The sequence below is a fragment of the Panthera onca genome, chromosome B2 (genome assembly GCF_046562875.1).
Source record: "Panthera onca isolate mPanOnc1 chromosome B2, mPanOnc1 haplotype 2, whole genome shotgun sequence".
In the NCBI taxonomy this organism is placed as follows: Eukaryota; Metazoa; Chordata; class Mammalia; order Carnivora; family Felidae; genus Panthera; species Panthera onca.
The window spans coordinates 22,422,248-22,494,336 of NC_138343.1; the positions used below are offsets into that span (position 1 = coordinate 22,422,248).

Here is a 72,089-nt window from a genome sequence, read left to right on the forward strand (position 1 = left end):
TGATGGTGTTGATGATGAGGATGAAGATGATGATGGTGGTGGTAGTGGCAGTTGTGGTGGTGATGATGGTGGTGGCAGTGAGGATATGATGGTGGTGATGATGATGGTGATGATGGGGATGGTGATGATGATGATGGTGGCAGTGATAAAGATGATGATGGGGATGGGGTTGATGATGGTGGTAGTGACAGTTGTGGTGATGATGGTGGTGGCAGTGATGAAGATGACAGTGATGGTGGTGGGGGTGATGATGTTAGCCATAATTTGCTGAGCTCCCTCCATGTACTATATGCTCTTCACCCATCACAATGCAATCCAATATACCAAGCATATTAACTACCCAAAATGAAGTTGGCAAATTAATCTAAATTATAACTTCAGGACACTTGGGTGGCTCAGTCAGTTAGGCAACTCTTGATTTCGGCTCAGGTCATGATCTCATAGTTTGTGGGATCAAGCCCCACTTTGGACTCTGTGCTAACAGCACAGAGCCTGCTTGGGATTCTCTCTGTCTCTCTCTTTCTGCCCTTCCCCTGTTTGCATGTGCACACGTTCTCCCTCTCTCTCTCTCTCACTCCCTCTCTCTCTCTCTCTCTCACACACACACATAAATAAATAAACTTAAAAATAAATACAATAAATAAAATAAAATAAAATAAAATAAAATAAAATAAAATAAATATGACTTCTACCAGGTCATTCCCTACTTCACGAACTCACCTTGGCTTTCTACTACACAGTCCTCTCCCAGACTTCCAGGGCTCCTCTTGAGCTGTCTCTCCTTTTGGAAGGCAATAAAATTCTTCTCCTTTCCCCTCTGAGAGGCTCCAATGCCATCTCTCTAGTCTTCTTCACAGCCCACCACACACATATAAACCCACAACTACCCACACTCTGATTCTTATTTCCATGGGATGTTCTCCTACTGCCTCTACACCTACTCAGATATTGCTCTTCCTTCTAGGCCAGGTAAAAATCCTCTTCAATTCACTTCCATTCACTCACATTTTTGAATACCCCTTGGTGCCAAGCATTGTGCCACCCACTCTGATGCAGAACTCAAAGCCTCACTCTCAGGCACCTTGCGACAGACATCAGATTTAGCCATCAGTGAGACTTCCCAGGCTTCCCTCCCCCCCACATCCAGCCTACTCAAAACAATTTTGTCTGTCCAGTTCAGATTCTTTCCCTCCATCACCCTCTGGAAAGAGTTCTATCTTTGCCTGACTGGCTTCAGCAGTGTTGTGAAGCAGGATTAAGGGAATGGATAGAGAAAAGAGAAGCCACATAGACAACCCCCCCCCCAAAAAAAAAAACTTTAAAAAGCTAAGAGAAGCAAGACGGACAAAACCAAAAGGTGTGGTTTGGGTGTTAGGAAAGTTAGGAGTGTTTTGTTTGAAAAGCTTTAGAGCAGCCACTGCTATCAAGAGCACTTAGGGACGAGGGGAAATAAACTTCTGAAGAATGTCACTGAAGGTTATGACATAGATCACCTTTAATGTTCTTCCTGAGACACAAGAAATATTTTTAATTATTTTTAGTTACTAGATTGTGCTTATTTGAATGCAAAAGTATAAAAAAATAAAGCCTGGGCCACGTGGTCCTCAGTTCATATTTGAGTTATATTTATAATCTAAACTGTGACCTTGGGGAGTTAAAAGGGGAACTATTAATAATTATTCTGGAATAAGAGATATACATCAGGAATGTGCTGGTGAAACCAGGATGTCCAGTCGCCCTAGTTATCATCATTATAAAATGTGGCAAGGGAGGGCATGAGATGTGCCCAGGAAATCCCTGGGGCCCAAAAGATTAGTATTTCATCTAGTATGTGGCAAGAGAGAGAAGAAAAAAATCTTTCCAACAACATGGGTCTGTAGTGAACTTCCTCTTTTCTGAATTAAACCCAGCCTGAATCACCTGAGTTACATCCTGTCTCTTACCATTTGCTAATTTTTTCTAATGTTCACAAAGAATAAAAAAAAAAAGGTGGGGGGAGACATCAGTCTTTTATACCATCAAAAGGAGACAAGAAAAGAACAACATTCTTCTATATCTCTCACAAGGCTGGGAAGTGTAGGAGATAAAAAAAAGGGGGGGTCACGATAAATACATGCTGTTTGAGCAATCTTATTCCCCTAGACTGGGGGATGTGTACCCATTTTCCAAGTGTTTTGTAATGGCCTTAGAGCAACATCAGCAGTGGGGCAGAAAGGGTAATGTCAATATTTACAGGCAAGCAGGCCAACATTTCTATCTTGGATTAATAGAGAAGAGAGTGAACTAGAGTCTCATTTACCAAGCTTCCCCGACATTCCAAAACGTCACTTAAGAGTCCATCACATTTATACACCTACATTGCCAAGCAGAGGTAAACTTTCTTTGTCTCCAGCTCTGAAAAAGAAAAATGTCTATTACACTCACCACAACCTTCCTCCCTCCATCCACATCTGCTGCTCCAACAGATTCTTGAGTAAAGAATTTCAAACACTCTTCTGCAACCAATAGGCAAGTTTTGAGAAAAAAAATGGCTGATATCTCTTGTTCACTTCAATTCAGTGTGATGAACACAAGACAGACTTGGGATACAAGCAACTTTCTGGCAGGTGGGGGAGCACTTTGCTGCAAAGTCACCTCTTTGGGCCCTCCCCAGTGCAGGTGGTGTTGGAGGGTGTTGAAAAAACCTGATGAAGTATGTTGTCATGAAGGTCTGGACTCAGACAGGAAAGCCACAGGCAGGGAAGGGAACCTAGGCTGACCAACGTGGGTCTTTGGATTTGAATGTCAGGCTAACATTGACTTTTTGTCGATGAGTACAAAAATTTTCTCTCACCTGCCTGACCTGAGGTGGAGCTTTCACTATCTGGTCATCTCCATTATAAAATTGCTTCTTGGGCACTCAATTTCATGACATATTACCTAAGACATATTTCTAGGACACAGCCAGTTTCTTGAGGCTAATAGTTATTTACTCATATATGCATATAATAAAACTCAAGCATCATATTAAAAAAAGAAGGGAGGGAAAGAAGAAAGATGTTTCTTCACCACCAACGTCAGGCTGAAGGAGCATTATCAACAATTCATTGGATGCCACAGAATGACAGAAAGTTGGATAAACTACTGGTCAGTCATGTCATGCCCACCTTGTCTCTATTCCTTAAGAAACATAAGGCGCTCCAATAAGACAGACCCTATTTTCCAATACCAATATTATTAAGGAGTTCTACTTTAAACCAATAAAATATATATATTAATAAAACCACCTTCCAACTTTTCCATTAAAATGCCATCACCACCATCATTTAATGGGGAATATAAATGTCACTTCAACTTCAGGCTCAATTCAAGGCAGATTATGACTAGGAACAATCTGTCACAAATTTTTGGTACATTTTATCCTGTTTTGTGACAAAACACCAAACAATTAGGCCACAGGGTACAGGGAGTAGAGCTCAATAAAGCTCTAGAGGTCTAAAGAGTAGTCTGTCCTTTTAGTTTGCGGCTAATAAATATTTTATTGTTGTTTGGAGAACATGTAAGTGGAGATAGCAATTTCCTTTCTGTGACTATCCTAGAAATGGTAGTTACTTCTTGATGAGTGGAAACAAGAATTTCCTTTTAGGTACTTGCCTATGACTAAAACTTCACTTAACTATGCAGCCAGTATGCTCCTAAAAGACTGGGCGAGAGATGATCTCACGCTAGCTTTGGTCATGTATCTAAAGAAATAAATATTAGACTGGGAAGCCTTTGTGAAGAAAATACTTGTTTCCATAGCTAAAGTTTTCTGCAATTTATGGTTCTTCATGGTTTCATAATTTAGAGATCAGTTCATGGGAAAATATTCAAATCAATTTTCTAAGGCACTTTTAATTAACAAAATGCCTTGTCTTTCCAACAATATGAGGAAATACAGTATTCTACAATTATTAACTTCTCTGAAAATGGGAGTTGAACACAAGCTTTATTTTTTTAGGATTTTTTCATGTTTGTGAAAATTCCTTTAAAAACATATTAAACAGGGGCATCTGGTTGGCTGTTGGTTGAGCGCCCAACTTAGACTTAGGTCACGATCTCATAGTTCAGTTCATGAATCCAAGACCCGCATTGGGCTCTCTGTTGTCAGCATGAGCCCACTTCGGATCCTCTGTCCACACCACCACCCCCGACACCGCTCTCTCTCTCTGCCCCTCCCCAACTTGTGCATGTGTGTGGGCGCACTCTCTCTCAAAATAAATAAATAAACTTTTAAAAAACATATTATACATTTGCCTGCTTTCTTAAACAAAATACAATGAGCATAAACAACCGTCCTTAGGTCAAGACCTATATTAAAAGTCAATCAATCCAAGAGTGCCTGGGTGGCTCAGTCAGTTGAGCTTCCAACTTCGGCTCAGGTCATGATCTCACAGTTCATGATTTCGAGCCCCGCATCAGGCTCTGTGCTGACAACTCAGAGCCCGAAGCCTGCTTTGGATTCTGTGTCTACCTCTCTCTTTGCCCCTCCCCTGCTTTCTCTCTCTCTCTCTCTCTCAAAAATAAATAAGCATTAAAAAAATCAATCAATCAATCAATCCAAATCAATCCTAATGATTCAGTGTCTTAATGTCTCAGGAATCCATCTACTTCTTTCCATTTTCATAGCCACCACTGTCTTTCCCCACCTGCCACTTCAATAGTTCTTGCATGGCCTCCTTGCCTCCTCCCTGGCCCCACTCAGTCTATGCCCTATAGAGATTCAGTGCTATATCCAGACAAGATCAGATCATGTCTCTACCTCTACCATTAACACACAACACTGCCTTCCATTGGAACCTTTAAGTGGCATCCCATAGCCCTTGGAATAAAATCCAAATTCCTTATGATGAACTGCAAGGCCCTGACTAATCTGATCCCAGCTACTTTCCAAACTCATCTGGTACCACTGTCCCTTTCACTATACTCCACCTTCACAGGCCATGCTGTTTTAGACTCTCACACATGCAAGATCTTTCCCTCAAGTAATAAACAGACCTCAAGTTTACAGCTTTAATTTTTTTCCTGGAATGGTCTTCCCCTGGTTCTTTGCCCACCTTTCTCATTTTTTTCTTTAAGGTCCCAACTTAAGTGCCATCTCCTAGGAGAAAACATCCACAATCACTAGGGTGGGTTGAATTGTGTCCCCATAAAGGTCTTAACCCCAGATACCTGTGAATGTGGCCTTATTTGGAAATAGGGCCTTTGCAGATGTAACCAAGTTAAGGTGAGGTCATGCTGGAGTAGGATGTCCCCTAAACCCAATGACCAGTGCCATAAGAGAAAGATTCAATGACACAGACACACATGCCACATGAGGCAGGTTGATGTTGAAGGCAACTACAAACCAGAGAAGGCCAAGGATAGCCAGGCAACCACCAGAGGCTGGAAGAGAGCAAAGGAGTCATCTCAAAAGCCATCAGAGGGAGCACGGCTGTAGGACACCTTGATTTTAGGCTTCTAGCATCCAGAATTGTGGGACAATGAGTTTCTGTTGTTTTAAGCCACCCAGTTTATGGTAATCTGTTACAGCAGCCCTAGGAAAGCTGATACAATCCCCCAATGTCACATAGGTTCCAGGTTCTTCCTTCTTATGCTTTGAGAAACTGAGAGCACCTTTCATAGATCAGAATCATTCATCAGTGTGTTTACCCGTGTCTCTCCCACTATACCAAAGGAGGCATGAGGTTGAATCTGGGTGCATTTTGTTCACCTCCATATACTATACACCTCCAGATGGCACCTGTCTTCTAGAAGATGCTCATTGAAGGCTTCTTTAGTTCTACTCATGGCACTTTAATACTTCACACTCTCTTGGGCTCTTGAGATGTGTGGGGTGGACTGTCTTAAAACTAAATAGTCCCACATTGCCAGACTGATGCCTACTGGTCCAGAATCATGGATTTGTAGTGCTGGAAAGAATCTTAGGAATCCACCAGCTCCCCCCGCCCCCACCAGAGGCCCTCACTGGTTTTTCATATGTGAAAACTGTGTCTTCTGCAGATGATACCAGCTGTCACTTCTTACAGATGTCAGTCTACCCCTGCTTCTGAAGAGCAGCACTAGATTGCCTGCAACTGCCTCCCCTAAGGGTCCCAAGGCGGCTTTCCCTCACCTGCAGAAGAAAGGCTGTGGCACATGACAGCTCTTCACTGCTTGGTAACATTTTTATTTAATTGCAATAATAGAAATTTAAGCCTGGAAGCAACCTCTTTACACATCATATGAGCAACACCGTCCCCTCATCTAATTGACTATGTCTTGGTTATATACATTGTTAAATTTAGCAATATTTATTGGTGTGAATTACCAAATAACAACTCCCAAAGAGTTCCCTTGGCTATTTCTGAGCATTTCCCTAAGGGCTACCTCAAACAGGCCATTACCATGGCCCTCAGATTCCCCCGCTGCTCACACAAAACTCAGGGGCCTCTTCTCTTGCTTTCTGTTGAGCCCCTGCATCCCAAATGTGGGGCACCATTTCTCACATTACACAGATTCTGTGCTATAAAGTTTTAGTGAGACTTTCTGGAAAGAAATAATGAAGTAATAGAAGGGAAATGCCATATTCAGCCCAGAAAACAATATACAGCTACAGCCCCAGCCCACAACTTCAGCCCGCCTTCTGTGGTCAGAGGAGAATATGAGTTTCTACCACAAGTGGAAGCAGGTCCGGATTCCCCAGGCCTCAGAGCCTCATCCCAGTGGCCCTGTGGCCACAGGCAAGGTGAGAAGCCCTTCCTTCAGCTCAGTTCCCTGGCCAGCTCACTTCCTGCACCAAGACTGATTCCCTTCCATGAAGCACCACCCTCAGTGGTGTCATTTGCCCCTTGGACTACTTGCGAGGGCTGCCTTAACAGAGTGACACAAACTGGGTGTCTTCAAAGACAGAAATTTATTGGGTATCTGGGTGGTTCAGTGGGTTAAGCATCCAACTCTTGATTTTGGCTCAGTTCGTGATCTCATGGTTCGTGAGTTCGAGCCCCACATCCAGCTTTGCGCTGACAACGCGGAGCCTGCTTGGGATTCTCTCTCTACCCGCCTCTCTATGCCCCTCACCCCCCCTCTCTTTCTCTCTCTCTCTCAAGATAAATAAAAACTTTTTTAAAAAGTCAGAAATGTATTGTCTCTAACTTCTGAAGGCTGTAAGTACGAGATCAAGGTGTCAGTGGGTCGATTCCCTCGGAGTGCTGTGAGGGAGAATCTGTCTCATGCCTCTGTCCTAGCTTCTGGTGGTTTACCAGAAACCTTTTGTAATAGGGGGAAACTAAGCATGTCTGACTCCAGGTTTGCTTCTACGGATGCAGTGGGAAAAGTAGCTTAGGAACTTCTGCTTAGCCCAGCACTCAGGCATGTTAATCATCAAAAGAATTTTGCTTATAGTTAAGATTTGCCAAAAACTGCTTTCTCACCCAAAACCTACCTCACTCAAGGAAATAAGGAAGGACATAAGGTTCTGAGCAGAGTACGCACAGAAACACAAAGCTGATGGAAAACAGAGAAGAGAAGAGCTCCATTAATCTGGGCAAACACTAGACAACTCATAGCAAAGCTCTAATAAAAACTGAAGTAGTGAAGATGGCTTAATTTGAGGCCTAATGGGCTTCCTACTAACACCCCCAAATTTAGGCCTTCAGGGCAGTGTACCATACCCACCTGTCTCTAGAAGGCGGTGTATGCAGGCTGTAGAGTGGATTCCAAGTTCACATATATAGCAGGTTGTCCAGAGGTGAACTACAGGCAAACCCTGTCAGAGGCTCCTGGAAACAGAAAAAAGACCATCACCCAGAATCAGAACTGACCCGTAGCACAATGACCTGACCCACACTGGAGAGGTGACTCGAAAAAACCAGGCTCTAAGGAACCAGGAATCAGGCAGAGCAGCCAAAAGTGTTGTACCAATTCTCCCCTGAGTGAGGAGGGTAAGAAGGTTCCACGGTCTGAAAATAGAAGGCAGAGAAGGTTACTGCCTTACCGATTCTATACCCTATAGGGAGATTTTTACCAAGAGCTTCTTTATACCCATAAACAGAAAAGAAGTCTATGCAAAAAGTTATCTTAAAGATTGTCGCTCCTCATCAGGGAAATACAAATCAAAACCACACTCAGATACCACCTCACTCCAGTCAGAGTGGCTAAAATGAACAAATCAGGAGACTATAGATGCTGGCAAGGATGTGGACCAACGGGAACCCTCTTGCACTGTTGGTGGGAATGCAAACTGGTGCAGCCACTCTGGAAAACAGTGTGGAGGTTCCTCAAAAAATTAAAAATAGATCTACCGTATGACCCAGCAATAGCACTGCTAGGAATCTACCAAAGGGATACAGGAGTGCTGATGCATAGTGGCACATGTACCCCAATGTTTATAGCAACACTTTCAACAATCGCCAAATTATGGAAAGAGCCTAAATGTCCATCAACAGATGAATGGATAAAGAAGATGTGGTTTATATATACAATGAAATACTACTTGGCAATGAGAAAGAATGAAATCCTGCAATTTGCAGCAACGCGGATGGAACTGGAGGGTATTACACTAAGTGAAATAAGTCAGTCAGAGAAAGACAGATACCATATGTTTTCACTCATATGTGGATCTTGAGAAACTTAACAGAAGACCATCGGGGGAGGGGAAGGGAAAGAAAAGTTAGAGAGGGAGGGAGGCAAACCATAAGAGACTCTTAAAAACTGAGAATAAACTGAGGGTTGATGGGGGGTGGGAGGGAGGGGAGGATGGGTGATGGGTATTGAGGAGGGCACCTGTTGGGATGAGCACGGGGTGTTGTATGGAAACCAATTTGACAATAAATTTCATATTTTAAAAAAAATTGTCCTGGAGCTACCTGGGTAGCTTCGTCAGTTGAGCATCTGACTTTGGCTCAGTTCATGATCTCACAGTTCATGAGTTCAAGTCCCACAAACTACTGTCAGTGCAGAGCCCGCTTTGGATCATTTGTCCCCATCTCTCTGCTCCTCTCCTGCTCACACTATGTCTATAAAAAATAAATAAACATTTTAAAAAAGATTATTCTGGAGCCAAGCCTCACACCAGGATAGAGAGGAAGAGAGAGAATTCTCTTGTGGTGGCTGCTGTGCTGCCAACCAAGCTCACCCCCCACCCTTCTCACAAAATAATTGGTGGCATTTGTGACCAGCCTGGCTTCCATATCAGGACTGTCTCAGTACCAGAGCACCATAAACTCTTGAAGATATAATCACATTTTTTTCAAAATTACAGTTGGAAAAAATATTTATCTGATAAAATGACACTTCAAACAGATGTATCAGTTGAACTATTTAAAAAATTACACAATCTTTAGGAGCAGGAAGAAAACACGCAGTGTTGAAAGAAGTAGATTCTCTTTCCTGTGTGGCCACAGGACGCTGATGGTCAGGGGAAGCTTTCACCCCTGCTGAAACCAGAGGACAAGAGGGTACCATTAAAATGAAGCAAAAATGAAAAACTTTAGTAGCAGCATAATGTTTCATAATTCAACATTAGCCTAATGTCTAAGAAATCGTTGTGAACAATTCATTGAAAGCAAAAAAGCCTCCAATTCTAAAAGTATATAAAAGTAATCTACAATACTTTCAACCTTTCAGAGGTCGTCCTGGGGAAGAAGTCTGAGAAATTATTTAGAACTGAGTTTAAGAAAAATCCACTCATTTGTCTTGTTATTTTTCTTTAAATCTTATCCCAAATGCTTTGTATTTAAATCTTATTCCAGGGTCACGTGGGTGGCTCAGTTGGTTAAGCGTCCAACTCTTGATTTCAGCTCAGGTCATGATCTCACAGTGGTGAGATTGAGCTCCACATCTGGCTTTGTGCTGAAAGTGAAGCTTGCTTGGGATTCTCTCTCTGCCCCTCCCCTGCTCACATGCTTGCTGTCTCTCTCACTCACCCTCTTAAAATAAATGAAGAAAGAAAGAAAGAAAGAAAGAAAGAAAGAAAGAAAGAAAGAAAACAATTTTATCCAAATATGTAAAAGTAGATAATTCTCATTTAATGAATATTTATTTTATTATGGCAATGCTTTATTTTTTAGTTTTTAAAAAAAGTCCTACTTGGGGCAACTAGGTGGCTCAGTCGGTTAAGCATCCGACCTCGGCTCAGGTCATGATCTCACGGCTCCTGAATTCGAGCCCCGCATTGGGCTCTGTGCTGACAGCTCAGAGCCTGGAGCCTGCTTCAGATTCTGTGTCTGCCTCTCTCTCTGACCCACCACTGCTCATTCTCTCTCTCTCTCTCTCTCTCTCTCTCTCTCTCTCTCCCTCCCTCTCTCTCTCTCTCAAAAAAAAAAAAGCCCTACTTAAAAGATGCACTATGAGCTCAACCATATTTTAACTCTGCATGATAGAAAGTTCGATTGCAGAGGCAGGGTCCCACTAGAAGATCCTTGATGCACTGAGAAACTGTACAACCCACAGTGAATGTGCCCTGCGATCTCACGGTTATATCAGTGACATAAATGTCACATTCCCTTTGATCACTGAAACATGCTGTTTATAATTTTCTTACAACATAGGCATATACTTGTTTCTTCAAATGCAAGGAAGGTTGGATGGAAGAGAAAATGACATCCTCAGAGAATCTATGGTCAGAGATCTTGAGATCTCCAAGCCAGACCTCACACAAACTTGTGGCCAGAAATCACATTCCCTTAAAGTTGGGGCGCCGGGCTGACTCAGTCAGTAAAGCATGTGATTCTCAAGTACCTTCTGGGTAAAGTCACCTTCCATACAGCATCAAAGATTCCAAGCATACAAAAACTTAAATATTAGAATACTAAACTATGCTCAAACAGTCCCATTTTTTGGGGGGGTAAAATGTGTTTCTGTAGTGATTCATAGAACAAAAGCCTGCCTCTATGAAGACTATACATGGACCAAACATGTTCTGTCATCTTCATTATCCAGACATGATCAGAATCACCAGGGGAGACCATTAGAAGCTCAAGCAAAGATGGAGAAAAGTATAATATAGCCCACACTATATGTGTCTCTATTAGGACATATTAACTGTATGCATCAACAAAATGCAAAGCAGCAAAAAGGGAGAGATACCTGTGTCTTCCATGGAATCAGGTCAGCTTTAGAAAAGAGAACCAAGATGACAATTCTTGACTTTTGAATAAGTGGATGGCAGGATAAAAAGCTCCTGAGTAAGCATAGCTGTTATTAGTAATCATATCAGATACAAATCCATTTTCAATGCTAAAAAATTAATAGTTTCATAAGCAATAGGTGGTGAGGTTATTTATAAGATACAAAATCCAGAAGCCAAACATGAAGATATGGACAAACCTGAGTACTTGAAAATTATAGACTTTTCATAGCAGAAGACATCACAGACAAAGTCAAAAAAGAAAATAATAGTTATGGGGAAATATTTGAAATGTGTACAGAAAAGACAAAATTTATATCCAAAGTGCATTTGCCTTAGTGAAGACCAGGTCAGCTGGGCTCTCCTGGAGAATACATCCAAGTGGTAAGGCATTTGGTCTCATGCAACAAATGCCTTCTAATACACACACCTCCTTGAGCCTTCTGATTTCTTCTGTGCTGCTCTGTCAAGGAAGTTCAGGTATCTCCAGCTGGATTGATTATACCAGCATTGTGTGCAAGCTTCACAGAGCCACCCCAGTGCATGTCAGCACAGGCTCTGGGACTCCTTCCTAGGATCTTAAATCCCTAGCCACAGGAGTCCCATGGCAGTAAAGTCACCCTCATCGACTTTATTCCACCCTCCCTCATCTACCACTTTCAACACCCACTTCCACTTGTGTATTGCCAGTTCACACTGTTATATATTTTCCACGTCTTGTAATTCCTTGGGTGAGTGCATTTTTTGCCCTGGAGTAGGGACTATATTTCTTACTGAGGTTGTATGCATCTTGACCCTAATTTATTGTTCCGAAGGCAGTGAGGTGAGGCAGGTCTAAAGGTTGAGAATAATACACCTGCCTTGGATGGGGTTTTTGCAGTCTCTAACATCTTCAAAGGGAGGTTGCATGGGGAGGGAAATGTTTCTGCTGGCCTGGAAGGTTCCAGATAATTCCAGGTTAAATATTATCAGATTCATCTACCCAAATGTCTCATCTCAGGTGAAATGCACCACTCTTTTCCTATCAAGGTCCTAACTTTCACATTTGAGATTATTCAAGCCTATGCATTCACTCTGGTAGCTCCGATATCCTTAAAATTAAATTCTGGGTCCCATTTTCAGCACATTCTGAAATAAGGTTATTGAATAAAAGGTTCTCTTTAAATATTCAACTGTCTAGTACAGTAGTCATTAGCCACAAGTATCTAATGAGGACTTGAAATGTTGTTATTACAAACTGAGATATTCTAGAAGTGTAAAATACATACTTGATTTTGAAAACTTAGTCCAAAAATGTAAAGTAGCTTATTTTATATGTACATGTTGAAATTACAATATTTTGGATACACTGGGTTAAATAAAATATATTACGGAAATTAATTTCACCTGTTTCTATTTTTTAATTTGAGGCTACTAGAAGATATAAAATAATATATGTAGTTCATGTTATATTTCCATTGTACAGAATGATTCCATGGGGGCCCTCAGGCTTTCACGGTGATCCCTGAGTTAAGAATTAGCTAACTGAACTTATTCTTTTCACAAGAATTGTAAAGCAGCACAGAAGTCAGTCCATTTCAATTTTCATTTGTCAAGATGCATAGAACTTTATGGTACAAAAAGTGAGCCTTAATGTGTAAAAAATTTTTTAAAAATCCTTTATGGGGTGCCTGATTGCTCAGTTGGTGGAGCATGCAACTCTTGATCTCAGGGTTGTGAGTTAGAACCCATGTTGGGTATAGAGATTACTTAAAAATAAAATCTTTTAAAAAATCATTTAGGAGGTTTAGGAATCCAAGATGGAATACAGAATATGACAAAAGAGTCTAACTGTATTACAAATCTATGAAATAATCTCACTGAAGGAAATGGTGCAAAAAGACGTTGATCTCAGTAACTTTGAACTGAGTGGAGTCTGTGAGACTAAAAGCAATAAGAACTCTACATAAGCACAGTACTCAGGGTGTTTCCCATGGGAGTACACGTTAACATTTCTTTCTTTTTTTGAGAGAGAGAGCGAGAGAAAGCAAGAGAGAGTATGAGTAGGAAAGAGGGCAGAAAGAGAGAGAGAGAGAGAGAGAGAGAGAGAATCTCAAGCTGGTTCCATGCTCAGCACAGAGCCCAATACAAGGCTCAATCCCATGACCCTGGCACCATGACCTGAGCTAAAATCAAAAGTCAGACACTCAATCAACTGAGCCACCCAGGTGTCTCAAAAGAAAGGTCTAACTTTTTAAAGTAGATTCACTCCCAGCATAGAGCCCACTGTGGGGCTTGAACTCATGACCCTGAGATCAAGATCTGAGCTGAGATCAAGAGTCAGATGCTTGACCAACTGAGCCACCCAGGCACCCCTGCAGGCTGACCATTCTGAGGCCACTATACATGTATACTAGAACTGAACAATTAACTGGGTTAGAGATGGTAGGAGTAATGTTTCTCATTGTTGGAGTGAGAGGTTACAGAGAAGCATGGGGAGGAGGTCAAAAAGATCTATATGGTAATGGATTAGAGTTGTAGACATTAGTATGAACTCACATTTGACTTAATGACTTAACACAAATGGTTACATAGCCAAATATTTATACATCTGTGCATATACACATATATTTTATATGTATTTTATTGCTAAATCAGATGAAAGAGCCTGGAAGAATTAACACCTCAGTTGCAGCAAGCACACCAAGTGTTTAGATTTTGGTTTCTAACACCATTCTACAATAAAAGGAACCAGAATTCCTTAAAGAAATAGTTGATTCTAGGACAGGGGTGGAAAATAGATAAGATGATCCTGGAGCGTTTGTATGCCAGAAAGCAAAGAAGTGCTCCAATAAAAAAATAAAAAAAAAAGGTCAACAACTATGGGGTATTTAAAGGCACACAAGACCCAACTGAAACAGTTCACAGCAGTGAAAGTTTAACAATTTGAGCAATAAAATAAGTAAAGTAGTATTTAACACTGTGAAATCATAAGTTAAATATCAGTGAGTCCTCACTAATGGGGGGGAAAAAGGCTTTCATAAGTGAATAAGTGAACAACAAAATACAAATATTCTATGCAGAAAAATTCCAAATAATTTATGTAGATACTGTCAAAGAGGTCGAGCATAATCCACACTCCTCAAGTGTGGGCTGTGTATAATGGCTTCTTGACAAAGAGGATGAAGGGAAAAGGATACAAAATGAGTCATTTTATAGTGGAGAAACCTCAAAAACACTACCTCTGCCAGATGATCAAGGTTAACATGGACAGTGATTAAGTCATCATCTTAGTTCAGGCTGCCATAATGAAATACCATAGACCAATGGCTTAAACAACCGAAATTTGTTTCTCAAAGTTCTGGATGTTGGGAAGTCCAAGGTCAAGATTCCAGAAAGGTATATTTCATTCTGAGGTCTTTTCTCTTACCTTGTAGGTAGCTACTTTCTTACTCAGTGCTCATTTTACTCATTCTTCCTCCCCAAGTGTTTGTGCACAGTTGGGGAGAAAGAAAGAGTAAAATCTCTGGTGCCTCTTTATTAAGACATTAATACTATAATGAGGGTCTTTCCCTCTTGATCTCATCTAACCCTAATTACTTCCCAAAAATCCCATCTCCAAATACTATCACATTGGGAGTTAGGGCTTTGACATATGAGTTTGAGGGGGACACAACATTCAGTCCATTGCATACATGTTGATAGTAAGTGATAAGAATGGCACTTTACCTCCATGGTCTTATTCTCAAAACCTCTTAACTACAGACTAGTCATAAGGAAAACATAAGACAAATCTCAATTTAAGGAGAGTATATAAAACACCTGACCAGTAATCAATCCTCAAACCTGTCATGGTCATCAAAAACAAAGAAAGTTTGAGAAACAGCTATAGCCATGATGATCTAAAGAGCTATAACAACTAAACGTAATGTGGTATCCTAAATGGGGTTCTAGAACAGCAAAAGAACATGAGGTAAAGACAAAGGAAATCTGAATAAAATATGACCTTTAATAATTATAAGAAATATACCATATCTATGTAAGATGTTAACAATAGGAGAAAGTGGGTGTGTGGTCTATGGTAATTCTCTGTACTGCCTGAACAATTTTTTCTGTAAATCTGTTCAAAACTAAACATTTCTAAAAGTAAAACTTTGATGAGAATGGAGCTAAGCAAAATAAGTCAATCAGAGAAAGACAAATACTATATGATTTCACTCACATGTGGAATTTAAAAAACAAAACAGGTGAACATATGGGAAGCGGGACAAAAAGAGAAGAGAAGGAAACAAACCACAAAAGACCTTTAATGATAGAGAACAAACTGAGGGTTGATGGAGGGAAGAGAGTGGGGGATGGGCTAGTTGGGTAATGGGTACTAAGGAGGGCACTTGTGATGAGCACTGGATGTTGTATGTAAGTGATGAATCACTGAATTCTACCCCTGAAACCAATACTGCACTATATGTTAACTAAAATTTAAATTTATAAAAGGAAAAAAATAAAATAAAAGTAAAAGTTTATTAAAAAGAAGACCCTGCTAGAAATTCTTCTACAATTGTTTTTAAGAATAATGATCAATGGGGTACCAGGGTGAGTCAGTTGGTTAAGCATCTGACTCTTGATTTCGGTTCAGGTCATGATCTTGTGGTTCACGGGATCAAGCCCCGAGTTGGGTTCTGTGCTGACAGCACAGAGCCTGCTTGGGATTCTGTCTCTCCCTCTCTCTCTTCCCTTTCCCCCACTTGTGCTCTTTCTCTAAATAAATAAACTTTAAAAAGAATAATGGTTAAAATTAAAAATTTACTGGATTAGTTTAACAACAATATAGATACAGATAAAGATAGAATTTATGAAATGGAAAATAGAAGAAAATATATAAAATGAGACATGGTAAAACAAAAGGATGGAAATATGAAAGAGTAACCCATAGAACATTTGGGGAAGGGTGGGAGGGCAATATATGTATACTTAGGAAAGAAGCAATAATTGAAGAGATAGTGGCATTAAAACACAGACGTCTTAAGGAGCCCAAGCAGAACAGTTTAAAAATGCATAAGATGGCAGACTTGCAGTGAGTGGCTATCAGGGATGAAAACAGGTGGCCTGGAAAAGCAGTTTCTCTTCAAATCATCTTCTTTCATGCCACTTGATAAGCATCTTGATTCACCATGGCATTAGCATCAGTAAAATGGGTGATATCAACTATAACTATCTAGAAACAGTTATTTCCAATTCAAAACAGAGATTTATATTGTGTTTGTCATAAATCTACATATTCTCCTCTTCCAGATGACTATAATTGCAAAGTAGAGCTTGCTTTGACATCTGATGGCAGGACAATAGTATGATACCACCCTTCCGTGGACATTCCATATGAACCTATAAAACCTATCCCTCAGCCAGATCCTGTGCATAATAATGAAGAAACACATGATCAAGTGCTGAAAACCATATTAGAAGAAAAAAATGAACACTTTGAGCAAGGACCAATGATAGAACAACTTAGCGAAATGTTCTTCACTACTTAGCACCATCGGTATCCTCATAGTCTGTATCATAGATTCAGTCATAGGAAACTGGATCCGCCAAAAGACAGATGATATTGAGATTTTCAGGAATTGAAAGGATGTTATCTTGTATCTCATTTGCCATATGACAAAATGCTGTTATGTTCACTGTTATGTAGCAAGACAATAATAAAATGTTTTTTCAGAAATAAATAAATAAATAAATAAATAAATAAATAAATAAATAAATTCAAACCAAAGCGCATGATGAAAATCCAAAAAACAAAGACAAAGAAAAAAGTAGCTAACACAGCTAGAAAATAAATACTAATGGTGATCAAAAGAATAACAGTTAAGAATAATGACTCTCAACAGAAACAAGTCAGCAGGTAATGAGGTATTTATAAAACTCGGAAATAAACTGACAAGCTAGAATTGTATATTGGAGGAAAATATCCTTCAAGAATAAAAGTGAAATAAGGGTGCCTGAATGGCTCAGTCTGTTAAGCATCTGACTTCAGCTCAAGTCATGACAGTTTGTGGGTTCGAGCCCCACATCTGGCTCTGTGCTGACAGCTCAGAGCCTCAAGCCTGCTTCAGATTCTGTGTCTCCCTCTCTCTCTATCCTTCGCCTGCTTGTTCTCTGTCTCTCTTTCTCTGTCTCTCAAAAATAAACATTAAAAAAAGAATAAAAGTGAAATAAAGCCACTTTCAGACAAACAAAATCTGAAATAATTTGTCATTTGAAGACTTGCACTAAACAAAAATGATCCCAGATGGAAGGTCAGAGGATCTGATCCCAAAAATGATCCCAGGAAGGAATGAAGAACAATGAAAATGGTAAATATGTGGATAAATATGTAGACAAATATGAATAAATTCTGGATGTATAGAACAATAATAATGTCCTAGTAAGTTTTAAACATAAAGAGAATTAAGATGTACAAAAATGATGCTACGTAAATTGAGATAAGCAGCAATTCAGTTAAAGTTTCAAAAATATTTGTGTTCTCAAAGAACAGCATAATTTATATGGGACTTGGATAAATTTAACACACATTTGGTAATTTCTAGGGGATCTAGAACCATAATAAATAGTATATAACTTCCAGGATAATAAAGGGAGGAGATGAAGTAATGAAGCATAATCAATCCAAAAGAAGGCAACAGAGGAGATTAAAAAGGGACATGGCAGAGATGAGATAAATAGAAAATATATAAGGAGATGGTAAATTTAAACCCAAATATATTGGTACTTATACTAACTGTAAATTAACTTAAGGCTCCAATTCAAAGGCAAAGATTGTCAGACTGGACTTTTTCAAAGGATGTGTTGTTTACAAGAGAAGTCTAAAATAAAAGGATACAGGTAATTTGAAAGTAAAAGAATAGAAAAAAATACACATGCAAATATTCTCCTAAAAAATGTTAGATGCTATATTGATACTAGGAAAAGTAGGCTTTAAGGCAAAAAAAATTTTTAATAAAGATAGAAACTTAACAATAATAAAGGTTCAAATTACTAGGAAGATATTAAAAAATCAGATACCTATTGTAGGTGTCTAATAGCATAGTCTTCTACAAAGCAAAAGCCGACTGAATTAAAAGGAAAAATAAGGGGTGCCTGGGTGGCTCAGTCGGTTTAGCATTAGACTCTTGGTTTTGACTCAGGTCATGATCTCATGGTTTATGGGTTGGAGCCCCAAATCCAGCTCCACACTGACTGCTTGGGATTCTCTCTCTCCCTCTCTTTCTGCCCTTCCCCTGCTGGTGCTCTCTCTCTCTCTCTCTCTCTCTCTCTCTCTCTCTCTCTTTCTTCTCTCTCAAAATCAATAAATAAACTTTAAAAAAAAAGGAAAAATAGACAAATTGAAAATCATCACTATTTCCAACAAATCTCTCTTGGAAATGAAAAAAATGAACACATAAAAAGTCACTATGGATATAAAATATTTGAGGAACACAATCAGAAAACTTGGCCTAATGGACATTTACAAAACACTGAAACCAATCATTATTTTGTATACACACACACACACACACACACACACACACAATTTCTCAAAAAATGATTGAAATCATGCAGCATTGTCTCTAACTATGTTGTAGTTCAGCTGTAAATCAATACTCAAAAGGCAACCAGATTATCCCAGTCCTGAGAAGATGGTGAACAAGCAAGACTGTTGGCCCCCAGCTTCAAGGTCAACACTGAGGAAATTAGAGAGAAAACTTGGAGAAACCTTGAGATGACAGGGTTTGTTCTGAACGCCTGATGATTAAGTGGTGGCTGTGGCCAGTGGACCAGAAATCCTGACAAGACTGAGGAAGAATAAAATCAAAAAGAAACTATTGGCATTCTAGTCTTGTTTTTCTCTTGCCCTCCCTGAAGGAACAAACATATCTTCCTTCTGTCCCATTGTGACTCAGACTTCTGGTCCAGGTGTCCACTGAAGCAAAGTAAAGGCAGTATAGAGCCCTATACTAGTGAGGAGCTAGAAAAATAAACAGGGACCAACTAACCAAGGATATTCATTTTTCCATCCTTCTACCTCCAAATCCCCAAGGCTAGTAAGTTAAAATCTAAAAGTAATCTCTAATATCCAGATAATTGGAGATCTAAAAAGAGAGAAATAGTTTAAATGGAGAGAAGGAAATGAAGTTAAATTTCCTGGAACTAAAAAACTAGGAAAGAAAGACTTTGGACTGAAAAGGGTTCCAGAGAAGAGCAATGAGGAAAATGTCCAACTAGACATATTTTAGTGAAATTTGAGAATATCAAGGTCAAAGAAAAAATTCTTTTTTTTAATATTAATGTTTATTTATTTTAGAGAGAGACAGAGACAGAGTGCAAACGGGGGAGGGACAGAGAAGGGGGGGGGACAAAACTCAAAGCAGGCTCCAGACTCCATGCTGTAGGCACAGAGCCCAACATGGGGCTCTAACTCACGAATTGTGAGAGCATAACCTGAGCTAAAACCAAGAGTCAGACGCTTAACCAACTAGCGCCACCCAGGCGCCCCAGAAAAAATTCTTAAAGTATAAACATAATACAGCCTCATGTATGGGAGGTAGATAGACACTAGATTTTCCAACAGCAATACTGGATACAAGCAGACAATGGAGTTACATTTTTAAAGTATTGAAGGAAAAGCCACATTGTCATTCAAATAAATAAAAAACATTGAAATATACAAAGTATCAAAAGGTATCACTGAGATGCATAGTTAAAAGTGTCTTGGATGAATAATTTAAATAGAGGAAAGATCATGCAAATAATGCTCAAAACATAGGTAAATTAAAGGTTACTTAATTGTGCTATTTTAAAACTAACAAAACAAAAGCTAAGACTAAAGTAAAAGAAAATAATGCACCCATTTTAATCAAAAATCAAAATTCTATTTTTAAAGCCTATATAGTATCTAAATGTATAACTGTAAAATTCTTAGAAAGAGCATAACAGAAATTCTTTGTGACCTAGGGTTCAGTGAATAGTTCTTGTACATAATCCCAAAACCATTATCCATAAAAGCAAAAACAGAAAAAAAGATAAATTATATTTCATGGAAATTTAAAACTTTTGTTTACAAATGACGGTGTCCAGAGGATAAAAATAAAAGGCACCAAGTGGAAAAAAAATATTTGCAAATCACAAATTTAACAAAGGACTCATATCCAAAGAAATTCATATGCAAAGAAATCTCTAAACTTAACAGCAGGAAAACAAGCAATCCAAGGAGAAAATGAGAAAGTGACTTGAACAGACACTTCATCAAATAAGAAATAGGCATGGCAAAGAAACAAATGAAAACATGTTCACCATCACTAGACATGAGGAGAATGCAAATGGAAAGCTGATGATACATCACTACACATCTATCAGAACTGCTAAACGTAAAAGGACTGATGACACCAAATGTTGGTAAGGATGCAAAGAAACAGGATCTTTCACACATGCTACTGAGGATGTAAAATAGTACAGCAGTACAGTACTTGAAATCAGTGTGGCCATTTTTTTAAAAGTCAGACACAGACTTGCCATACAATCTAGTAATCACATGCCTAGGCAGTTATTCTAGAGAAATCAAAATTTATGCTTACATGAAAATCTGTACAAAAATGTTCATATCAACTTTATTTGTAATGAAGTTCCCCAAACTGGAAACTACCCAAATGTCCTTCCATATGTGAATAGTTAAGCAAATTTTGGTACATCCATAGCATGGAATACTATTCGGCAATTTTTTTTTCTTTTTAATGAGCTATTGGTACAACAGCTTAGGTGGCTCTTAAGAGGATTGTACTGAGACGCCTGGGTGGCTCAGTCAGTTTAGCATCCAACCCTTGATTTCAGCTCAGGTCATGATCCCACAGTCATGGGATCAAGCCCTACATCAGGCTCTGTGCTGAACGTGGAGCCTGCTTAAGATTCTCTCTCTTAGGGCACCTGGGTGTTTCAGTCAAACATCCAACTTTGGCTCAGGTCATGATCTCACAGTTTGTGAGTTCAAGCCCTGAGTCGGGCTCTGTTCTGACAACTCAGAACCTGGAGCCCGCTTCAGATTCTGTGTCTCCCTCTCTCTCTCTGCTTCTGCTCCCCTGTTTGTGTTCTCTCTCTCTCTCTCAAAAATAAATAAAAACTTCTAAAAATTAAAAAAAAGATTCTCTCTTTCTACCCCTCTCCCCCTCCACCCCGCGCCTTGCTCTTGCTCTCTCTGTCTCTCTCAAAAAAAAAAAGGAAGGGGAGATTGAACTGAATGAAAAAAACCAATCCATTTTATATGACATTCTGGAAAAAAGAAAATTATAGAAATGAAAAACAGATAAGTAATTGCCCAAGATTAGGGAAGAGGACAGGGGGGTTGACTTTTTTTTGTTTTAAAGCGGGGGAGCCCAAGTTACTTCCTTTGCAATAACAACTGTACCTAAATTGTGGTGGTAGTATACAAATCTGTACATGTGATAAAATGTCATAGATTATATACATATAAAAACTGAGTACCTATAAAAACACTGGTGAAATCTGAATAAGATCTTTAGCTACTTTTATCATGTCAATTAATATTTTGATTTTCATAATGTGCTACAGTTATATAAGATGTCACCCTTAGGGGAAACTGGGTGAGGATATATGAGAACTCTCTGTACAGGGGCGCCTGGGTGGCTCAGTCAGTTGAGCACCTGACTTTGGCTCAGGTCATGATCTCGCAGTTCAAGAGTGCTAGCCCCACATCAGGCTCACTGCTGTCAGCCTCTCAGTGCAGAACCCGCTTCAGATCCTCTGTACCCCCCCGTTCTCTGCCCCTCCACTTGCACTATCCCAAAAATAAAAATAAAAATAAAATAAAATAAAGTAAAATAAAATAAAAATAAAAATAAAGAACTTGCTGTGCTACTTTTGGAACTTTTCAGGAATCTAAAAAATAAAATGTTTTTTTAAAGCCTAGGGGCCTGGGTGGCTCAGTCGGTTGAGTGTCCGACTTCGGCTCAGGTCATGATCTCACGGTTCTTGAGTTTGAGTGATGAGTCAGGCTCTGTGCTGATGGCTCGGAGCCTAGAGCCTGTTTCGGATTCTGTGTCTCCCTCTCTCTCTGCCCTTCCCCCACTCGCACTCTGTCTCTCTTTGTCTCAAAAATAAAATAATTTTTTTTTAATTTGTAAAAGCCTATATAGTATCAATATAATAGTGTTAGGAGTATGAGAAAACCAAAGGATCAAAGAATAGACTAATGTCTTACTTTATTTGGGAGAACATATCTATGTCAATTCAAAATATTAAAGAAATAATTAAAAAGAAATATAACTTGAAAATGAGATAAACTGAAATATAAAAATAGTAGAAACAAGTCTGAAGATGTCACTAATTACAATTAATATAAATGGATCAAACACACCAGTTAAAAGATAAATATTGTCAAATCGGGCTTTAAAAAAATCTGTTTAAGATACCATATGTTCTCACTCTTATGTGGATCTCGAGAAACTGAACAGAAGACCATGGAGGGGAAGGAAGAAAAAAAAAAGGTTAGAGAGGGAGGGAGCCAAAACATAAGAGACTCTTAAAAACTGAGAACAAACTGAGGGTTGATAGGGGGTGGGAGGGAGGGGAGAGTGGGTGATGGGCATTGAGGAGGGCACTTGCTGGGATGAGCACTGGTGTTGTATGGAAACCAATTTGACAATAAATTTCATATTTAAAAAATAAAGATAGAAAAATCTCTTTAGGGATGCCTGGCTGGCTCAGTCTGTTGAGCGAGCGACTTCAGCACAAGTCATGATCTCACAGTTCATGAGCTCCAACTCTGCATGGGGCTCTCTGCTGTCAGTGTCCAGCCACCTTGGATCCCTCTCTCTCTGCCCCTCCCTCTCTCTCTCTCTTTCTCTCAAAAATAAATAAACATTTTTTTAAAAAATAAAAAAAAATCTGTATTACCAGAGGGGAGGTGGCCAGAGATGAAATAGGTGATGGTGATTAAAGAGGACACTTGTAATGAGCACCGGATATTGTATGGAAGTGTTGAATCACTATACAGTACACCTGAAACTAAATAGCACTATATGTTAACTAACTGGAATTCAAGTTAAAACATAATTAGAAAAGAGAGAGAAATGGGGGGAGAGAGAGAGAGATACACCTAAAACATAAGAACAAGCCAAGGTTAAAAGTAAAACATGAAGAAAACAAGACATATCTTTAAAAAAAAAAAAAATCCAGCCTAATTATATCGATATCCTATAAAACAGACTTTAAGCAAAAGGACTGTTAGATACAGAGGGGATTGCTATATAATGATGAAAATATTCAATTCATCAAAGAGAAATAATAACTCTAAACGAGTATCCATCTAATAAAATAAAATGACCATGAATAACCAAGATACTTCTGAAAAAGAAGGGCAGAAAGGAATGCTTGCCTATCCAATATCAGGACTTATCCTGAAGGAATAGTTATTAAACAGTGTGGTGCTGACCTTGAAATAAACATATGGACCAATGAAACAGTGCAGAACAAGATCCTTCCCTGTGCAGAACTCAGGTACGTGCACAGACCATTTGTAATAGCACTGGGAGGGAAAGGGCTCGTCAATAAGGGAAGCTGGTGGCAAATATGACTCACAATACAGAAAAACATGAAATTAGATCCCTTCCTCAAGCCACATATAAAATCAAGGCAGCCTATCTTCTTTTCGTTTTCCTTCCCAGCATGGAGAAATTACACGTTGGTGGAGAACACGGGACAATAGACAGACCTGAGGAGCCACAAGTTGGTGCAGGCAGGTAGCCCAGAGGATGAACGCATGGACTCATGCGCCTGAGGAAGCAAGGGGGGCTGGCGCATGCGCTGACAGGGCTTGCTGCTGAGAATGTGGGGCAGTGAAGAACAGTGGGGAACCACGGAGGGCATGGGGAAATGGGAGCAGGCGGAGGGAGGAGATAGCCAGTGTGGTTAAAGATTGGTTAGACCGAACAATTGAGTAAATTGAGCAACAAAATAACATGCTGAGGATAATGGGAGTCCAGATTCTCAGTTTATTTACACATAATGTGAAACAGCACCCCACTGGATGAATGAGATTAAAATTCACCAGCAACACCCACCCACCCCCCACCCTCCCTTCTTCATAGGAATGCTAACCTTATCTTTTAGAGGAAGACAACAGGATGAGTTCCAGGTGGCCTAAACCACTTTGAGCTTGGCCACCGTCTCAGGCCTGCACAGATGGACCACAGAGTGTTAGACAGTTATACCTCTTTATAATGTTAAGATCTCCACCTAAGGATGTCAAACCTCATTAACATAACATACAATGCATGTATAAGCATGTTTCCTAAGTACACATGCATGACCTTATGCCCACCTCTACATGTGATGACAGAACTCCCTTTGCTGAATATGTATCCTAGACCTAAATACAAGAAACCTACTCAGGCCACCCCATCTGGGGAGTCATGACTTTGGAAGTTATTCCCTGTGATCTCCTACTTATTATAAATACAGTTTCCTTTGTGTGACAATCCCACCTGGGGTAGTCTATCTGTAGCTCACCAGGGAATGAATTCACATTAGTTCAGTTGCATATTGAAAGGGTATTGGACTGATATTGGAAGTATCAATATAAATTCATAGTTCTATATCATAGTCATAGAATATGTTTGTACAGACTATACAGATATAGAAATAGAAATGTGTGTGTGTGGTATGTATGTGTACCTAGAAGTACACACACATATTCCTTACTTCTATCTTCTCAGAGGAACTTAGAAGCAACCACACTCTAGCAACAACAAGCACTACCAAGTCCTAGATCTTGTTTTAAATTTTTTTTTAAAAAAGCAGAGCTTGTGGAAAAATGACTGAGTCCAGGGCTAGGTCAGGACATGACGAGCCCAGAATACCTTTTTGTGGCAGAACGTAAGAATTCTCAATATATCATTAGGATACACTGAAAACACACAAAACTCAGCTTGAAATGCCTCCCACCGGCTAAATAGGGAACAATTTGGGCATTAAAATAAGAAGGGATTACAGCACATTGAAAAAAATAGGGATCCATCAGTGCACACTGATTTAAAGGAAGGAAGGAAGGAGGGAAGGAAGGAAAGAACAAGGAAAGAAAGAAAGAAAGAAAGAAAGAAAGAGGAAAAAAGAAAGCTCTTTTTTACAGTAGAATGCCAAATAAATTTAGAAGAAATGAGAAAGAGAATCACTATTTGCCAACCACCCTAGAGGTGCATGATTTAGGCAGGAGGGCTAATGGATACTAAGACTGTCGTGTGGAAGTATGATGAGGACTAGGAATCATCCTAGTCTCAGAATACTTCCCTACAAAATACTAATCACTTACAAAGGAAGACATGGAAATGGTGAATTTCAGGAAGAGAAACCTGGCAGACACCAACACAACCAGGTAACCCAGATTAACATCAACTGTGATAGAATGGGTCAATGTGTGTTACTCCTAATGAGATGCATTGAGGAGAATACAACTTGTTTCTGAAGTAGTACTATGGTGATTGTATGGTGTGGGTGTGGTCATCAGAAACATGAGACTGACCACAGTGAGATCAACCTGTAATCTTTAAAACCCTCAGGACTGGAAAGACATGGAGACACTGAGACTTTTAAATGTTAAACCAGTTTGCTTGCATTCCTGGAATAAATCACATATGCTTTCTCATCTATGAAACACCTCTTCACGTATTTTGCCCATTTTTTTTATTTTAGGGATTGTATATGTGTGTGTGTGTGTACGTGTACATAACACACTTTTAAAAATTTGGTTTGAGTTCTTTAGTTCTTGATACTCATGTTTTGTGACAGTTTATAATTTATTCTTTTATTTTATTTAAGATGTTACTTTATGAAAAGAAGTTTTTCATTTATTATGCTCAAATTTATCAATCTTTTCCAGTTCATGCTTTTTATGCTTATTTAAGGTTTAAAAATGTCTATATATTTCACTTACTATATTAAGGCTTTATTTTCAACATTTAAGTCCTCAATTCACCTGGAATAGATTTTTTTGTAAATAATTATTTTGAAATAATTGCAGACTTAAAGAAAAATTGAGAGAACAGTCCAAGAACTCCAGTAACCCTTCAGCCAAAGATTCCCCAGTTATTAACATTTTACTGTGTTTGCTCCATTGCTATTTATTTATCTCCATGGTTGCCATTACTTTTCTGAGGCTTTTGAAAACAAGCTGTAGCTATAATGTCTCATTACCCCTCAATACTCCAGTGTATGCTCTCCTTACTCAAGAAAAAACCCCAAAACCAACAACCAACCAAACAAAAACCAAGGACATCCTTCTCTATAATCAGCATGCAACTCTACAATTAAGTAATCCACAATGGTACAAACTAATGTCTAATTCACAGACCACAATGAAATTTTGCTAACTGTCTAATAATTCTCTGGCCTTTTTGGTTTAGGATCTTATCTCAAAAAAAAGGTTGCATTTAGTTGGCATGTCTGTCCTGACTATTTCAATGTGAGTGGGAACCACTATGTGATAAATCAATGTCCTGGGCATCTTTGGTTTGTGTGCATTGTTCTGTGTATATATTCCATAACAATGTTAATTTTTATTGAAATATTAGTTTTAAATAGAAAGCTAATCACATTGATGTATTTCAAACACAGTATTTGGTCCCAGAATTCAAATTTCTGCATAAATAATTTTTCAGTCACCATATTTGTAAAGCCCAGAAATTTAAACTAATTTTGAAGCAGTGCTTACAGAGTGAAATATCAGGGTGCCTGGGTGGCTCAGTCAGTTAAGTGACCAACTCTTGATCTTGGCTCAGGTCATGATCTCAGTTAGTGGGATGGAACCCTATATTGGGCTCATAGGGCCTGCTTGTGATTCTCTCTCTGCCCATCCCCTACTGGTGTTCTCTCCTCTCTCTCTCTCTCTCTCAAAATAAATAAATAAACTTAAAGAAAAAGAGTGAAAAATCATCTTACCAAGTACCAGATACCAAGAGAGATCCGAAACGGATTTTTATTGGAACCCCTACCTACATAGCTCTACAAAAAAATCATTCCCCTCCTAATTTATACGATTACTTAAACATGGTATAGTTCTCATTTTCTCTCTTTTTTTCCCCCAGGGGAAAGCACACAGTCCCCCACTACCACAAATTATGCAGTCGAGTTTCCCACATTTGGGGAAGTCGCAGGGGTCAGCACATCCAGAGTGCAATGGATAGCCTTGCCATGGGAAAACCACCTTCATGATCATGCTATCTCTCTGGTCAGATAAGTATTAGTTGCTCTCATTTTAAAGAAAAGAGCTATCATACTTTACATTCATATTTTGATCAAAGGTTTCAGTTGAAGATGTTAAAAAACAAAATTCAACTGAGTACATTTGAAGATCTAATTGGCTTTATTAAGCAATTCATGAATCAAGTAGCATCCCATCTAGCTAGTTTAGAGAAGCTCTGAGGAGTTGTATAAAATTGAAGGATTTTAGAGGGAGAGTGGGACAAGAAGTTATTAGCAAAAGAAAAGAAAGGATTGTTTCTGGCAAATTCCCCTTCCCTTTGGGGGAGAAGGGCAGGGGCTTTATCACACAGATTATCTCCTCTGCCTTTGGTGGTGTAGTGCAGGGAAGGATGGAGAGGGTCCAAGTGATAGATTACCTAATTGTTGCTGACCAGAAAATTCCAGATTGATTTGCTTTAAAATTCCATTCCTAGAGAGGTTAAAATTGCAATTAAGTCTTGGTTTGCTGTCCTGGGGGTTAGTAATTCCACCTTGGGGCTGCGGTTTTCTTTTTAACAAAGTTATAAAAAATGACAGACTACATTTATGAGAGAGAGGTATTGCTAGACCAATCCATTTTAATATAGCAAAGCATTCTTTCTGACCAAAAAGAGGTAGAATTTTCTAGTGGCCCTGACAACTGCTCTTGCAGATAATTTCCAAGGGATGTTTTTTGAAATGGCAGCTTCTGGAAAGTCCACTTATGTTGGATTGGTGGAGAGTTGGGGGATGGACTGGCTCAGTGCTTTGCCCTGTTGCCAATGTGGAAAAACAGAACGCAGGTCTGGCCCACACCAGGCGCTCCTGTGTGTGTGTGTGTGTGTGTGTGTGTGTGTGTGTGTGTGTGTGGAACATATGCATGCCCACTTGCTGAGGCTGGGGCGGCAGCAAACTTGAACTGAGGGAGGAAGTCGATGCCAACCAGGCTTAAAATTAGACATGGTCTCTTTCTGGCAGTTTTAGGGATAAAAAGTTTTGCATATTTTTGTCTTAATTATGCAGACCTACTTTCAGGGGTACCTTTGGCTCAATGTGATATGCAGACCCAAACAGCACCAATGGCTTTTTTCCCCTATCCTTCACCGTATTTGTTTCTTTAGCTTTAAACAAAATTGCTTATCTAATGGAAACATGCCCTTTGCCAGAAGCTGGCCTACAGCAAGCACACTTGCATGGACTTTGTTCTTTGCGTGCACATCCCCACTCCCAACCCCATCAACGGTTGGGAGAAAATCTCCGGTTCACAAAAGTCAAAGGCGAAACCATCTTGGAGATCGCGTCCTAAGTCCGTTTTTCAGATCAGGAAAACTGACACCTAGAGAAGCGTAGGGACCAGTTGGGGTCATGCCAATACCCACAACACAAGGCCTGGGTTTCCCCGCTTTCCTTCGCTGCTCCTTCACCTCTAATACGATGTGGGGTGGACTGATCGGATTAAAGAAAGAAAGGAAGAAATGTTGTCCCATGTCGCCTTCAACTACTGATATTGCCCTCCAAGGTTCCCAAACAGTTAGCTTGCATTGGCAACCACGGAACCTGCACGGAGTCCTAACTGCAAAACGACCTGCAATTTTAAAAGCGCTTAAAAACCCAAACAAAAAACACCGTTAGCATCTGCTTTCAACCTTTTGTAGTACTAACTCTGCTCTCTCATTTCCTCACTTTCAAAGCAACCCACGCGGGCGAGGGAGGCCAGGACGCGAGGAGAGGAAAGCGGAGAGGGGAAGGCCAGCGGAGGCTCGGGGGTAGCGCCGCGCCGCACAGCGGGGTAGAGACCACCGAGAGCCGGCCCCAGAGCCCCAGCGCGGGCGGCTGTGCGCACGCGCGCGGGTCGGCGGGCTGCAGCTCTCCCGCACCCCGCTTCATTCTGCTTCATTCAGCCCTTTAGCGCTGCCTCCTCCCAACCCCCAAAGCCCCAGGCTGGGATGGGGGAAATCCCAGGGCATCCTCAGAAAACGACGTTTTGGAAGACCCGGAATGGGTGGGTAGCAGGAGGAAGGCAAGGACGTTAAGGGCAAAAATCTTAAATCGCCCCCAGCTGCGTCTCTGCAAAAGTCTAAGAGAGACACCGGCGCCACCGCTCATGGCTGGCGGGAGAGCAGACGACTGGGTAGGCAAAGCGCGGGACCCCGAGGGGCGGGGCGGAGCTGTGGGCGGGGCCTGCTGCCACTCCCCCGAGGCCCCGCCCCTCGGACCAACCTCCCGCCCTGCCATTGGAGGGCGTCGGGGGCGGGTCCGAGGGACACCCCCCCCTCTCGCCACCGGCCCCCGCCCCGCCTTCTGCCCGCCTACGCTTTCGGCCCTTCCAGGAGCCTCTGAGCACCAGGAAAGGAAACACCGGGGCTGCCAAAGAGCCCCTGGACGCTGGAAAGGCGGGCCCCCGGCCACCCCACCCACCGGTCTGGTGACGTCACCGGGTGGAGCTACGTGGCTCCGCCCCCGGGGCCGGGGCCCGTGCCCACACCTTTGAGTCTGCGGCTCCCGCGGGACGCGGGGACGCTGCCGCCCTGTGCAGAGGCACCACGTCACAAAGTGCTGCAGCCAGTACCCCCGCGCTCCCCTTCAGCCCCTCACTCTCCACAGCATGTCCCACCCCTCCTTTTTTGCCCCTTTTTCTGGCTCTGCTTCTCCAAATGGCTGAGTGTGGGGACCAGGAGATGGGAGCGCAGATGGCACGCTGCCTGAAGGAAGTAAATTCGATTTGATATCTCCTTAATCCGTTTGCATTTCTACTGCTTATTTAATATCTTGATATTTTCTCGTGTAATTTTGGAAGATTTCAGGGGGCGTTTTCTTTTTGTGTGTGTGGGGGGGGGGAGGGTTCTTTCTTAGGGGACTTAAAGTTGGCCGATGCCTTCTTTAGCTTTTGATTTAAAAAACTGGGATTTAGTCATCTTTTCGTGCAGAAGGGAAAGAAACCAAAGCTTAACGGCCTTTAGAAAGGAAACAGCCCTGTTTATTTTTCATTCTTAACTCAAGCTGTCGTCGTTAGCACCTTGCACTGAGCACAGACGCAGCTGCAGAAGCACTTCGTTGCAGAGTACGCTGCGTCTACACAGGATTTGTGCCCGAGCATCAAAAGACAGTGCAGGTGTATATGGATGCGGGAGTGCGTGTGCGTACGTGATGTACGTGTGTGCGTGTGTGTACGTGTGTGTGTGGCCCAACAAATAACCCCAAGAGGCGCATCAGGATCAGAAAGAACCCCACATACTATCGATGGCCTAGGAAATTTCCTAAAGCTCTTAGTTTGAAACTAAACTGAGTTAGCAAAATATCTAGTATCAGAAAATCATCTTTGCAGAGGCTAGTTTCTCCGTGCTCTCCTGTCCCCCAAAACAGGTGTCGCTGTGTCTCGTGAACCCATCTCTCTCCGGCTGGGGCGTCCGAAGTGATGAGATTCACCGAGGGCACTTGGTGGAGATTTCAGGGGCCCCACGTGTGCAGACTAAACCCCCAGGGCCTGGGTGTGTGCGCGCGCTCCCGTGCGGTGTGAGCAGGCGGGCAAGGGGGCGCTCGGCTCGTTGGCGTGCGCGTGTGTGTGCGTGAGTGTGTGCTCACGCGCCCTAGGCTGCGCGCAGAGCTCAGCTGCTGGGTTGGAGAGAAAGAGAGTAGGCAAGTGCAGGGGACAGGAGGCTGAGCGGGGGGGGGGGGGGGGGGGGAATGTCAAATTAATAGAGCTGCTTTAGCTGTTTTCCCTTTCCCGTTCTCGCTCGTTTAAAGCCCACTACAACGTAGGGATAGGGGGCTGGATTCTCAGTTGTGCTGATGGAGGAGGGGGAACAAGTTGAAACAATCGAGTGGGCGCGCCAGGACTCCCCGGCTCCAGGCAGGGAGGGGAGAGGGAGCCCCTGTTCCGCGCCGGGAGGGGGCGGGGTTGGGGGGGCCCCAGGAACCGCGAGGAGGCGGGGGTGGCTGCGGGGACGGACAAGTGGTCACCCCCAGGAGGCGAGAATTCGTTTGGATTGTACATTAATTGGAGATATCTGATTAATTCCAGTTTCTGATGACTATAAATGGCGATCTCTACCAAGGTGTCTTTATTTGAAAAAAAAAAAAAATCATTCCGTGTCATCCCCCACGTCAGGCCTGCTCGTGGGCGTGAGGCTGTACTTCCTCCGCCCCCTCCTAATGGAGTGAACCATTCCCAGCTCTTCCCCCTCTCTCTCTCAGCCTCTCTCTCTCTTTCTCTCTCTCTCTCTCTCTTCCTCGCTCCCTCTCTTTCTCTCCTCCCTCTGCCTTCCCCGTGCATAAAGTCTCCGTCGCTCTTGGAACTTGTTGGCAATGCCTATTTTTCAGCTTTCCCCCGCGTTCTCTAAACTAACTATTTAAAGGTCTGCGGTCGCAAATGGTTTGACTAAACGTAGGATGGGACTTAAGTTGAACGGCAGATATATTTCACTGATCCTCGCGGTGCAAATAGGTAAGTGGCCGCCCGGCCAGGCTTGCGGCTGTCGGCAGGCGGTAGCCGGCCGGCCCGAGGCGCCGAGGGGACCTACTGGCTGCCCGGGGGTGCGGAGAAGCCGGCAAACCCCAAGGGTGGGGGCAGCGGCTCCTAGGGACTCGGGCGTCCCGGGTTGGTTTTTCTTGAGAGAGAGAGAGAGACAGACACTCCAAACGTTCGCCAGGATATGTATGCAGCTGGCCGTTTTCAGAAGGGGGTTTCCCCCCTTTTTTTCCCCCAAAGCGCACGTCCATTTTTGCTTCCCTTTCTCGGGTTAAAGCAGGTTTCAGGCGCTCTGGGGCAATGCATTGGCCCCTGCGATGCTGCAAGGTATTATTTTGAAGGGTCGAAAGGTGAATGCAGGAACAAGATGGCTAGGCAGCTAGAATGGAAAGTTTATGTGCAGAAAGCAAAGATATTTCGGGGCTCAGACTGCTGCATTTAGAACTTTGTCATTCTCCCGCCCCCCTACCCCCCATATCCTAGCTGCAGCGTTTGCACCGGGCACCGCAGACCCGGCTGGAGAGCAAATTGAGAACGATAGGGAACCCCAGAGCATATATTTTAATAGGCTTATCATTAAGGAGGTTGAATTCAGCCAAATATACGTGGGTATAATATTCTATGAATATTTGCCTGTTCCTTTCCACATAGGCATCTGTATTTTATATCTAGGAAAGGGTTAAGAAGTGTTTGCAATATGCCATATGGGGGGATTCTTATTTTTGTTTGTTTGGGGGTAATTATTACGGATTTATTTAGTTCCCATTTTATGTTAAGGAATGTTGAGTCGTAGTTATACTGTTTGGGGCTTTTAAAAGTTCGCGTTTTCCATCCAGAATGAGGAAGACGTGATGGAAGCCAGCACTAGAAAACCCACTTCTTCGATGCAGGTCGGAGCATTAATTAACCTGACCTAAAAGTGAAAGTGAAGTAGATTATTAATAGAATGGACAAGAGAAAAAATAGAAACTCTTCAAACGGGTTTTCTGGAGACTGAGGGAATTGTTGCCTCCTACCATTTCAGGCTGTAGCATTCTTTACAGACAAACCCTTGCAGTATTTGGGTGGGAGGGTGCTTTAGGGAATGGGGCAACAGAAAATGTACATTTTTCTTCGTGAGAAATGTGGAAGAAACAGGGTTTGGAGTTATCTGTATATTAAAAATGGATTCTCTGCAGTGGGTTTTTATGCATTTGACATGATTTTGTGTATTTTGTTGCATGAACATTACAGGGATTTTAGACTATGTGCAGGATGTTGGCGTTTTCCTTTAAGAAATGACTTGATATTTTGAATCTGGTTCTTTTGAATCTTTGACATTAGTGCAAAGAGATTAAATAAATATTAAAAATGCTAATTGCAGCAAATGCCTTAAATGTTGGAAATAAGTGAATGTGACATTTAGCAATTAGCCTGCAAATTTTTAGAGAGCAGGAGACAGCGGTTATTTTTGATACAGGGATTTTCATGGGAGCAGATTTGGGGTTGTTTTCCTGGAGGGATATAACCTTACTTTGGAGGGGTTAAAGAAAAAAAGAGAGAGAGCGTTTGTGCTTGCGGGATACTCTTGGAACACATTAACCTCGGCCGGAAAATGACCATTTGTTGGCTGTGGATTTGAAATTGAGCATGTTTGTTCCCGAATGTCTGCCCTTTCCCGCACCAGAGCCTCGATCTTTAATTCATGGCTGGGAGCTATCCCAAGTCATTGACATTTGGCAACAAAAGTGGGGGTTGGGAAGGGACGGGGAGATGGAAAGGGTGGTGAGCACAAATGAAGACACGCGGGAGGAAGTTTGAAATGAATGAGAGGTCGAACGAATGAATGAACGGATAGGAAAGGCACAGGACATGGACATCGGAGAGGACAGGGAAGGAGCCCGGGTCGCCCTCCGGAGCCTCGCTGAAGCGGGGTTCAGGAAGGACAGCGAGGGTCGCGCGGGCTATGACCTGCTCAGATGCATAAGCCTCAAAACGCGTCCCGCGCGCAAGCCCCGGTCCTCCCACAGCGAACTAGAGACGAAGCAGTCATAGTTGAAAAAAAAAAAAAAATTTCACGACTTCTTATTTTACACACGCACACACTCACACATGCGCGGTGTGGAGGGAGGGTCTTCTCTTCCACAGCGCCCGCAAAGATAACGTGACAGGAGCGCTTCCCGCCCCAGGCGAGCCCCAATTCCCCTTTAAAATATTGTCTGTACATCTTAGGGGCTACTTTTTCGCCGCCGAGTTTTGGGGGTGGAGGTAAAGGGTAAGGAGAGACGGGAGCTGGGTGGGGGAGGGGAGGATGAACTGGATTTTATTCCGTTTCGACGCTGCAAAGCAGCATTTGTGGCATGCGTTATAGAAGAGGACGCGTAGGGTTCATTTCATTGTGACCGCATTCTAGCAGAACAAAGATTCGTTTATTCTCTCTCCGTGTTATATTAAATATTGCAGTCGCAAGGCCTTTTAATATTTCTCGGAGGTGGGGGGAAGGAGATTTATGAAGGTTTACGTCTCTGCCCGAGCGGAGGTCGAAGTTAACCTTAGTCCCTTCCCTTCCCCGGCGCTTCCCGTTCCGGATTAGAAAGCGCAAGGCCCGCCTCGCTCTTCCTGCTGCAATTTGCAAACGGGGCACTCTCGGAGGCTGCTGCAGGTTCGGTCACCTTCCTCTGGTCTGCGTCTGGCCCAGCTCTCGGGGACCAGCGGCTGAGGGTGGTGGGGGCAGTGAGGTATAAAATCCTCTCCGGACACATTCCTACGCAAGCGGTGGCGGTCAAAACAGTGCCCAGGAAGGGGGCGAGCGCTCAGGGTCGTGGGTACTGGAGGCCGATTTCGATTCTAAGATTCGCCCCTTCCCTCTGCTCCCCCAGCCCCAACAGCGCGGATCAACGCTACTGGCGCCCCTCCTGGCCCCCGGCGTGCTTTTGGCCAAGAGCCATCGAACGTTTAGCCATTTGTTGGCCTTGGGGTGGACAGAAATGGCCTTCGCAGCGGCAGTCCGGCGCCTTGGGGTTTGACCGCCCCGAAGCCAGGAGCGAGGACTTAGGTGCCTCTTGGGTTACCTCCCCGCTCCCCTCCTCCCACGGTCCCAGCCGCTATCCCGGCTCCCGCCCCTCCGGAGGGAACCGGGAGCTAGAGGCCCAGAGCCCCAGGCGACTGCCACCTGTGCCCCTCAGAGTTGGGGCCTGGAGAGAAAAGGTCCCACCCGCTGCGGGCGGGAGTGGTGGCCGGTTTTTCCGGGTGTGTGGGGAGCTCAGCCACAACCAGAGGCTCACGGATTTGGCCTTCGCGGAGATAACCCGGGGTCACCCGCGGAAACACAGCCGTGACTCTGCTGGGTCCTGACTGCCCCGACCACTCGTCACCCCCGCCCTGTCTCCGGACACCGAGGCTGCTCCCTCTCAGTGGGGTGGGGAGGGTGCCTGCGAGGATCTCCCTCGGAACACAAACTCCACGGTAGGCAATCTGTTTTATAATGAAACAATCCACCTCGGTGGCTGCTGCCGGGTTCCAGAGACTTTATTAATTTATTCATTCAGCAGTGTTTGCTGAGAACCCACCAAGCACCGCGCACCGGCCCGAGGCTTTCTCGCACGTCGTGGCCTGGGGTTCAGCGGCGTGGCCCCACGCGTTGCCGCCTCGCCCACCTCTTCCTCTCCCCCGCACTCTGCTGTCGTGACCCCCTCTGTCACCTCAGAAATGCAAGATTGCACTTCGAGAGCCAGGACGGACTTGCTGGGGAAGTGTTGGGAAACGAAGGAGGGAGTGAGGAGAAAGGGAGAAATAAAAGAGACGGGGGAGGTGAGAAGAGGGGGCGAGGGAAACAGAAAAAGATAGATGCAGAGTGAGATGCTGGAGGGAGCTGCAGGAAAGGAATGGACTCAACTCCCCCTCCCGCACACGCTCACCCACCCGACCGTAGGCACGGGACACTAGTTGGGGGCGGGTCAGTCATTCTTGGGCCACATCTTTCATTCACCTTTAACACAGGCGTCCCGCGAGGCTGGGAGCTAGTGGACGCGGCGGCTCGACGGGGCTGGTGGGCCGCGGGGCCGTAGGGCAGGGTCGCGGCGCTGCTGACCGGTGTCCCCTCCTCCCCGCAGCGTACCTGGTGCAGGCCGTGAGAGCAGCGGGCAAGTGCGATGCGGTCTTTAAGGGCTTTTCGGACTGTTTGCTCAAGCTGGGCGACAGCATGGCCAACTACCCGCAGGGCCTGGACGACAAGACGAACATCAAGACCGTGTGCACGTAAGTGTTCTCTTTGGCATGCTAGGTTTCCATTCTGAGGGGCGCTGCTGAGGTCGGAGAGGGCCTACCCGCCTGAGCTCTGAATTCCCCGCCAGCGCTAATCCGTGCGGGCTAGCCCTCGGACCTTGGCCAGGATCTGCACTACCCAAGGGGACCCTGTGGCCTGAGATGGGCAGAGGATGATCCTCCCACGCGGGGGCCAATCCCAGCCCTGCGCAGCTCCACCGGCACCCACAGAGGCGCGCGCACTCAGCGCACTGGAACCCGGAGGGGCCTGGAGAGCTGCTAGCTGTTCCTCACTCTACTTTGAGGCAGTCTTCATCGTTCTTTTTTCTGCCTGCATGAGTGGACTGCTGGGTACTCTCCGAAAAACGTTTGGTTCTGGTTTGAGGAGCTTTTTAGGAAATACTAGGTTTTCATAAAGGAAAAGTCACTCTCCTGTTTGGTCCATTTCCCTTGATGAAACCCCCTTCCAATACACAGCAAGAACATTGAGATGTAGGCAAGGGAGCGTGGGTCCCTCTTCCTCTTTCTAAGAGAGAGACTGAAGGGATATTTTGTTTTGGGCCAATGATTTTGCCCAAAGAAAGTAAGTCCTGGGCACCCAGTGACCATATCTGCCGAGTCTGTGGCAGATTAGAGGTGTAGGATAGCCACCCTCCTTGCTCCACCCCCTCCTCTCTGCATCTGCTCGGTATCCCCAGGCCAGGGCAGCTAAGGGCTAGGAACCAGTTCACAGTCAGGTAGGGTGGGTGACTTTTCCCAGAGCTTGACTGGAAAGTACAGCTCCCACTGGCAAAGGAAGTAACTAGTAGAGAGCCCAGCTGTGGTAGACCAGCAACATTTTAGCTGCTGCAGACCTTGAAGTACCTCCATCCTCTGCAACACACACACACACACACACACACACACACACTTATTTTACTTTATTTTTCAGAAAGAGCTGTAACTCCCACCCCTTGCCCATTAATGACCCTTCCAAAAAATGCCAAGACAAGAGGTGTTCCCTGTTCCCTGTAGGTTGGAGAAACCATTTTCTGCACCACCTTTTTTATACTGTGAAGTCCTTGTCCTCTCTCTAATTCCTGGGGAGGGGGGTGTTTATTTGTTTAAATTATGAGCACTTAAATGGGGGTCAATTTTGCCACACACTTTCCTAAATACCCTGGTGTCCTCCAACAGTCACAGCAGTTCGGTGGCTGGTACTTTCCTACCAGAAAAGGACAAAAGGCGGGATCTGGGTTGCATGCCCACCTACTTTAATCCCGAATGTCTGATGATAGGTAAGAGTATATCTATAAAGCTGGATGAAAGGTTAAATATAGATCAGCTCCCCAATATTCCATTATTTGCCAGAATTTGGTTATTCCAAGTTATTTTAATTTTTTAGCAGGGCTTGGTCCCGGAGAATGGAAGTGAGGGGGACCCCTGCTGCGGTCTGGGCTCACTTCTTTAGTGGCACTGGTTGCTCAACACTCTGCTGAAGCCCACCCCCTCTCAGTTGCATGTGGACATCAGCCACTTTCCACCATAGTCTTCTTCCAAGAGGGTCCTGTCCTCATCTGGGCATGCATAAAAAAGGAGAGATTTAGATATCCTTTGGGACGCGCAATTACAGCAGAGAGCTGTCCCTGCTCCTCTTAGTTTCTCTAAATCTTGCTATTTATTACGAATTGAGGCACCTGGAAGCCCTGAGGTTCAGGATCCGCAGTCCTCATAAATTAGAGACTCATAAAGGTCATTACAAAACAGCCAGAGCTCAAGGCAATCCAACAAGCATTTATATCTTTTCTATTAGCCAGGGGATGGGGTGGGAGTGGAAACACGGATAAATCAAACATGGTGCTTGCCTTCAATGTACTTACAGTCCAGGCTAGCGAGCAGAAGGGAGAGATAGGAGAAAATACAACCAAATTGCGTGGAGGGCAGTCGCTAGTGACCTGGCACTAAAGGCCCGGGCTAAGTGGGAGCCAGCCCGGAGTTACCGAGACGCACAGATCGACCGAGCACCGAAAGGAGACAGCGCCCCAGGAATCGATCACGGGTTGGAATTATATTTAGTCTAGGGATCTATTTTGGGTTTTCAGAAGAAAGGGGGACAATAAAAAAGGACAGGTTGGTTGAAGGTTGTGGGGGCGGGGCTAGGAGCTCAGCCGAGGAGGAGGAAGCGGCTGAGGAAGAAGGCGCGGGGCTCCGGGAAGAGGCGGGGAGCGAGGACAGGGAGCGGGGTCCCAAGAAGGCTGGCAGCGGTGGGCACCGCGGCGGCACCGGAGTCCCGGCCTGGGGGGCTGTGACTACACCGGCAGACCGTGGGAAGGGGGCTTCGTGGGGTTCCAAGCCTATGAAAGACTGCGGAGGGGGAGAAGAGGAGGGACAGAGCGCCCAGGCCGGGCGCTCCGGGATTTGCGAAAGCAGAAGGTGGCTACGGAGCTGGCCCTAGGGCACTGACACTCACCGACCCCGGGAGGGGAGAGGCAGGCAGGCGTCTCCGGACCGAATCAGAGCCGGGGGACTGTGGAGAGCAAGGCCAGGGGCCACGGAGGGCCGAAGAGGAAGGGGAAGAGGCGGAGAAAGAGGAAGTGAGGAACTGAACAGAGGAAAACCGAGGGGAGGGAAAAGGAGGAAGACAAAGAAGGGAAGAAGAAAGGATGGGAAAATCGGAGAACGGGAAACAAAAGGAAGGGAGGAGGGAGAGTGCGGGCGAAGGCGAGAGAGTACCGCAGCGAGTGGGGGGAGGAGGGACACAGAAGGGACGAGGGGGAGGAGAAAGTGAGAAGCCAAGAGGGGAGGGCCGTGTTCAGAGCAAGTAACCCATCTTGCAAGCTAAGAGGCATTAATGGGCGGCAGCTTGCAAGGCTTAGCACTGTTTTCCTAGCTTTCCCCGAGGAGGACGAGCAATCTGTTTGAGCAGGCCGAGGTGCCAGCGCGGCGCAGCCGGTGCGGCCCGGCTCCCGGCTGCCGGGTCCCTGCCAGGGAGCGGGAAAGGGAAACCAGACGCCGAAGGGGGCGGCCTCTGTCCTTGGACGGCGGCTTCCTGGGTGGGCCGAGGTCTGGCGAGGGCCCGCCTGGCCCGACTCAGGCGCCGGGATGGTGGAGAAGAGGTGGCGTGGGGGGTGGGGGGGGAGGGCGTCCCCGGGAGGTTTGCGAGGCCGCGACCCGGGGCGCCGGGGCACAGGGGCGCAGGCCCGGGTCCTCCCCCGAGCCCAAAGTCAACCTGCTTCTTCCGTTTTGTTCTGTTCCTCGCCAGATACTGGGAGGATTTCCACAGCTGCACGGTCACAGCCCTTACGGATTGCCAGGAAGGGGCGAAAGATATGTGGGATAAACTGAGAAAAGAATCCAAAAACCTCAACATCCAAGGCAGCTTATTCGAACTCTGCGGCAGCGGCAACGGGGCGGCGGGGTCGCTGCTCCCGGCGCTCCCAGTGCTTCTGGTGTCTCTCTCGGCAGCTTTAGCGACTTGGCTTTCCTTCTGAGCGCGGGGCCGGCTCCCCCCCGCGCGCCCACCCACACTCACTCCATGCTCCCGGAAATCGAGAGGAAGATCCATTCGTTCTTTGGGGACGTTGTGATTCTCTGTGATGCTGAAAACACTCATATAGGATTGTGGGAAATTCCGATTCTCCTTTTGATTTCGTTCGATTTCTTGTGTTTTATTTGCCAAATGTTACCAATCAGTGAGCAAGCAAGCACAGCCAAAACCGGACCTCAGCTTTAGTCCGTCTTCACACAAAAATAAGGAAAACGGCAAAACCACCCCATTTCTTTTTTAATTTTTATTTTTTTGGCACAAGAATCTCAGGAACGGCCCTGGGCCACCTACTATATTAATCATGTTAATACATGACAAATGATGGGCTCCTCCTAATAGCAAAGAGAGGAGAGGAGAAGGCCAGGGGAATGAATTCAAGAGAGATGTCCGCGAGGAAGGCATATGGTGAATAACTCACGCTCACGTCTTTCTTCCACAGTATCTTGTTTTGATCATTTCCACTGCACATTTCTCCTCGAGGAAAGTGAAAGGACAGATCGTTGACTTTGTGTTTTAAGGATAGGAGGGAGAGAGGGAAAGGATTGAGGAAATCTCGGGGGTATAGGTAAAGGCTGCCAGAAGAATCGTTGCTAAAGTCACTGAGAGGTTAAGCTTTACCTGGTGTTGTTGATGCATCTTTCCAAGTCCACTGCCTTTATTTTCCCTCTCGTTTTAGCTGTTACACATACGGTAATACCTGAATATCCAACGGTATAGATCACAGGGGGGGATGTTAAATGTTAATCTAAAATATAGTTAAAAAAGATTTTGACATAAAAGAGCCTTGATTTAAAAAAAAAAAAAGAGAGAGATGTAATTTAAAAAGTTTATTATAAATTAAATTCAGCAAAAAAAAAAAAAGATTTGCTACAAAGTATAGAGAAGTATAAAATAAAAGTTATTGTTTGAAACGGGGGTGTCGTTTGTTTCCTGCCCCAAGCCTGCTTTCTTGGTCCAGTTCTCGGGATTCCCTGTAGGGACACGGGATGCCAGATGATAAATGCACCTGTTCACAAGCCAGTTGGTAACCTACCACCTTCAGGCAGACCCTCCTCAACTAGGTCACTTTGTCACTTTTCCGAAATTCTGTTTACTGAAAGAAGAGAAGGAGGCAGTTGTATTTTTGATAAGTGAAAAGCAGAGATGTTTTCTAGGTGAGGTTTAGGGGGAGCTGGGCTTGCGCGAGAGAGGACACACGCAGACCCCGCCCCAGGCGGGTCGGAGCCCTAACCACCATCCCGGCAGGCCGAGCCCTAACCACGATTCGCCTTTTTCTCTGCGGTGGCCTGAGGCAGCTTGAACGAACCGCCATTAAGGGCTCCAGCAGAGGGGCCTAGAGGCTGTGGTCCCTGGCAGGGAGCAGGTGAATCCTTTCATAATTAATAAGACAGCTCAGCTGAAATGGCGAGGAGACGGGGCCCTATTGATCCGGCAGGCGAGCTGCTTCCACCTCTCCTATTTATAGGCCCCGCATGGCCTTACGGAGAAGTAAACATTCGAGAGTAAACACGAGCAGAGGAGACCGGGGTCCAAGGCCTCGGAAACTGGAGCAGGCTGGGGGGGGGGGGGGGGGCGGGGGGGGAGCGACAGAAAGGAATGTTCGCCGCCTCTGGGTTCAAGGAAATCGAAATATGATTTCTAGGAGAAGGTGAAGGTGGGAGGGAGCTGCGGGCCTCCTCCCCCCAGGGTGGGGGGTGGAGGGCTGGTGGAGGGAGGCCTTGGAGGCTGCGGCGGGTTCCCGCGTCAGCGGAGCGAGCGGCCGCCGCCCGGAGGGTGCGCGGAGGCTCTGAAATGCAATGTGTAAACAATCGCTAGAGTAACAGTTCATAAATCAAACTCAGTAGGTCGCAGCCCAATCTGCATTCCCCCCACGGATTGAATTCCAGCAACACATGCGTCCCGGAGCCCCGAGCGCTTGAAGCTGCCCGGATTCTTAATGGCAGCATATATTACCGCGGCCAGTTCACGCACGCGCCGCGCCGGGCCACTCCTGGGAATAATTTCACCCGCCACCCCCTACCCAGCCCCGCCTCCGTGAATCCCCGGTTCTCAGCCAAAAGCAAAGGAGATCCTCGTTGCCTGCGCAGAGTGGTCACCCACAGGGAACGGCGGTTGTTTTGGAAAATAGAGTTTGGTTTTGATCATTTCGTTTCAGTGGTTATTTTCGGCCCAAGTATAAGTAGGATGATGCTAACCCGAGCTCAATCCCTGGAATTCAGATTAAAATGTCTCTGCCTATTTTAAATACGAATCTATTTAATGAGGGGGAGGAGAAGTGGAGAAAGAGGGAGGGTCTTCTCCTGTCGTTTTTGCCTGGAGAGCTCGCCGCCTCCTATTGGTATCTTTCCCAAGGAAAACAGGGGGCGAACCTGTGCACACCACTGGGCAAGGGAAACGCACGCACCGTGCTCCCCAGGCTTTGCGGGGAGGGAGACTCCTGCGACACACGGAGGATGCCCCTCCCCTAGCAGCGAGGCTGTCCCACCTAGGCAGCAGTTTCCTTCCAGATCGGGGAGGAGGCGAGGCTGAGGGAGGGGACAGACGCGACGGGGCGGGGAGGATTGGGAACGAGGCTCGCTAGCTCTTCCAACAAGATTCTCTCCAAGGAACCCCGTCCTCCTGCGGCTCCAACTGCCTCCCTAGAGAGAGGGCTCCGCACCGCCACGTCCTTCCAGGCCCCCACTCCGCCCTGCCCCTGATTGTCCTGGAGGTGCCTCGAGAAAGCTCGGTGCCGTGTCGGGGGCTCCTCCGCCCTGTCCTGGGCCGGGCACTACGAGCACGTGCGCTTGGAAGAAGCCGCAGGAACGCAGGGCCGCGAGTCTCGGAAACCCAGGCTGCCGCATCTGACTCGTTAGAGAACATTTCTTCTTGTTGTGGTGATTGTTTAGATTATTATCGCGCCGTCTTCGACTATAATTTGCTGTTTAATCATGATGACATCTCCGTATGTTAGCTGATGTTGTTTTTAAGCAGCAACGCAGTAAGCCCTGTTCCCAGCTCGGGGAGATATTAACCAGGGTGCCCGCACTCCTTGCCCAGATGGGGGCGGGGGACCGGGTGGGTTTCCGGCACCAAGGAGATCGTCAGACCAACCTCCACCTCACCCAGCAGCATCTCCAGCTCTTGCACAGCCCATTGCCACGTGGCCCACCAGCGCTGGCTCTGAGCCTTTGAGAACTTGTTGGGCTTGCAGAAGCTCCCTCTTTCACTCCACTGCCTGCCCAAGTAGATTCAAGTCACAGCAGTTCACTTGAGTGTAACGTTTGGTTTTCCTCGTGAAAATATCAGAGAGGTCAGCTCCAGAGCCCTTGGGAAGGGGAGTTAGAGGGAACAAGGACCTGAAAAAGGGGGCTCAGAGAAAACTGGGAAAACGTCCAGAAATAGCGGAGGGGAGAGGGGGGATCATCTTAAACACAGGAGATGATGAAGAAACTTTAAGCTGGAGATAGTTGAGTTTCAGAGGAAGGGTGGAGGATAGAGAAGAAATTGGGACTGATTTTCATTCAGGACTCTCAGAGAAGCAAACGCCCGCAAGGACCACCATGCAGATTCTCCTGTGACCCCAGAGATGCTTTCACGCCAGCTGGAGCCTCAAGGGCTAGGGCCACAGTCATCAAGGAGCCTGGGGTCTGGGCAGGCCTGAGAGAGGTGTCTGTGGGGCTGGAGCACCAGCAGCCCCCACCTCCGCATACCAGAGCACACCCTGGGGAAATCAGACCGCTGAGAAGAGGTGAAGCCTATCCCCTCTCCGCCTTCCTGAAACTCCTTCAGATAGGGCAGAGCTGCTTCTGGGAAGGTCTCCAACCATTCTCTCTTTCTCCTGCTCCCCCGCACACATAAGGCTCTGAACCCTTGGCAGCTCCAGGCTGGGTGAGGGTGGTCCTGGAGGCGTCCACTCTCTGGAACAGTCTACTGCCTGGTCCCATAGGACCAGAGGAAATGTTCTCACTGCTCCAAAGCTTCCCTTGTCCCTTGTTTCTACTGTGAAAATAAAGTGGCGCGGGGCGGGGGGGGGGGGGGGGGGGGCGCGGGCAGTGAGGATGCCAGCTGTGTGGCTGGATGGAGCAAGACCCAGGGTTCATCTGTGGCAAGCCCTGCCCCCTCAAGTCACTGCAAGACAGGTCATCAGGGAACTTTGTAATGCTATATTCTGTCCCCTCTCCCCCAAGGAGAAGAACAGCATCTCCTAGGGACAATTCCTTGATGTTGGGGCCAGGCAACCTCAGCTGAAAACCCCAATGCTAGAATAAAAAAACCCAGCCCAGCCCTGCCCAGCCTGGGCTCTGGCAGTCTCCCCAGTTGTGCCTCATGGGGTGAGGAGGAGGTTAATGTTTCCATCCAGATTCTCCTCCTGGAAGAACATGGCCTTTAGAGTGAGGACTAAGGAGCCAAAATACCTGTTTACCAGCTGCATAACTGTGGGTGGGTTACTTAACTCCTCTATCACCCCTCTGTTTTCCTCCTCTGTAAAATGGGGATAATCCTACCTACCTCGTTGGGTTGCATTTTGTATCAAATGGAATAACATAGGTAAAGCGTTTTTCCACTACATGCCTCTTACTAGCTATTATTTTTGTTTCTTCCCGCCTCTATGCCAGCTTAATTCAGTGAGTCTCGCTGAATTCTTCAAAAATAACCTCTAGTAGAAAACCTCATTATGACCTGTAATACCTTGGGGAAGTTTTCCTTCATAGTCTAGCAGCTTAAATTCTTCTTGCTGCAGGCTACTTAGCACTCCACCCCACCAACTGGCCTTCTCAGAGGATGCTGTAGATAAGCTCCTTGAATTAGTCAGCTGCTCCGCATTGACTGTGCCCCCAGACCCTACAGCCACACCCCTCCAGCTGGGGCTTTCATTCCCCAATGTGGAATCCCTAGGTTTTCCCAGAACTGGCCAGATTCACCTTGGAGATTTCTCGGCAACTTCCATTCTCCATCTTCTCTGCTGCCATTTATATTATGTTAATTTATTATAAATTAATATTTATATTAAATTCCTCTTTCCAAATTAAAACATAAAGAATTTATTGTAATCATCAAAGCAATACATTGATACATAGAACAAAACAAATGAACCCACCTGCACTGTTAACAGACTGATGTGTATCCTTTCATACTTTTCTCCATGATCTGAAAACATATTGACATGAACCCATACAGAAGGTAGAGGGTTTTTTTTTTTTTTCATTTGGGCAAAATTATGATATATAGTATTCTTATACCAAATCCTTTAAGATCAATAATTAAACAAACAACTCCTGCTTTTAAATAGTTACACAATATTTCTTAGATGGCCATACCACAGTTTATTTAATTCTCTGCCTATTGGTGGACATTTAAGTTTTCCCAGTTTTTTGTTGTCCTACAAATATTGTTATAAGTATTCTTGTTCAAACAATGTTATGTACTAGTATTTTGTTTCTTCTATAGAATAGATTCTGCCAAAGTTGGATTGCTGGGCAAAAAGATATGTATGTGTGTTTATTTTTTATTATATATATATATTTTTTTTTTCATTTGGGAAAAAAAAAAAAAACTGCTGTTGGATTATCTTCCCAAACTGTGTAGAGTGAATATTTGCCATCGTCATTAATACTGTATGTTAAAACATTTTTGGTTTTGTCAACACGGTAGGTAACCTAGTGGCTTTCTGGAAGGCCAGCCTTTCTAGGCACACGCATTGGGTTGCCTGGGCCCCTCTGGGGCCCTGATAATCTCCAGAGCTCTGGCCAGAAAAACACCCAGACTTGGAGTACCCCCAGGGCAGCCATGTTGCCCTGCAAGTAGTGACTTTCATGCAAAGTCAGGTGTAATTACTCCTGGAAAATTATGACTCTCTCCTGCTAATCTAACCCACAGGCCTGGGGAACTGAGGGCAAAGGTGCTTCGAGCAGGTTCAGCAAGTGATTGTGGGCCGGCAGAGGTTGAGCTCAGCACTGGATCCTTCCCTTCCCCCACAGCTCCTGCCACTTACACCAGGAGCTATTCTCCGGGTCAAACCGGCTCTATGGGTCAGTACCCAGTCTTCAAACCTCCAACGGCAGTGGAAAGTTGGGTGAAGGAAAAGGCAGCAAAAGAAAAGAAAATTGCAGACCTCAGGAAGGACAGCAAAGATGACAGCTGAACTTTTCTTTTCCCTACCCAGTGAGATGGAGAGGCTTCCACAGACGGACCAACTTGGAGCCAGTGGGGGGAGGACTGAACCATCAGTAGGGATACGGTGTACAGAGACCTCACTGTCCCTTCTCTGCCCACATCCTGGCCAAACTTAAAAAAAATTAATTTACTTTTATTAAGCATAGTACATGCTTAGCATTATGCTAAAGCTTTGCAAACATTATCCCACTTCCTGCATTCATTTCTGTAGGAGATTGTATTATTTTACTGATGAGAAACAGGTTTAGAAAAGAGGTTAGTAACTTGCCGGGAATCAACAGGTAGTTAAGAGGCCGGATGAAAATTTGAGTAGTAATCTGTTTCGGAAACCTATTTTAAGACTTCACTTTGCGTATTTGTTACTATTTTGAGCCAGAGAGAGAGAGAGAGAGAGAGGGAGAGAGGGCACAAGTTTAAAAACAACAACCACAAAACTTAAATCCTGTGACAGAATAATCGCTTCCTGAAGATGCTTTGTCCTAATCCTGGGAAACTGAACATGTGTTATTTACATGGCAAAGGGGAAGTAATAAGGCTGCAGGTGGAAATAGGTGGCTAATGCGCTGAGTTTAATAAAATAATCCAGGAGATTATCCTGGATCCCCCTAGGGTCCCAGTGTAATCACAGAGATCCTTAAAAGTGGAAGAGGTCAGAGTAAGGGGGTGCTGGGAGGACTGGACTCACCATTGTTGGCTTTGATGGGAAGAAAGGGCCCAAAAGCCAAAGAATTCCAGTAGTCTCTAGAAGCTAGAAAAGACAAGAATACGATTCTTCCCTAGTCTCCAGGAAGGAACGCAGCCCAGTGATTTCAGCCCAGTGAAACTTGTGTCAGACTTCTGACCTATAGAACTAACTGTAAGAAAACAAATTTGCATTGTTGAAGCCACCAAGTGTGTGGTAATCTATTACAGTTGTGAATAGAGAAATAATACAAATCCTAATTTGCATCAAACCGATTAGATTATACATTTACATATATCCAGAGAGCCTGAGTGTTTAGGATGTATGTTTGCTGGGATCTCCTCAGGGAACCTTCTTTGTCTGAACGGGGTTTTCCAGAGGAGGTGGGATGGGGAGGGGATGAGAGCTTCAATTCAGCCTAGGGCAAAAATATATGAGAGAGAGAAGACATTGGGGAATGAATTTCAAAGGACAAACAACAAAAAATTTATGTTGATGTTTTCTGATGCTTTGGCATAAAACCTTTTTTATTATTTTCTCCCCCATTTTGTGCTTTTACCTGCCAGAGCCTCTTACTTGCTTCCTTGACCTCCAGCAATTTAATAGACATGCAGGCAAGTTCCTTGGTTCTGTATCAGTCACAGGCCTCCTCAGATATGAAAAGTTCATCGTCACATTGATAGATGGTTTGGTGGTACATTTGTGAAATGTACCACCAGGTAGTTATTCTCTTGATAAATCACAGCAGCTAATATTAACTACAAACCTTACTTATCACCTGGACAAATCATGTGTTAGGTAGATTTTTAATGGTGGTGGCATTCCTGGCTTTGTACATTACCCGAACAGAGCACAGAAGGAAGTCGATTCAATCTCCTTGGATTGTCTGGAATGAATCCCTCACTATGGGTGTGATAGGAGGGAGGTGGATAATAGAAACACAGGAAAAAGCAAAGCCAGATCAACCACAGGCGGGCACTGCCTTCCACATGGAGAGAAACTTCTTAAAATAGTCCAAACTTGGTAAAGAGATGAAGGGAGAAAAGGACACACTTGTCCATCTGGGTTAATCAAGTCACAAATTGCTTTGTTTACATTAAGACACCACTGTAGGAGTCTCTCTTCCTGATTAAGACAAAAGCAAGACTGAGCAAGCCGACTAGCGGAGCAGGGGAGGGCAAGCAGGGATAATTAGCTTTAGCCCGACTGAAGGACTGAGCTGCCACAGATTCCTGTGCCTGGTCCGACTTCTGTCTTGCCATTTTCTCAGAGGGGTCTTCTGATGACTGGGGAGTCACTGTGAAAAATGCCTCTGGGACCCTTATGTTCTTCAGTCACCTCCTCAGGCTTTTGCCTGAAACATGGCCAAGCAAAGTGGTTCATTTAACTCCGGCCAAACACAAAGTCTTCAAAACAGGCAACTTTGAAGGGGATAAAGATCAGAGCGTGTCAGAGGCACGCCCCTCAACACCAAGTCCAGAGCTGTGACAATCTGGAGTCTTTATATCTGCTCAGTACATGGGGCTATCATGTTGTATCCTGCACACCTACCACCTTTTACAGAGCAGCCAGTTGGCAGTGTATTTTCCTGTGTAACCATTCTTCTGCCCCTCATCTTACACTGTTTTCTCCTCTTCTGAACAGAATGAGGGAGGTGTGGATTTCCTCAATTGTTTTGTATATGGGATTTTTGTATATTTTTCCTCTTTCTGAATGAATGCATACCCACTTATATAGATACTCATAATTACATACTCTCTATTTCATATATTCTCCCTAAGATACACACACACACACACACACACACACACACACTGCGCCTGCAGCCTTGACCTTATTCCCTCTGTTTTGCTCTTGGATCTTGCCTCTCATCTACTATATTGTCATTGTTATCTTGTGTTTCATCATTCAAGCCTTCCATCCCCTCAGCTTACAAATACACTCAGGGCTCTTATAGCTTGAAAGATAACCCTCTTCCCTTGTCCATTCTACCTTCCACTGACCCATTTCTCCAGCAAGCTCTTGCAGTAGTGCCCAGGCCAGGGCAGATACTCAGGGAATTTGGAATGACACATGATTGAAATTTTCCCTTTCCCTTCTCTGCCAGCTTTCCCTCCACTGCCCCATCCCTGGCCTCAGGAGCCCCTGGAAACCCAGGTTCTTTCCTACCCACTGCAGACATTCACCCTCATTGGCTTCCTCCATTCTCCCCATTCATGATTTCTATTTTACCATATAAAAATTATTTTATGTATTTTATTTTACAATTTGTCAATAATCCACACTCACTGTAGGAAAATTATCAATCAAAGGTAATGAGCCAAAAAGGGAAAAATTTAGATAGCCCTAAGTTCTTCAGCCAGCAGTATGCGTGTTGGTCTCTGTGTCTCTTGTATTAATTCTCTCCTTCCTACATAGGTGTGATAATGTCATTTCCTTTTCCAAGAAGTTCCCCTTCCTTCCCATTGCTGAATCATTGCTGAGTGATTCAGGCTCCCTGCATGGCAATGACGACTTATCAGGATCTGGTCCCCCTCACCTTGCCAGACTCCCCACCCCGACCCCATCCATAGCCCTCCAGGCCCCACATACACAGCAGCCATGCTCTTACTGTCACATCCTCTCCCCCACTCCACATCTTTGCTCATTTAGCTCTTCCGCTATGAAATACACTGTTACTTCTTTCTACTCTCTTCCCTCCACCTGGGGATACCCTCCTCCTTCCTCAAGACTCTGTTCAGACTCAACCATTCATGAGTCCTTCTCTGATCCCTGAGTCAGAATTACTGAGTTGCCCCTTGTTCTTAATTTTGTATTATAATTAGCTGTCTACTGGTCTGTTTTGTCTTAAAACCATAAGTTCCTTCAGGTCAGGAAGTATGCCTCATTAATCTCTGAATCTCCCACAATGCTTAGCACTGTGCCAGCACAGATGTTTACAGAATGAAGAACATTTCCAGCTCCTCTTGCCTCACACATATGTAGTTGTTCATTCTAATTTTGAGAGGAAAGGAAGAAGTATTGCTGATGTTAACGCTGCTTCTCATTCATCCCTTTTCTCCCTTAGAAACTCCTCCGTGGTGGCCTGGGTGTTTACCCCCAGAAGAGGGGAGGCATAAAATTGTTGGATGTAAGCCATGGAGTATTGTACCATCCAGTGGTTAGAAGCAAAGGAATAGATGTGCCCATAGCACTGTGGGTAAAAGAGAATTAATGAATGGTAGCTACAACAACAGGGTGGAAAGAGAAAAGAAGCAACTCCTTGGTACACCCTTTCTGTGCCTCTCAGAACAACTTACTCAGTGTTTTATCAGCTTGTTGTATTTTTTTGTAGGCTACCCAGAAACCTGGAAGACCTTCATCCCCTCTTATCTAAAGAACTCTTGGGGTGCCTCGGTGGCTCAGTCAGTTAAGCATCCGACTTGATTTCAGCTCAGGTAATGATCTCAGGGTTTGTGAGTTTGAGCCCCGCATCGGGCTCTGCACTGTTAGTGCAGGGATTCTCTCTCTCTCTCTCTCTCAAAATAAGTAAATAAACTTCAACAAATAAATAACTCTTGAAATCAACCACTTTCCTGCTCTTTTGTTTAAAGAAGAGAACTTTCCATGCCTCATTTTCACTTGGATTATACACTTAGCACCTCACATATACACAATGACTATGCATGTGGTAGCCAGCCTCCAAGATGGCCTCCAATGATCCTTGACTCATGACTACATGCCTGTGTGAAGTCACTTTGCATAACAAACCAGGGTTGGCCCCATGTGACCAATAGAATACAAATGAAGTAATGATGTGTGAGTTTCAAAGCTAGGTCATAAAAGGTATTGCAGCTTCCTCTTTAGTTTCTTAGATGACTTTTTTGAGCGGAAGCCAGTTTCCCAGCCATAAGGATGCTTTAGCAGTCCTGAGGATAAGTCCAAACAGAAAGGAACTGTATCCACCTGCCAATAGCGTCACTGACCTCCCAGCCATGTGAGCGAGCCGCCTTGAAAAATAGATTCTCTAGCCATAGTTAGAACCTCAGATGACTGCAGCCCTAGCTGATATCTGACTGTAACCTCACGAAGACCTGAATCCAGGACCATGCATGTCAAGCTGCTCTAAATTCCTTGTGCACAGAAACCAGGAGAGATAACAGATGATTACTGTTGTCAAGCCAATGTTTGAGGATGCGCTAGATGGCCAATAAAATGCATCTGGTATTTCCTTTCATTTTATTCTTCAGTGTTTGCTCATTTGTCCATATATCCAAGTGAATTTTGGAAGACTTCTTTTTGGTGGGACCCAAAAAAGAAAGGACATTATCTTTGAACTGTTGTATAGTGAATAGGAACATACTTTGGGGGGGGGTTGAGTATCTAAATACTTCAAATAGTGATTCTTGGCCGAGTGACTGTGGTACCATAAAGCAGTTTGGGAATGTATCAAGAAATGTCCAAAAAGGAAAACAGAAAACAATCTAGGTATCTCAAAGAGAGGTGACTTAATATAAAAGATTGGTTAAAAAGTGTTAGAAAGACTGAAAGAACCTGGGTAGCTCAGTCGGTTAAGCGTCTGACTTCAGCTCAGGTCATGATCTCGCTGCTTGTGGGTTCGAGCCCTATGTTAGACTCTGTGCTGACAGCTCAGATTTTGTGTCTCCGTCTCTCTCTGCCCCTCCCCCACTCATGCTCCATCTCTCACTCCCTCTCTCCCTCTTCCTCTCTCTCTCTCCCTCTCTCAAAAATAAAACATTAGGGATACCTGGGTTGCTTCAGCTCAGGTCATGATCTCACAGTTCGTGAGTTCAAGCCCCATGTTGGATTCTGTACTGACAGCTCAGAGCCTGGAGCCTGCTTCAAATTCTGTGTCTTCCTCTATCTCTACCCCTCCCTCACTTGTGTGCTCTCTCTCTCTCTCTCTCTCTCTCTCTCTCAAAAAATGAATAAACATTTAAAAATTTTTTTAAATAAATAAATGTTTAAAAACATTTTTAATTAAAATTTTTAAATTAAAAAAATTTTTTTAAAAAGAAAAACTTAAAGAGTAAAAAGGAGTCATGCTACCCAAAGATTAGTAGTAGGAAAACACCACAATACTTAGTTCTGAAGGAATAAAAGGGAAAATGGCATTAACCAGAGCCCATGGCCACTTCAACATCAAGGCTGCTGTTGTACAGCTGGAGACACCCCAGAAGTTAGAGGGAAAAAGCTGGTTTCAATTTTCTTCCCCCCCCCCCCCCCCAGTCTCCTGCCAAAGCCTCCCATTGGCAGAAACTAAGAGACATCAGTAGACAATGGAGTCTGGGAAGTGTAGTTCTCAAGCTTCCCGCATGGGTACTAGAGAAAAGATATCAATAGAAAGTTTTCCTATCTCAGTTGAGGAGCTGAGAGCCAATAGACATTACTTATCACTGGGAACAACAACAGAGATAACGGAAACAAGTGTGTGCATGTTTGATGAGGTTCTATTCAAAAATAAAATATCCAACATAAGGTAGTCATTTGCTATTAGAGAAAGTCAGAGAAATTCAAATATCCCCACATCCATCTTTTAAGACACATTTCAGTAGCAATACATTCAAAACTAAATTCTTCAAAAGAGCTGCCACACCAAAGGCCTTGTTATTAATTGTGGAAGAACATATGGAATAAGAAGAGCTAACACATTAAGCATGCAATATAGACCCAGCACTATAGTAACTGCTTTTCAATTATTAACTCTTTACCTCTCACACATCTCTATGAAGTCAGTCCTATTGGGATCCATTTTACAGGTGAGCAAATTCAATCCCAGAGGAATTAAGTCACGTAGATGGTGACTAGCAAAGTCAGGGTCCCAACGTAGTAGCCTGGCTTCAGAGGTCATATGCTTGACCCCTCCACTGTACTGCCGCTTGTGTTCTTCTCACCCCACCTGAAAGGGAGAGCTAATCACTGGTTACAACTCTGCCTAGAATATTCCAAAAGATTAATAATATTCAAAGGGATGAAAGACAAAGCCAGCGGAAACCCAACCCCTGAGCCATGGGGTTAATTTTGACTCAGTTTGTCCAAATGTTGACTCTATTAGAATGTGACCTATTAATTCTTTCAGAATTAGAAAGGCCATGGTTCCTAAATTATCTGGAGCTCTCTATAAAAGCATTCTTAGTCTGGAAATACCACACCCAAGTATGGAGGAAGATTGATAACTGGCATCCTGGGTGGGCCTGTGAGAGGGAAAGCTGTGTGCTTGGACACTAATGAAACTCCATGCAGAACACCACAAGTGTGGTGCTGCTTCTTGCCCCCTGTACCCACACAAAAACCTAGAGATGGTCATGTCGACAAGCTCGCCTCAGTTCTTTCCTTCAGTAGAGAGGCACAGAGGAGGAAGAGATTGGTTCTTTAGAAATTGCACCCTATCGTCTATGATATGTTGTTTTCAAAGAGCCAGTGATTTGCATTACCCAGAAATCATCAGTGACATCCTCGTTGTACCTTGAAAGAGACTAGGCTAAAGAGAAAGGAGACGTGGCAGGGGGTGGGGGAATGGGACTCATTGTATAATAGCATCAGACCCTCCTGCCAACCACCCTTATTTTCTGAAGATGTTACTTTTTTCTTGGAGACCACACGTGGGTCCTGCCTGTTAGGTTTGAAAAGGAGCAGAAGGACAGTAGTGACATAATTCTCCAACAATTTATGTTTTAATGTTTATTTATTTTTGACAGACAGAGGGGCAGAGCACGAGTGGGGGAGGGGCAGAGAGACAGGGTGACACAGAATCCAAAGTAGGTTCCAGGCTCAGAGCTGTCAGCACAGAGCCCAATGTGGGGCTCATGAACTCATGATGCAAGATCATGACCTCAGCCAAAGTTAGATGCTCAACTGACTGAGCCATCCAGGAGCCCCCTCCAGTAATTTTAGATGGCAGACCCGGAGTACCTAGTGCCACTGAGTCTAATTGCAGAAGAATTAATGCTTCTTCTGAAATAATGTGATTGGCCTATCAGGGCAGAAGGGCAGGATTCACATGGCCCAGAGCTGTCTCCAGGCCCATTAAGAGTATTCTTGTGTGTTTGGTTAGCCAAAGTGGACCCAATCCCTGACCTCCAGGAGGGGCATCTGAAACAGAACATTGACATGGAAACTTAGGATTCCACAGCTGTGATTATAACTTAAGAGACGAGTTTCCATGCAATTTATGGAGAAAGCTGTTTATTGTTTTTTAGTCATCTCATGTACAGACTCATATAATAAATGAATCATTTTCCTTTTGCCTCACTCATGGCCAGAGGAGAAAAATTGGGTACCTCAAGTAAAAAGAAAAAATGACCTATTATCTTGATGGCCACGTGCCTGTGTGTGATTATGAATGGAGACACTAGGAAAGAAGAATTAATACAACAGAACTTTTCCTCAAGATGAATGGCTTGTTTTAAAGAATATGTGTTTCTTTCTTTCTAGGAAAGAATTACTATAAAACCACCATTTCTGTCACTGTCTTGCACCCCAATCAGGACGAGCCATCTTCCGTTGTGCAAAGCACATGCAAGATGTCAACTCTTCCCTCCAAACATCCAACTCAGGGAGGTAGTAACTCCAAAGTTCACACTTACATATCCCAGAGTAGCCTGTTGGTTTTGTCCTTCTCTCTTTGGGGTCTTTTTTATAATATAGCTGTCAACATGAAAAGAAGAAAGTCGGCACTGTGCCAGTGAGCTCAAAGAGCTCCCTGATAGAGACAATGGTTTCTGAGCACATGCTGCAACACTATGAAAAGGGGTGAAAAAATCAAGTCACAGATGTTTGTCTGCTACATGGAAAGAAAGCAGAGATGGGAGGACCCATCAAGGTTTGAATCTTAATTTGCTATTTCTTTAACATTCATGTCCCTACTTGACCCTACATGTGCCTTATTCTCTGACCTCACCACCTCCTTGCTCTTTCGATGCTCTGCATGCCACAAGCTTATCAGCCTTAATGCCTTTGTACTTATTATTTCCTCTGCCTCTCCCCAAAATCTTTGCATGGAAGATTCCTTCTTGTCATTTAGTTTTAATCTCAATGTCACCGCTTCGGAGATACCTTCTCTGACCTTACATTGTAAGTGAGAGCCACCCTCCACTGAAACTTCTCCCACAAACAGGCATGATCACATTGTCTGGTTGTGTTTTGTTTATACCCTCTAACCCTTGTACCATTTAATAAATTCCTGCCTAACATTGATGCATCTTCTGAGTTTTTAATTTTTTTTAATATGAAATTCATTGTCCAATTGTTTCCATACAACACCCAGTGCTCATCCCAAAAGGTGCCCTCCTCAATACCCATCACCCACCCCCCTCCCTCCCACCCCCCATCAACCCTCAGTTTTGAGTTTTTAATTTTTTTTAACATTTATTTATTTTTAAAAGACAGAGCATGAGCAGAGAAGGAGCAGAGAGAGTGGGAGACACAGAATCTGAAGCAGGCTCTAGGCTCCGAGCTGTCAGCACAGACCCCAATGCAGGGCTCGAACTCACAAATCGCAAGATCATGACCTAGACCGAAGTCGGACGCTTAACCGACTGACCCACCCAGGCACCCTGTATCTTCTGAGTTTTGATGCCCTGGGCAAAGCTGTGCCCCAGACCTTGGGCAGATAGACCCTCTGTGCAGGTCTCTCCCCTTAAAGATCCTGAGTTTCACCTCTGGGTCTCCCCTCTGCTCCTTTCCCTGCATTTACATTTCTACAGTTCACATCTAGAATTTACCTACACTATTCAGCCCACAGTTTGGCTGTCTTGGTTTTAACTGTAAGCAGGTCTCAAAATGACATAGATTGGCACCTGCTGAAAGCTCTCCAGCGAATCAAGTGGAGCCTCCCTGGGAACCAGCACAGGTAGTAATTGGCAATGGCAGGCTGGCCTGGTCTTTCCTGGGTGGCCTTGGTGGTGGGAGCAAATGTGGGCAGGGATGGCTGACTACACCCCAGCCGCAGTCAACACCCCTGGAAATCAATGTTTGATTATAGTAGAATGGTCCAGATGGTTCAAGGCCCCTAAGCCCCTGTCCAGCTGTCATCTGCACGAACACAGAATATGGAGGATAAGGTGGTATTTAGGTATTAATATTCACTTTGTGGGAAAACCATACTACCTTAGAAATAAACATTTTTTAACAAATGTCATTCTGCAGAAAGATCTCTCTTTCTTTGTAATACGATATAACATATATAACAAACTGCCACTTTCTTAAGTAAAACCAAACCCTGGCCCTTCAGAGTTGGCCATGGAGGGAGAATTTCTATATGAAGCAGACCTCATCCACCTGACTTCTGTTCCAGGAGATTTACTACTCCTTTGAGAGTCTCTGGGAGATTGCTTCTGCTACCACCAGACTGGCCCCAGGGGGGTGCCGTCCCCCCATGACAATTTGTTCTGCCCCTCCCTGGGGGGGGGGTCTCAATCTTGGCTGTACATCCCAATCTCCTAGGTGATGTTTGGTTTGATACAGGACATCCTGGCTTGGACCCTATCCCAGTCCTATATAGCATCTGAAGGCCAAGTGGGGACAGTGATGGTCGTGGACTTAGCAAATGACTCTGGGCCAGAGTTGGGGGTGATGATCACTAAACGTGGATGTACAGCCCTTAAAATCATCCCTTAGTTTCCATTAAGCAGCATGGATGAAACAAGATCATTTTAGAAAGATATTAGGGAAGTCCTTGGGAAAGAAAAACAGAGAGTAACATCCAAGTAGATGAGCAAGATTACAATTTTCTGGTCTGGAGTTCTCTACAGCACCAGTTTCAAAGGAACAGTAATCTAGAAAGAAGTTATGTCAAAATTAAAACATGTAAGAAGTTTCCATAGTCAAATGAGTTTGGAACACACTAGTTATTTGCTCCTAATCTTGACAGCAATGGTGCAGCATTGCTCTCCTAAAAGTCCTACAGTTAAAAGAACCCATGGGGGTTGCTCAACCCGTAATTTCCTAAATGTATATCACTGCTGAAACCCAATAACCAAAGACATCGTGAAGCACATCTAGATTCTTTCAAAGCCCACAACAGGGCTCAGGGAGTGACTCAGATGACTCCCACTTCTCCACTTGGCCCAGCTAGAGTTCCTGCCACCTAAGGAGCCTCATTAGTTTTGGACTGATCATCCTCTCTTGAGAAAAACCCACCCCTAAAACCAGGCCCACTCCACAGGCTACCATATCAGAATTTGATACAATAAAACTTCTCTCCCTTCAAGAGATATGCACAGTAGCAAAGCGGTCTTTGTCTTTTTTTTTTTTTTTAATTTTTTTTTTAACATTTATTTATTTTTGAGACACAGAGAGACAGAGCATGAACAGGGGAGGGGCGGAGAGAGAGGGAGACACAGAATCTGAAACAGGCTCCAGGCTCCGAGCTGTCAGCACAGAGCCCGACGCGGGGCTCGAACTCACGGACTGTGAGATCATGACCTGAGCCGAAGTCAGACGCTTAACCGACCGAGCCACCCAGGCGCCCCGGGTCTTTGTCTTAAAATATGAAATCAATGCAGCTAATTGTACATCCAGAAGAATAGAAAGTAAACCTTCTTCATGGCCCTCTGTCAGCTCATCAACCCATTATTACATGAGTAAATGCAGGGTTCTGCTTCAACTGTGGCTGAGAGTCATCCAGATTCTTGGCAAAATGGATCAGGAGGCAAAGTTTGTCTCCAAGGAAGCACGTCTCAGTTCCCTCCTCCTCCCACCTAAGAGAGGACCTGCCTCATTGGAAAGCACCTTTGCTTTCTTCTCTTGAGTTCTCTTCTTGCCCTTTCTGCCACAGAGTGGAGGGAAAGAAGAAAATGAAATCCTTGTTGCAGGGCAGAGATTAGAAAAAGAGAAAATGAAAATAGTAAAAGAAGCTCCCTGAGACTCTTGGGTAAGGACACTGTGAAGGCAGAATATATTGTGTCTAGTGTCCCTAGCTGAAATTTGGAAAACTTTTTCCCATAGACCATTGCTTCTTAGCCAAGGACTATTTTGTTTCCAGATGACATTTGGCAACGTCTGGAGACAGTTTGAATTGTCACGTCTGGGGAAGGGGTGCTCGTGGGAACTAGTGGGTAGAGGCCAGGGATGCTGCTAAACATCCTACAATGCATAAGACAGTCCCCACAACAAAGAATTTTCTAGCCTGAGATTGCTAGAAAATAGTGATAAGGTTGGGAAACTGCCATAGATCTATGATGTATTTGGTAATCCTGTTTGATAATCAGGCATGATGGCTTAAATAGATTTTGTAGGTCATTTTTGATATCTCACTAAAAGTCTCTCCACAAGATAATGTATTTTAAGCTCTATTTGGTCATGATTATATGACTTACACACAGTAGCTTCATTTCCTTCATGGAGTGGAGGACTAATTAATTAATTGCCGACTATCCATCCCAACTGAGATAGAAACTTCTAGAACATTGCCTGATTGAGAGTAGACAATCAATATTTGCTGAATGAATGAATGAATTCAGACTGTTGGGAACTGCCTGGTTGTTCTCATAAGCAGAGCCCATCTCATCTATATGTTTCCACATCTACAGCACCTGGTCCAGGTCTTTGCATAGAGAAAGAGACTCAATCCTGACTGCTGAATGCATGAATCTATGAATGTGAATAAAAAAATGGGCCAACAGTATCAATATCTCTGTGTTGCACTGTGAAAAACTAATGAACACACCCACCACTTTTGAGGATAGTTACACACGAGGTGACTGTACTCTGTGCTTCAGGTTCTCATTGGAACGTTCTACCAGGGAGTCAGGTGAAAAGTCTAGACTTGAGTGTTGGAGACAGTGGTTCTTATCAGAACACCAAGCCCAAACCGAGGAAGCGATTATTCCTCTCCCTTCCAAACCGCTTTCTAAGAATGTTTTGGCATTCTGCCATCAAAGGGTGCATGCCTCATGTGGTAGAAGTTAGTAATATGGGGAATCTGATGATTCAAATGTCTTAAAGTAGGAAAAAAAGGGAAGAAAGAAGAAAAAAAAGGCTTTGTGACAGTCTTCTCTTTCCTGTTCTTTTCTATGGATAACATGTTGATTGTTAAGAGCTGTGAAGATTTGAGGTGCCTGGGTGGCTCAGGTAGTTAAGCTCAAGTCATGATCTCATGGTTCATGGGTTTGAGCCCCGCATCCAGCTCTGTGATGACAGCGAGGAGCCTGGAGCTTGCTTTGAGTCCTGTGTCTCCCTTTCTCTCCGCCCTTTCCCTACTCACTCTCTCTCTCTCTCTCTCTCAAAAATGAATAACATTAAAAACAATTTTTTAAAGAGCTGTGAAGATTTGATAAATTTCCTTTCCTGAGCGCTAGATCAGTATCAAGCAGTGTCATCATGCTACCGTTCCCAGCTTCCTCACCTATGGACACTACTTTAGCTTCATTTTTTTTCCCCCTGTGATACATCTTTGCATTATTAGCAGGTCCCTCATTAGGGATTATAGTCGCCTGAGAAGTGCCAGCAAAGAAGAAGGCAACAAGTTTAGATGAGGAGAGTGAAAACAGAAGAGAAGCCAGTTTGAAAATTGTCCCAATAATGTTCTAGGGGTGTTTCTCTGGAGCCAGATCCAACACAGGACCACATGTTGTATCTACTTGTCATGCCTCCTTCTGTTCTTCTAACCTCAGACACTTGCACATCCACTTGGTTAATTGGAAAGTTTTCATAATCGTTTTTGTCCATAAAATTAAGTTTCTGAAGGAAGCATTAATAATATAATATTTTACTCCTGAAATGACACTTATTTCCACATCAACTGACAATGGAATTTCAACCTGCAAAGCACCACAAGAAGACTGGTCACCCTTGGTTACATCTGGAATATTTGACTATTCAGATACTGACACTATAATTCAACAGTGTCTAACCCATCTTATTTGTGTTGTTATACTGATTATATGTGATAACTTAGGCACTCACATGTTTGCTGATTCACAAGGATGATTCACAAGGATGTCAGAAATGACAGGAGGTCAGCATTCAACTTTGGCCTTTGAAAGTCCAACACCAAAGGCAAAGAACTGATTTTGATTAACAATGAGGTTGTTACTCACTCATTATCAGGGAAGTACAAATCAAAATCACAATGAGATACCACCTCATACCTGTTGTTAAAATTAACAACTCAGGAAACAACAGATGTTGGCAAAGATGCAGAGAAAGGGGAACTCTTGTATTGCTGGTGGGAATGTAAACTGGTGTAGCCACTCTGGAAAACAGAATGAAGGTTCCTCAGAAAATTAAAAATAGAACTACCTTACAACCCAGCCATCACACTACTAGGTATTTATCCAAAGAATACAAAAATGCTGATTTGAAAGGGCACATGCACCCTGATGTTTATAGCAGCTATATCGACAATAGCCAAATTATGAAAAGAGCCCAAATATCCATTAACTGATGGATGGATAAAGAAGATGTGGTGTATATATACAATGGAATATTACTCAGAGATGAAAAAGAATGAAATCTTGCCATTTGCAACACTGTGGATGGAACTAGAGTGTATTATGCTAAGTGAAATAAGTTAGAGAAAGACAAATATCATATGATTTCACTCCTATATGGAATTTAAGAAACAAAACAAATGAACATAAGAGAACGGAAGCAAAATTAAGATAAAAACATAGAGGGAGACAAACCATAAGAGACTCTTAAATACAGAGAACAAACTGAGAGTTGTTGGAGGGATACTCGGTGGGGAATGCTCTAAGTGGGTGATGGGCATTAGGGAGGGCACTTGTTGGAATGAGCACCAGGTGTTATATGTAAGCAATGGATCACTAAATTCTACTCCTGAAATTATTATTACACTATATGTTAACTAACTTGGATTTAAATGTATATAGTATAAATATATATAATATATTTAAATATATAATATAAAATAATATATATTAAATAAACAAAGAATGAGGTTGTAGCCAATTTTGTGCATTTATAAAGTGTCTATCAGAGGTGAATTTACTGTCAGGCTAAGAAAGTTTAAGCTGGGACTCCAGTGGGTGCTAGTTGGGAGCTACATGAGAGGGCCCCTGGCAACACGTTCTCATGTCCCCCTGTCTCACTTCCTCTCAGCCTACCTTTTAGTCCAGCAATGCTGTAGCAATCATCTTCATGCAGGTGAAACTTGGCAGCACCACACACCTCTCCCTGCCCCAGAGCTTCTCTGACTTTAAAGTGAGGGATGTTGGGGAGAACCCAACTCACTGGGAGTGACCCAGTACTCACACATATACAGTTGGAAAGTGCTAGAAAATTAACTTTCTAAGAGTAGCTCTTAATCAGTGGAAGATGGAGAGCTGGAGAGTTAAATGCTCCCATCTTCCCTTCCTTGGTTGGGTAATTCTGAGATATATTCTACATGGTTTCTCGAAAGGTCCCCAAAGCACTAAGATGCATTTACCCCCAAACGTGAGCAAATTAAGAACCTATCCTTGCAAGGATCCAAGAAAGGAGAACCCAGGAAGGAACAGTAACACCAACAAATCAGTCAAAAGAAAAATATGAGAGAAAAATTAAAAGACATAGAGTTTTCACCCAGAAGCTCACATATTCATTTAAAGAGCTCTCCAGAAAGAAAAAACAGAGAAAACAGGAAATCATAAAAGAAATTTTCCCTGGCTGAGCAAAAGCATGAGTTGTCAGATTGGAAGAGTCTTTCTAGTGACTTCTCCAGAGAGAAGAAAGCCACTTACCTAAAATGAAAAGAAAAATAAGCATCACATTTTATATGGCAACACCACTCTTTATATGGCAATGCCACCCTTTAAGTTTCAACACCAATGTACAAGATAAGGTGGCGATATTTCCATTGTGTTGGAGATGAAGCCCTTTGATAGCTCTTTCCCAGATAGAGTTGTCTTTCCCAGCTTCCATCTCTGATTGTTGTGGAGGTCTGGAGCTCTGCCAAGTCCTGCTTTCTAATCCTCTCAGGACCCTATATCCCGATAGTCTGTCTCCACAGAAGGAATTTTCCTTTCTTCAGAGTGTGGTTGTGTTTTCAACCTAGAATCAAACACATGTGTTGGCTGTATAACCCAGGGGAGGCTTGGTTGCTGGACTGTCCTCTCTGTTCTGTCCTCAATGGTCCCTCCCTTCTCCTTCCATTTGTTCTGTCTGATCTTGAAATTTCTCTGGATTGGTTCTTCTCTTTATGGGTGTCTTGGATTGTTTTCTGTTCACGTCTGTTAGCAATACAATTCCATCCATTTTCTATCTTCTTTTCAGAAATGTCTGAACATTTCTCGTCTTTAGATGTGTTTGTGTTTTTCTTGGTCATTGTAAATTTGTGCTTTTTAAGATACAGCTTTTTTTTATTTTAGTATATGCAGAATTGGAGGAAAAGTGAAAGGTTATGTTCAGTTTGTCTTCCTCCACTATCCTTTCTGTGTGTATTCTAATTTTTATAGACTATAGAAAAAGTATATTGTGAAATATATGCATACTAAAAGTCACATACTAAAAGTCACAATATATGCATATTATATGCATACTAAAAGTTTCCTCACAAGGTTATATGGGTTACTTTATTTATTTATTTATTTATTTATTTATTTATTTAAAGAGCATGAGTGTGAGTAGGGGAGGGGCTGAGAGAGGGTTAGAGAGAGAATCCCAAGCAGGCTTCACAGTAGTCCGATGTGAGGCTCGATCCCATGAACATGAGATCATGACCTGAGTCAAAGTCAAGAGTTGGACACTAAACCAACTGAGCCACCCAGGCATCCCACTTGGCATTATACTTCAAACATTTCCCTACAGAAAAAACTCCATTGCATTTTCTTCAAATGTAAAAGAGAGACAATATCATGGGTAAATTTAGCTCATGGCAGAAGTAGGAACAAAAATTCAGGGTCTAATACTTTCTTATGCCATACACAAAAATTAATTCAAAATGGGAGAAAGACCTAAATGTAAGACAGGAAACCATCAAAATCCTAGAGGAGAACACAGGCAGTAACCTCTTTGACCTTGGTCATAGCAACTTCTTACTAGCCACATCTCCAGAGGCAAGGGAAACAAAAGCAAACATGAACCGTAGGGATCTTATCAAGATAAAATCTGCACAGCAAAAGGAACAACCAACAAAACTAAAAGACAACATATAAAATGGAAGAAGATATTTGTATATGACATATCTGATAAAGGGTTAGTATCCAAAACATATAAAGAACTTACAAAACTCAACACCCAAAAAAACAAATAATCCAGTTAAAAAATGGGCAGAAGATATGAATAGACATTTTCCCAAAGAAGACATCCAGATGGCTAACAGACACATGAAAAGATGTTCAACATCACTCATCTTCAGGGAAATGCAAATCAAAACTACAATGAAATACCACCCCGCATCTATCAGAAAATGCCTACAATTAACAACACAAGAAACAACAGGTGTTGACAAGAATGTGGAGAAAGGGGAAACCTCTTGTACTGTTGGTGGGAATGCAAACTGGTATAGCTACTCTGGAAAATAATATGGAGTTTCCTCACAAGGTTAAACATAGAACTACCCTACACCCAGCAATTGCACCACTAGGTATTTACCCAAAGGATACAAAAATACTAATTCGAAGGGATAATTGCACCCCGATGTTTATCATCATTATCAACATTATCATCATTATCAACAATAGCCAAATTATGAAAAGAGCCCAAATGTCCATTGACAGATGAATGGATAAGGAAGATGTGGTGTATATACACAATGGAATATCATTCAGCCATCAAAAAGAATGAAATCTTACCATTTACAATGATGTAGGGAGCTAGAGTATATTATGCAAAGTAAAATATGTCAGTCAGAGAAAGACAACTACCATATGATTTCACTCATATGTGGAATTTAAGAAACGAAACAGATGAACATAGGGGAAAAAAGAGAGAGAGGCAAACCAGAAAACAGACTGTTATGTATTCAGAACAAACTGACGTTTTCTGAAGGGGAGGTGGGGGGGGATGGGTTAAATGGGTGATGGGCATTGAAGAGGGCACTTGTTGGGATGAGCACCAGGTGTTATATGTAAGTGACGGATCACTAAGTTCTACATATGAAACTAATATTGTGTTGTATGTTAATTAACTGGAATTTCAATAAAAACTTGGAAAAAATAAATAAAATTCAGGGTCTATTAATTAACAAAACTGACAAATGTAGGGTATATTATTTTTCTTCTTTAATGTCAGATCTTAAAACACCTGGATATCACACAACCAAAAATTGGTCAGTATATCGATGTATTCGTCAATTTAGCTGTTTTGTAGTCCAGTCATTTCAGTTTCTTCATGGCTAGATTGTATCAACAATGCAAGGATTCAGTGACTGTAAAGGGAAACCTGTATTCTTGTTGGATATATGTGTTTTTTAATCTGTGTTATACTCATAACATGAAGTAAAGATGCAAGGAAATTGCACAAGAGTTATTTTTAAAAAATGTCCTCATGGAAAAATCAGGATGGAAGGATTGTATAAATATTTGAAAGTCAAGGGAAAGAACATAGGTAGATAAGAAAACTCTTTCCCCTCTCCTGGAGACTTCTTTTTCCCTCCGAAAAACATAGGGAAAATTTATGACGTGGACCCTCTCCAAAAGACCGAACAGAAAGAAAATAAACGTATGCAACAAGGATGCAACTCATGTTATAGTTGATGATGTTAAGAATAAAAGAGTATGAGGAATAAAATAATGATACTGAGTCTCTGTGTAAAGCTCAGTGGGGAGGGTAGTAGTGTTCTGTGAGAGTTTACTAAAATATAAAGGAGTTCACCAAGAAACAGCAATAGTTGAAGCTAGAAGTATGAGGCTAGGTGCTTTGCAAGGTATCTTTTTGGTTCACAGAGGAATTTACTCAAAGTTCCAAAGAAAATCTCTTCAGCACCCACCACACTTACATCAAATGAACACTTTGGAGGCAAGCAAAATAATGTCCCTCCCACATCCAAAGATGTCTACCTCCTAATCCCCAGAATATGATACCTGGATTATTCAGGTGGGCCTAATCATATCCCACCCATCCTTGAAAATGAAGGACATTTCTCAGCAGCTGGAAAGGACACAAGAGGGAAGGAGGAGAGATTCAAAACATAAGATGGACTCCATATCATTGCAAGTTTTGAAGCTGGAAGAAGAAGGCCACAAGCCAAGGCCTGCAGGAGCTTCTAAAAGCTGGGAACAGCCCTCCGCTAATGACAAGGAAACGAGGACCCTAATTTTAAAACCACAAGGAGTTGAATTCTGCCAACAACTTGAGTGAATAAGAAGTGGATTTCCCTTAGAGCCTCTAGAAAGGAATAGAGTCTGCTGCCACCTTGGTCTGAGCCCAGGGAGGCCGTGCTGCCCTTCTGACCTACAGAGCTGTGAGATAATAAATTTATGATCATTTGATATGCTAAATGTGTTGATGTCACTAAGTTTGTGGTAATTTGTTATGGCAGCAATAGAAAATGAACACAACTTTTATCAGATTATCTCTACCAAGGAGGCCCAGATAAAATCACATATTTGGACCTTGGAGTTTCCACAAAAGGATATGGATGTCTTGAAGGAAGAGGCTCATTTAAAACTGGAGAAATTTCAGTGTGGGTCATCAGACTCTATGGTATCTTTCTGAGAGTCAAGACTCAAAGGTAGGATTTGAGGTGATGGTGGCCCCATGTTTGCCTCTGATGGGGTCACGAACAAGGACTTTTCTCTCTGTTCGTGCAGCCCTGAGCAATCTTGTGTCCAGATGTTCCTGCTTCAGATGTCTCTGCATCATGACTTCTGCCCACAGTGCTACCCAACATTCTCCTGGGCTAAAATGTGTAACCACTTCATGCTTTGTTGGATGAAAGGAAGAACACAGATTCTAGAAAACATCGTTTTATTTGTTTTTCCTCAACTGTTATTTTTTCTTTTGCCCTTGAGTGTTTAGCCTAGCCCAAACTGGGAGATATTAAATTATCGAGGTTTAGTGGTTGATGGCTATATTTGTAAATATTTTGATTAGCAAATCTGTTAGACATTGTCTGGACAAACCCAACCTTTAAATTTAATGTTTCAATTTAAAAAATACACACACAAACCTATGCCTAAATTATACCCATGATATATGTGAAAATTACATTCCACAGACACTAGTCAATTATGCATTGTGGTAACTCAGATTTAGAATCACTTAAAGACACAAAGAAAAGTTTGGTATAACAAAGTATTCACATGTCCCACATATCTCACCAGAGTAACTGGGCTTAGTTGAGAGTATTAGCTTTTTCCTTATTCTTTTTTTCTTTCCTTTATTCATCAAACATATATTGAGTCAACACTATTATGGATTATGTTAGTGCTAGAAATTAAATGATTAGCAAAACATGTATGTTGTTGTTCTAATAGGACTTAGAATTGAAAGGTCATCCATACGTGAAATAATAATGTCAATAGACAGAAAGACACTGAAATAAAAGTGTTTAAGGAGAGTGTATAGTAGGAAGCTATTATGAATGTTTGTGTCCCCTCAACATTCATTTGCTAAAACCCTAATCCTCACCAGGATGGTATTAGGAGGCAGGGCCTTTGGGAGGGAATTAGGTCATGAGAGTAGAGCCCTTATGAATGGGATTAGTGCCCTTATTAAAAGAAAACATGGAAGATGATTCGTTCCTCTCAGTCATGTGAGGAGGCAAAGAGAAGAACAGCAAACCAGGAAGAGGACTGTCACTAGACACCAGATCTGTCAGCACCATGGTCCTGGACTCCAGCCTCCAGAACTAAGAGAAAGTTCATGAAGCTCTGCCAGGCTGTGGTGCTTTGTCACAGCAGCCTGAACTGGCCCAGCTGGGGACCTAGAACTGCTCTGGAGGTCAGAGAAAGCACTCTGAGGAAGTCATGCTTCAGCTGCACTGTGAAGGATGGGTGGGGCCAGATAGGAGAGATTAGCTTGTGTGGGTCCTGAGGGGGGAGCGTGGGGGCACTGAGGACTAAGAGAATCCAGGGCAGCAGGGAGAGAGGAAAAGAATTGCTGAAGTAAAGGCAAGGAGGTGAGTGGGCAGGGCCCAAGTCTATGTACTTTGCCGGCCCTTCAAAGATCTCAGTCCTTACTTAAAAATCCAAAGGAAGGCATTGAAGATTTTAAATGGAGAAAAAATAGTCGTATTTTTTACTCTTCAAAAGATATTTGTGACAGCAGAAGATAGATTAGGGAGGGATGGGGGAGGCAAGAATGGATTTGGGGTAGAATGGTGGCCTGTTACCATAAGGTGAAGTAGAGCATGAAGGAAGAGCAAGTGTCAAGACCACTCTTGGGTCTGGTCTGGGTATTGGATGGCTGGTGGGCCTTTCAACCTGGAGGACCAGATGTGGAAGAGAAGAGGTGAGGCCAAGTTGGACCCAGTGACTTTGAGACTCCCAGTGGAAATGTTGACAGGTCACTTGGATGTGAATCCCAAACTTGGAGAAGCTATGTTTGAGCATCATAAGCAAAGAATATCATTTGAAGTCATGGGTGCAGAAAAAATCAACTGAAAAGCATAAAGCACTTCAAGTCATCTTTGAGGAAAAGCATAATTTTTTAAACGTTTATTTACTTCTGAGGGAGAGAGCATGAGCAGGGGTGGGGCAGAGAGAGAAGGGGACAGAGGATTGGAAGTGGGTTCTGTGCTGACAGCAGCCAGCCCAATGTTGGGCTTGAACTCACAAACCACAAGATCATGATCTGAGCCCAAGTCGAACGCTCAGCCGACTGAGCCATCCAGGTGCCCCTGAGGAAAACCATAATTTAAAGGCCAGATAGAGGAGGATGCACTCTGACAAAGGAGGCTGAGGAGAAGCAGTCTGGAGATAGGATGACAACGAGGAGAGGGTGGTGATGTAGAAGCCAAGGGCAAGGGTGGGTATGGACTTGGACATTTCTCTGTATCTCCCTATATGCTCATGACATGAGTTGTGTCCCTAGTGGTTTTATCACAGCTGTACTCTGTGAGACTCTGTGAGACGTTTTTGGAAAACACCAGGATGACCTTCATTCATCTTCCCCTCATAAGCTCTGTGGCACCTCGAAGAGCAACTGACCTGCATGGCCAATGGTGCCTCCCATACCCTCCTCCGCTGGCGGCCATGCGGAATAAAAGGAATTGGTATTTTTAATGAGAGAAGTAGCAAACACATTTTATGTTAGTGTTAATGATCCCATAGAGAAAGGAAAATAATGATGTAGCAAAAGAATTTCTGGAGTAATGTTCTTGGGTTAGCCAGAGGGTACATCATAAGATATGAAGTCGTGGGATTAGCTTTAATAAGAACATGGATAGGTAGTCCAAGGTCACGAATGGGAAGGCAGAGCTAGTCGGTGAAGGCAGGTGGGTAAGTGTGGGGGCAGTTACTGCTGCAGGAAGACGGTTACTTCTTGGCCCCTGTTGTCTCTATAGCTACACTCTGGGGAGGAACAGAGAAGAAACAGTCAGAAGGCATGAATTGGCTTTATTATTTCCCCAGCTGGGAAATCTCCCAAAAGTAGTTAACCAATGAGGAGTATTTTCTTTTTCACAGGTAAAGTTTTATTCAAGATATATAAAATATATTTTTATATATTTATAATGTTATCAATAATATTATTGATATTTATTTTTTCCAGGTTTACTGAGATTAATTGACATACAGCCCTGTGTAAGTTTAAGGTGTACAGCATACTGACTTCATTTACATATGCTATGAAATGGTCACCATATCTCATATTGATACAAAAGAAAAAAAAAGAAAGGAAAAAGCTCTTTTAGTTGTGATGAGAACTCTTAGGATCTACTCTCTTAACTTGCAAATATACCATACAGCCCAGTGTTACTTACAGTCATCATGTTGTACATTCCATCCCCAGTAGGAGGTGCTGTTTCTGGTTTTGTTTGTTTCTGTTTGTGTATATGTGTCAATATACATATATATATATTTGAGAGAGTGCAAGTGGGAGAGGGGCAGAGAGAGAGGGACAGAGGATCCAAAGCAGGCTCTGCGCTGACAGGCTGACAGCAGAGATCCTGGGCTCAAACCAACGAACCATGAGATCTTGACCTGAAGTCAGATGCTCAACCGAATGAGTCACCCAGGAGTCCCTTGGAGGTATTATTATAAACTCATCGGTTTTTACATACGTGATGTGTTTCAATGAGGACCAGCTGTTACTCCTCGTTATTCATTAGTGTCCCACCTTTAGGCACTGGGAGCCTTGCAAATTGATACCTGTGTCCTTTTGACATGACCTTAGTAGTCTAGTCTTTATTTCCTTTCTTTCTGCCTTAATTTCCTGCCATAGCCCTGGAAATGGCCACCATTCTAAGGAGCCTGGTTTGTTTTGGTGATGGAGAGTATCTAGAGACCACACTCCGAGCACTGTAGTCTTGCAATTTATTTTCTAGGCCTCCTTGTCCCTTGATCCGCAGTAGGCAGTTTTGCCAGATACAGCTTCCTGAAACCCAGTTGGTGCATGTCTTCCCTGGGTTTGAATATCCTACAATGAACATTTACTGCCCCCAGGACACGGGCCATTCAGGTGAGTCTGGAACTCAAGGTCTCCTGCATCAGCTTCCCTGCGCTCATCTTTCCACAAACATTGGAACAGAGACAAGAAGCGTGCTGGCTCCTGGAGAAGTTCGCTCCCATCCCATGTCCACGTCAGAGGTGGGTTGGGCCAGAGTCCCAGTCAGAGACATCATGGGGATGGGGGCAATGTGAGGAGCCTGCTCTCAGATGGGTGCCGCATGCCTCCTACGGTCTTCCAGGCACAGGTGCTGGCCTGTCTGCATTTGCGAGCTGAGTGATTCTGGCATGTCATCCCTCACCACCGGCTGCTCATTCACAAAAAGGAGATGACACCAAACTCACAGGGCCTTTGTGAGGATGAAGTGAGAAGACCCACATTGAGCACCTGGCTCAGGATATTAACAGACAGTAAATAACCATTACTTGTCCTTCTCCAGATCACTGTACACTCTGTTATACAATCAGATGGCTCAGAATTTAAAAATACTGAGTCCCTCTGAAAGCACTGAGGCTATTTTTACCTGTCCCTTCACAAAAGGTCACAGGTGTGTCCTGTTGTTGGGAAGAGGGCAACCCTGAGTCACTTCCTCCCCCACTGCTGGGCCTGCTGGGCCGCCCTAGATGGGACCAGGCTGTTCACGGAGAGCTGCCCAGGCCCCAAGGATTCCTCCTTGTTGACATTCAAGAGGGTTTTCAAAAAATCACCGTCCTCGCGGGAGACTGGGCTGACTTCCCACTTCCTGAATTGCTCATGCTTCTTTACCTCTCAGTCATCCTCTTTCTGAAATTGACCACTGCTCTTCCCGAAGTTAGCAATGATTAGCAGGCAGTTGATAATTCAAATTTGAGGCTGACTTATTTGGACTCCAAGCAAGTGATAAGACTCCTTCCTTTAAAGGATGAGGGGAGGGGGAGCCTGGGTGGCTCAGTCGGTTAAGTGGCCGACTTCGGCTCAGGTCATGATCTCGCGGTCCGTGAGTTGGAGCCCCGCGTCGGGCTCGGTGCTGACAGCTCAGAGCCCAGAGCCTGTTTCAGATTCTGTGTCTCCCTCTCTCTGACCCTCCCCCGTTCATGCTCTGTCCCTCTGTGTCTCAAAAATAAATAAACATTAAAAAAAATTTTTTTAAATAAAAAAATAAATAAATAAAATATGAGAGGGGCACCTGGGCCGCTTGGTTGGTTAAGCTTCTGACTCTTGGTTTCAACTCAAGTCATGATCTCATGGCTCATGAGTTTGAGCCCCGAGCCCCGAGTAAGACTCCACAGGGACTCCACAGGGATTCTCTCTCTCCCTCTCTCTCTGCTCCTGTCTCTCTCTCTCTCTCTGTCTCAAAAATGAATAAACATTAAAAAATAAAAAAGGAGGGCACCTGGGTGGCTCATTCGGTTAACCATTGAAGACCCCTTGTGAGATAACAAGAGCCTGAAACAAGGCAAGAGCCATGGCAGATGGCAAGAGCATGGAAAGCAAGAAAGAGGGGGCTTCGCTATCTCCTATGGGCTCTGGCCCAGATGCCTGCCTTCCCTGTGCCAAGCCCACCCTACCCATTGCCCCTTGGCTTATTGAGACTTTTGTGTGCAGGCCTCCATGTCTCCACTGGGGTATCTCTTAATCAGCATAATGAACCACATTAATTATGTTTTTGTTTCAGGCCAAGCATTTGTCTAAGAACTTCTCGCTTTACCGTTAAGCAAACTGAGGCTTAGCAGGGTTAAGTGACATGCCCAAGGTCACACAGCCAGGGAGACGTAGACCTGGATGCACGCAGGTTTCTGACTTGACCCTTGCACTCTCTGTGACTCCCCCTTCCTACCTGTGGCACTCAAGTGCCCCTTCCCCTGGCTGAGGCCATCTCCTTTTAAATTCAGTCTGAGAACTGACTGAACCCACAGGCTTCATCTGGTTATCCATCCTGGCCAGCCCAGCCTTGGAGTCTTAATGTCCACACCAGCAGGAGGTTCCAACCTGTATTTGCATCAGGTAAATTGGCCACCCTGTTAAAATAGTTCTAATTGATATGATTTCAACTTGTACTACCTCGTAACTAAAAATATCCCCTAATCCCTTACGTTTTCCACATGCTAAAGCATTGAAGCCTCATAATTTTCTTTTCAGGAGAAGAAAATTAAAAATAGTATTGGTAATGAATTTAACCTTTGTGAAAAGTCAGAAAGGTCCTACATAAGACTGAGCACAGGCTCCCAGCATTCCTGGAGAAATCTGGAAGGCAGGAAATTTATCCTTTGAGATCTTCTACATGAACACTGTTGGAAATGCCACCTGAAATTATGGCCACAATAATTGGAACTAACTTCTTAAGGCTCTGTCAGTTTCCAAGTGATCATTTACTTCATCTTCTTTACATGTTATGTGGTTGTGATTAACATTTAGTGAGTACATGTGATATGGCAATGCTGGACTATGCATTTACATAAAGTAGCTCTCATTATGATGTCCCTATTTTTCATATATTTTTAAAAGTTTATTTATTTATTTATTTTTGAGAGGGAGAGAGAGAGTAGGGGAGGAGCAGAGAGAGAGGGAGAGAGGGAGAGAGAGAATCCCAAGCAGGCTCCACCATTTCAGCACAGAGCCGGATGCAGGTCTTGGACTAACGAACCATGAGATTGTGACCTGAGCTACAATCAAGAGTCAGATGTTTAAATGACTGAGCCACCCAGGCTCCCCATGACCTCCCTATTTCACAGATGAGGAAACTGAGGCTCAGAAAAGCTAACTTGTACAAGTTTCCAAGATGGTGTGTAACGGAAACTACATTTGAAGCCAGATCTGTGTAACCTGGACACCATGCTTATAACCATTAACTGTATCGTTAGGACTCTCGATAAGAACAATTATAGCCTCATGTATACATTAATACCTGCCACTTTGCACACCACACCTATTAGCAACATTTTCTCTGAGCTTTGTTTTAAAAACTTATATATTGGAGTGGTTTTCCCTATAAAGAGTATTGTAATAGTTCCATTTAACTTTGTTGTGTGTAAAATATCACTGGCGTGTTTCAAATACATTTACAGTCAGTGATGGTTAATATTCAAAAGGGTAATGATTGGGGAATCATTTCTTATCAAGATCTTTGCCCAGCAGCTATGTCTCTGCTTGCTGTGTGATACTGTAAGGGTGTCAGTCA

The 72,089-nt window shown here is 43.7% G+C and overlaps 1 protein-coding gene, 1 non-coding gene and 1 pseudogene across 3 annotated transcripts; 2 read left to right on the forward strand and 1 right to left on the reverse strand.

The window, feature by feature from the left end:
• Positions 1 to 16,275: 16,275 nt before the first annotated feature.
• Positions 16,276 to 16,707, forward strand: LOC132666444 (large ribosomal subunit protein mL42 pseudogene; annotated as a pseudogene).
• A 10,518-nt stretch (positions 16,708 to 27,225) lies between these two features.
• On the reverse strand, positions 27,226 to 27,384 carry LOC132668151 (U1 spliceosomal RNA). Its single transcript, XR_009605509.2, has one exon. It is a non-coding gene; the product is annotated as a U1 spliceosomal RNA (small nuclear RNA).
• A 4,140-nt stretch (positions 27,385 to 31,524) lies between these two features.
• NRN1 (neuritin 1) lies at positions 31,525 to 39,710 on the forward strand. Of its 2 annotated transcripts, none has more exons than XM_060614880.3 (3): positions 31,525 to 31,808; positions 35,924 to 36,068; positions 39,316 to 39,710. In XM_060614880.3, exons 1-3 carry the CDS (start codon positions 31,754 to 31,756, stop codon positions 39,542 to 39,544), a joined length of 429 nt encoding a protein of 142 aa, XP_060470863.1. In that variant the 5' UTR covers positions 31,525 to 31,753; the 3' UTR covers positions 39,545 to 39,710. The 2 variants fall into 2 exon arrangements, with proteins under 2 accessions (XP_060470863.1, XP_060470864.1); XM_060614881.3 differs by lacking the exon at positions 31,525 to 31,808 and adding an exon at positions 35,567 to 35,738.
• The last annotated feature ends 32,379 nt before the right edge of the window (positions 39,711 to 72,089 follow it).

What these genes read in the sequence shown, in the direction of transcription:
- NRN1 (XM_060614880.3), top strand. Translation starts at nt 31,754, where the DNA reads ATGGGACTTAAGTTGAACGGCAGATATATTTCACTGATCCTCGCGGTG. An exon ending in GATCCTCGCGGTGCAAATAG is followed by an intron (nt 31,809 to 35,923) that starts GTAAGTGGCCGC and finishes TCCTCCCCGCAG; the next exon opens with CGTACCTGGTGCAGGCCGTG. An exon ending in AACATCAAGACCGTGTGCAC is followed by an intron (nt 36,069 to 39,315) that starts GTAAGTGTTCTC and finishes GTTCCTCGCCAG; the next exon opens with ATACTGGGAGGATTTCCACA.